Source organism: Micropterus salmoides, unplaced genomic scaffold, assembly GCF_014851395.1.
Source record: "Micropterus salmoides isolate LMB-PRFRI ecotype aquatic unplaced genomic scaffold, ASM1485139v1 Ms_hic_scaffold_15, whole genome shotgun sequence".
Lineage (NCBI taxonomy): Eukaryota > Metazoa > Chordata > Actinopteri > Centrarchiformes > Centrarchidae > Micropterus > Micropterus salmoides.
The window spans coordinates 2,127,118-2,198,999 of NW_024040596.1; the positions used below are offsets into that span (position 1 = coordinate 2,127,118).

Here is a 71,882-nt window from a genome sequence, read left to right on the forward strand (position 1 = left end):
AGTAACGGATACTTTGATTCTCACTTCTATTTTACTTCAAATTTGATTACACTGTTTATTTAACTCAATAAGGATATGTTTCTTATTCAATGCAGTTTTGCCTCTACTCTTCCACTTTCCTTTACTTTATCTTTAACCACTCTCTCCTGGTTGTTTGTATCCATCTCTGTTTTTGCTTCTCTGTTGTGCAGACATGATGAGCAATAACAGCTTTACTCCTGAGTATTTTCAGCTGACTCTGTTTACAGACTCTGGGCCCCTCAGATATCTGTTCTTCTGTCTGTGTCTGTTGATCTACATGACTATAATCTCTGCTAACGTTGTCATTATTCTGACAGTCTGCCTGGAGACGTCTCTGCATCAACAATGTAGAAGTGTAAAGAATGAGTGTGTGTGAGACAGGGTTTTGTTTTTTTTTGTTCCTTTTGCCCCACGGTTCCTGATGGACATTCCTGTCTGACACTCATTTGATCTTACTGCAGTCAGGCCGGGCATTACATCTCTGCCTGTTCTCAGAGCCCATTAAACTGGCGGATTCACTAGAAGAGGGACGCATCCCAGCGAGTCGGACTACCACTTCATTGGCTTCCCGATCCTGAAGCCAACTACACATTACCCTCACCTTTAAAGGTCAGTCCCTTGATTTATTAGCACTAATAGATTCAGGAGCTGATGAGAGTTTTTAGGACTAATTGGAGCACAATTTGTCATTCCCACTGTTTGAAATCAGCCTGTCCTCAGTCTAACCCATCCCCTCCTCCCAGCCCTGAGCCCCCTGATTTATCTGGCGTCCCCGCAGATTATTAAGTTTTCAGTAAACAGCAGGCACTTTCGCTTCCCCCTCACAGGCAATACCACTGCGCCATTGACTTGGTCATTGGCTGGTTTCTTTTTTGTGGCCAAAAAGGGCAAGACCCTGCGTCCCTGTATCGACTATAGGGAGCTTAATAATATCACGGTTAAGAACAAGTACCCCCTGCCCCCAATGTCCTCGGCCTTTGACTATCTGCAGGGGGCGCGTGTGTTCTCCAAGTTAGTTCTGCGGAAAACATATCACCTGGTGAGAATTAGAGAGGGAGATGAATGGAAGACTGCCTTTAATACACCTATGGGGCACTTTGAATATCTTGTTATGCCTTTTGGACGCCCCGGCAGTTTTCCAGTGTCTTGTCAATGACGTCCTCAGAGATATGTTGGGCAAGTTTGTCTTCGTTTACCTGCACGACATACAAATTTTTTCCTGCAGTCTCTGAGATCATGTCCAGCATGTCCGCCTGGTCCTGCAGAGGTTGTTGGAGAACAAGCTGTTTGTGAAGTCCGAGAAATATGAGTTTCATTCCAACACTGTGTCCTTCCTGGGCTACATCATTGCAGAGGGAGAGAGGCAGTTGCAACAGTTTTTGGGCTTTGCTAATTTTTTACAGGCGCTTCATTAGGAACTTCAGGAAAGTCGCAGCACCTCTAACCTGCCTGACCTCCATGGTTAAGCCGTTTGTATGGACTCCTGAGGCAGAGGCAGCGTTTCAGGAGCTCAAACAGTGTTTCACGTCTGCACCGGTTCTCACACAGTTCATTGTTGAAGAGGATGCCTCCAACGTTGGCACGCTCCTCCCTTGATGGTAAGCTACACCCTTGTGCATTTCTGTCCCGCCGTTTGTCACCTGCAGAGTGTAACTACGACGTCGGAAACCAGGAGCTGCTTGTAATTAAACTGGCATTGGAAGATTGGAGGCACTGGCTCGAGGGGTCGGAACATCCTGTCCTCATTTGGACTGATCACAAGAACTTAGAATACATCCAGTCTGCCAAGCGTCTTAACCCCAGGCAAGCCAGGTGGGCATTGTTTTTTGGTCAACTTCAACTTTGTGCTTACCTTCAGACTACGGATTCTGCTTGTGTGCAGGAGAAACTCGTCTGAATTCAGAGGAAAGGCGTTACAAACCTGCCTGCCCCACATAGTGACATATTCATTCTCTGTCTTCTGTGACCTGTCACTGGCTCGAATTGAAGTTGATAAACTGAATCCAATCATCACAGTTGTTTTATCTTTAGAGTATCTGATCATTCCCCCCCATCAATAACCCTCTAGTATATGGCCTGAATCTGCCTCAAATCAAAGGAGTGATTTTTAGATTTGTGAAGATATGCAAAATGGGTCCTGCTGCCAGAATGTAAAACTCATCATGCACAAGCTGTATAGCAAACAAGGAAGCTTTGATGATGCAATAATCCAGGCGTGATGAGATGAAGGCGTGTAAAATGATCTCGGTGTCCTTAAAAGTTAACATAGATTGAATTTTTGCTATATTTCTAAGTTGATAAAAACATGATTGAATAAGTTTTGTGGTTGAGTTCAGTTGGAGGAAATTATTTGACATACATTTTTTTACTTTACAAAGGCAGTTGTTAAGTGAACTCAGCATTTCAGGGTCTGTGGATCTGACGGGCAAGTATATTTGTGTGTCATCAGCATAAATATGAAAAGAAATTCCATGTTTATGGATAATATGTCCAAGGGGAAGCAGATACAAGGAAAACAAAATGGGTCCTAAGGCCGACCCCTGAGGCACACCATATTTAACTGGACAGAATGAAGAGACATAGTTGTTTACAGACATGCAAAACTTCCTATTTGACAGGTAGGATGAAAACCATTCTAGGGCAGTACCAGAGATCCCCACCCAGTGCCTCAGTCTGTCTAACATGATGTTGTGATCAATGGTGTCAAAAGCAGCGCTAAGGTCCAGGAGTACAAGGACTGAGCACATGCCTTCATCAGCAGAGATTAAAAGGTCATTGGTGACTTTAAGCAGGGCAGTCTCAGTGCTGTGGTACTTCCTGAAACCAGAAACTTTTCAAATATGTTGTTATTTTCCAGTACAGTGAGCAGCTGTTTGGACACAATTCTTTCTAGAATCTTTGCAATAAAAGGCAGTTTTGAAATTGGTCTAAAATTATGTGGGAGGGAGGGATCTAAACCAGGTTTCTTTAAAAGTGGGTTCACGCAAGCCGTTTTAAAATAATCAGGGACACAACCAGTAGATAGGGAGCTGTTGAAAACAGAGATCAAATGGGGCCCAACAGAATCTATTACTTTCAGTAAAAACTTTGTAGGTATTACATCAAGTAGTGCTGGAGGACACTCTCATTTGTGATACTGTTTTTAAAAGCTCAGACAAGTCAATGGGATAAAACTGGTTAAAACTCTCTTGTTGCTGGTGAGGAACCTCTGAGTAAGAGGGCGCGGGGGTAATAGAGGCTCTGATTGACACCACCTTATTGGTAAAATAAGATCAAAACAATTCACAGTCATCATTACTTCCAGCTGAGGCACAAGGAGGGGTTGGGTTTACCAGCTGATCCACAGTCTTAAACAGAAACCTGGGATTGTGTTTATGTGTAGTAATGAGTTCAGAAAAATAGTGTGTTCTCGCATCCTTAACCATGTTATTATAGTTAATTAATAAATCCTTCAGACTGAGGTAATGGACTTGGAGACTGGATTTTTTCCATCTGCGCTCTGCTTTCCTGCATTCCCTTTTGAGGCTGCGAATGCTGTTTATCCAGGGTTGCTTACTAGCTTTAGACGTAGGCCTAACCTTTAGAGGAGCAGTAATATTTAGTGACGACAAGCAGATATGATTGAAGTGATCGACCAGATTGTTGGTGTTGGAATCAGTGTTGGCTTTGGCTCTGAAAGAATGCGCAAAACTTTGAAACACTTTGTTCATTAAAGAAGCGAGAACACACAGGGCTTGGTGAGGCAACATGAGTAACAGGCGAATCGCAGCTAAAAACAATACATCTGTGGTCAGATATGGTCATGTCCACTAATTCCACAGAGGAAATGCTGACACCCAGGGTAAAAACCAAGTCCAGTGTATGACCACGGTTATGGGTTTGCCCTTTGACATGTTGTTTGAAGTTAAAAGAAGTGGCCATATTTAAAAAGTCAGTTGCATTAACATTGGTGGGGTCATCAACATGAATAATGGCCACAAAGAACAATTCTGTCATAATTTAAAACCAGAGTAGATAAAAATTCAGGAAGTTCTGATAAAAATCCTCCAGGCAGTTTTGGGGGGCGATAAATTATAACAAATATGATAGGTTGCAGCCCTCCAACTTTAAGAGTGAGAACTTCAAAGGAGTTAAATTCATCATAGCGTACTTGATGATATTTTAAATATTTCCTATACACGCTCACTAGCCCACCACCACGACCACTGACCCTCGGTTGACTAAAACAATCATATTGAGACAGCTAGCTGGCTATAGTCATTCATTTGCAACCAGGATTCAGTTAAAAACATCTATCAATCTAGATTTGCAGACAAGATAAAATCATTTAAGATAAAAGTCTTACTTGACAGAGATCTCACATTGAAGAGAGCCATTTTAAATGTGTTTGTTCTGGGTGCTGGAGTTGGTGCAGTTGTCCTAATCCTTAAGAGATTACTAATATTTCTGTGTGGGATGTGCACATTTCGGTTTACTGGTCTATGCGTGATGATGACAGGAATAGAAGTCTTTGGAACAACGCTGGGAGCAGACGGCTTTACATGCCAGCAGGTGGAGACAGTTGTTTGTGGCAGTGAGGCAGAGATCTGTTCAGTGAGCGGTGGTGTGTCCAGCTGTGCTGCATGAATGATTAGTCATTCACGTAAGTCCTGAGGGGAGGACCACACCACACCACATTTCTGAGCCCCATTTGTTTGGGTGAAGTCCGTCTGTCTTAAAAAGAGGCATTCTTTGCCAGAAAATATTAAAATTATCCACATAACACACATGATGAGCCCTGCAGGTGGACTGGAGCCAGTCGTGGAGGACAAGGAGTCTTCTGAAGCGGCCAGCACCGCGACCAACTGTGGGAATGGGACCAGAGATAAAAACGGACTTTCCACACTGCTTTAAAAAGTTAAAAAGACGGTTAAAATCTGATTTTGTCAGTTCAGATTGCTGAAGAGCTGTGTCATTTGTTCCGACATGGACTATCACTCTTGTGATGGAGGACGGGAGCGACGGCATCAGGTCCTGGAGTTTTTTTAAAATGTCAGCCGTGGTGGCACCGGGGAAGCAGTGAGTGGCAGCGTTAAAGAAACGGATGTTTCTGGTTATGGAGTCACCAATTATTAGTGTGGTTGGGGAGAAAAGAGGACGAGGAGATGCCGGTTGTGGGGTTCCAGAGCAGGACTGAGCAGAATCTGCCTCAACACTGCGTGCAGACTGAGGATGGAGTGTGTGAGCTGCCTAGTGTTGTGTTGGAGTAGCAGTAACAGACCTGAGAGATGGGCTACATTGCGGTTGGAGAGGCTGATGTCCGGAGGAAAGGCAGCCCCATCCGAGCCTCTCTTGCAGCTACGGACCACCATTTCAGCCCAGGTTGACTGATGCTTTGGAGTCGAGCAGGAGGAAAGCCTGGGAAGGGAGAGGGGTCCCATAACACGGTGTCCTGGATGTTAGCGGTTGCGCTAAGAGAGACAATCTGTTTGGCTTGTACTGAAGCCACATCCATAAAGCCAGTCAGCAGGGAATCTTTCTCTTTGAGTTCCTCTGAAAGTCGTCCGATGTCTTCCATAAGGTCAGTAATCTTCTTGTTCCCTTTCTTAAGGAGTGTGCAGTCCTCATGGGGCAGAGTGATCTCTAGCATAGCCGCCGGAGCTTTGTTGTGGTCAGTAGCGTTGATCGTGTTTTTACGGTCATCTAGCTTAAAATCCATGTCAGATGACTGACATGGATTTTTTTGCTAATATGAGTTCTGAAACACAGTTTACAATCAATGATTATGCCTAAATATTTATAACTGTTAACTAACTCAATTTCATTTCCTTCAAAAGTTGAGATGCTTGTAGTGAATACCATTACTTTGGACATTTCTGCATTTAAGACCAACTTAAGCTGTTTTAAATAGCTCTGAACAATATTGAAAGCAAACTGCAAAAGATCAAGGACTTGTGCAGTAGATGATGCAGTACAGTAAATAACAGTGTCATCAGCATAAAAATAATACATAGCATTCGATAGATTATCACTGAGATTGTTTATATAAATTGAAAACAATATGGGCCCAAGTACTGAGCCTTGAGCAACCCCCTTGGAAAAGGGAGAGCAAGAGCCAACAATCTGAACACTTTGGGCTCTACCTGACAGATAATTTGCAAACCAATCTACTGAATGCTAACACAGGCCAATGCTCAGTAGTCTATTTACTAGAATGCAGTGATCAACTGTTTCAAAAGCTTTTGAAAGATCTATGAATAGTGCAGCGCACATTTTCTTGCTTTCCAGTGCTGTGTTGTTTCCTAAAACCAGATTGAAAGGGGGATAAGACATCATTTGAATTTAAAAATTCCTTTAGCTGCTCACCCACCAAGCGTTCAAGGAGCTTGCCTAATTCCTGAAGAGCTCTATGGACTTTGGAAACTGATTGAGGAGAAAGCATGGGTCAGAGGGGTGCTCCTGCGCACTGAGACCAGAAGAAGTAAGGCATGAGGATTCAAATAAGGATCCTGAAGAAATAAAGTGCTCATTAAAGCAAGCTAACATTGTTGGTTTATCAGTCACCTTGCCGGAATCAATCATAACATGAGGGGGTAGTTCACTGCAACTAATGTTTCCAAAGGAGGATTTTGAATTTGTTTGTTTTTCGTAGTTTCACTAAGGAAATACTCTGATTTTGACTTTTTAATGACAGATGTAAGCCTATTTCTTAGTTGCCGAAAGTAGACCCAATCAGCATCAGTCTTTGATTTCCTGGCCCTTGACCAGGCAGCATCCCTATCCTTGAGAAGGCAGGAAATCTGGGGATTGTTTCGGCCTTTAACTCTAGATTTGCATACAGGGGCATGCTTATCTATGATCCTGAGAAAAACATCATAAAAGTAGTTCCAGGCCAATTCTACTTCATCTATAAGAAAGATTTTGTTCCAATCAAAATGAAAGAGGTCATGTGAAAAGGCTTGTTTACAGAAATGCTTCATATCCCTTTTGAAAATAATATGAGGCCCCTGTTTTGGGATTTTAGCATTCCTAACTGCTGCAATTGTACAATGATCACTCAGGTCAATGGCAAACACACCTATACCCAGAATTTGTGTGGAGCATTAGTTAAAAACAAATTGGGGTTTGGGCGAGTTGGACTATCAATCAACTGGGTAAGATTAAAAGAGTCACAGACAGATTTTAAACCATCTGAAATGGAGGATCCCCGGCTAAAAGTACTTCTCCAAATTCAATGCTCGATAGATGATGATTTAAAGAGCAAAGAGCCTCAGTATTTGCTGAGGGTGGCCTATAGCAACCTATGACATGTCATTGTTTGCCCCAATGCAAGCTCTATCTTCAAGGCTAAAAGCTCTAGCTGCTTACTAATGGATACCGAATACACAATGTTACAAGGAAACGATTTTTTATATACTGTAAATGGCAATGCCACCGCCCTTCCTGGGGCGGTCACAACGGTAGACATTGTAGCCCTTGATTGCTATATCCTTACACAGTACGAACAAGCTGCCATCTTGGAGGTGACGAGTCAGTCAGTAGTCCGGTCAGTAGTGGTCTACATGTTCGTAGTGGTCTGCAGGTCAGCAGTGGTCTACATGTTCGTAGTGGTCTGCAGGTCAGCAGTGGTCTACATGTTCGTAGTGGTTTGCAGGTCTGTAGTGGTCTACAGGTCAGCAGTGGTCCACAGGTCAGCAGTGGTATACATGTTCGTAGTGGTCTGCAGGTCAGCAGTGGTCTACAGGTCTTTAGTTGTCTGCAGGTCTGTAGTGGTCTGCAGGTCAGCAGTAGTCTACAGGTCTTTAGTTGTCTGCAGGTCTGCAGTGATCCACAGGTCTGTAGTGGTCTGCAGGTCAGCAGTGGTCTACAGGTCTTTAGTTGTCTGCAGGTCAGCAGTGGTCCACAGGTCTGTAGTGGTCTACATGTTTAATTTACACAGTCCATATGTGCAGGTGGTGAAGTCGAGGTGAGAATACAGATCTGTTTGTGCACCACCCCGGCGTCTATGGAAGATTTTAATGGACTTGATATTTGTAACCCACAGAAAACAATCCACAAATGTGTACTATGATGTGCAAATATTTCGCTATCTACAAATATGTATTTTTACATTTGTGTTGTGTAAAATCATATCCACAAAAATACAGTGCAATTTGCAAATATGTACAATTTACTCTGTACACACATATTATAATTTCTCATAAAAAGTGTTATTTACGCATTTGTGGATCTATTTTTACACACAAAACAGTATTAGCACATTTGTGGATCATTTCTTGTCAGTTTGCAGGTCATGTAACATTTGTGGAATTTTGTCCACTCTGTACCACAGAGATCTGTAAACAGAGATCTGTATGTGTGAGAGCAGTTTATTAGCTACACCAGCAGGTGGCGGTAGAGACATTACCTCTCATGAGTTGTAAGAATATCCATTGCAGTACCCAGGGTCATCTGTAGGAAACAACAACTTCTGCTTCTGCTGGACCACTTGACTCTACTCAGTCTAAATCTTTCTGTACAAGGGTATATAGTTTACTATTGAAGAGTTTATCAACCTGACAGCACAGTCCACTGCAGCGCAAAACTGAAAACTAAATATGCACAGAGGATATTATTAAAAACTACTGACGCTCTCCTCTGCAATTCTTTAATGCTATTTTATGTTATCTCTGCATTTTATGATGGTGATCATTCTATCTGTTAGCCGAGGTAAAGTCTAAAAAGGACTCTTAGGAAGCTAAATTCACGTCTAATATCGGGGAAAGGCGAGCCTGCATTCTGCCACTATCCTGGCTTTATGCTGGCCGGTCCACAACTGACCACGAGTGTCCGTGGCATACACAAGCCCTATGCGCTCCAGGGGGGCTAATGAATTATTTAACGGACATTGATTTAAAATCTGAGTTTGCAATTGGCTTATCAATATATATTTTTACAATTGAAAGGTGCAGTGTGGAATAGTTATGGGTCACTAGCGCGAGCACAAATAACACTGCTGATTTCAGTGTTTAAATGATAAAGTGATAACCTGTGATATGAAGTAAAATTACAGTATGTTAGAGCCCTCATTATCTATTCCTCTCACATTCAATTTTATTTTGATCATAAACATTCACATACGCAAATCAAACTTTTATTGTGTATCAACGGACATAATAAGGGTTTTCATGGACTACTTCATTGACAAGTGCATCAAAACTGGAGTAGAAACGTTATTTTAAAACATTTGGTGGTACTTTGGAGTTTACTGACAGAGCCACACGGCCCGCACAATCTCTTTACGTCCCTTTGGACTGTACACGTTGCTGCTCGCATCCTAGCAGCAGAAGAAGATAAAGTCTCTACAGCTGCTTCTGTTTGGATCATTACAGGGTAGAGGTTCATCAGTCGAAGCTCTCATTTAACAAGCTGATTAACAAACACTGTTTTGAGCAAGCTCGTTATTATTACGAGTTGGTTGAATTGATTTTTTGTTGGTTAGTTGTAGTTTTGTAACTATTATAGAACACACAACAGGACAACAACAGATGTTTAGATTACCTGCTTGATTAGTAAACACACAGATGAGTAAGACTAATAACTAATCTGAAAATGTTTGATTTAATTTTATTTTTTTGTTAAAATGTGTCATCTACTTGTCTCATGGCAAGGGTAAATAAGTTGCCCCTGACTTTGTTTTAAGTGTTATTCATATGCAAACTTTAACAAGTAAGCTCCATGATATATTGGCTGATTCTGCATGGGCTACATTTAACTTTGGATGGAAGTATTTGTAAACATACATTTTTCTGTAAATATGTCAGGGAAGGAAAGGATCATTTGATTCTTGCTTGTATTTCACTTATCTAATATTTGATTTAACTGTATATTGCCTTTATTTTAACTAAGCAAGCCTTCCAATATGTTTCTTGTTCAATGCAGTTTTGCCTCTACTCTTTCCTCTCCTTTCCTTTATCCTCCATCACACTCTCCTCGTGTTTCTTTGTATCCATCTCTGTTTTTGCTTCTCTGTTGTGCAGACACAATGAGCAATAACAGCTTTACTCCTGGGTATTTTCAGCTGACTCTGTTTACAGACTCTGGGCCCCTCAGATATCTGTTCTTCTGTCTGTGTCTGTTGATCTACATGACTATAATCTCTGCTAACGTTGTCATTATTCTGGCAGTCTGCCTGGAGAAGTCTCTGCATCAACCCATGTACATGTTTCTCTCCTGTCTGTGTTTAAACTCTCTGTACGGCTCAGCCGGCTTCTTCCCCAGGTTCCTGATGGACATTCTGTCTGACACTCATTTGATCTCACGTGCATCTTGTTTCATTCAGATATATGTTATTTACACCTATGCATCATTTGAACTGACCATCCTCAGCATCATGGCCTATGATAGATTTGTTGCTATTTGCCAGCCTTTACACTATCACAGCAAAATGACCTTTAGGATGGTGAGACGTCTTCTGATTTTTGCTTTGCTCTATCCTGCATTTACTATTGGCATTTGTCTTTCTCTTTCTGTTCGATTGCCTTTGTGTGGAAATAAACTGCACAGGCTTTTCTGTTCTAACTGGCCTGTGGTTCAGCTCTCCTGTGTGGACACAACTCTGAACAGCATAGTAGGTCAGTTTTTTACGATAATAACCATCTTCATCCCCCTGCTCTTTGTCCTGTACACCTATCTACAGATTCTGCTTGTGTGCAGAAGAAGCTCGTCTGAATTCAGAGGAAAGGCGTTACAAACCTGCCTGCCCCACATAGTGACATTTGTGACCTATTCATTCTCTCTCTTCTGTGAGCTGTCACTGGCTCGATTTGAGGGTGATAAACTGAATCCAGTTATCACAGTTATATTATCTTTAGAGTATTTGATCATTCCCCCCATCAATAACCCTCTAGTTTATGGCCTGAATCTGCCTCAAATCAAAGGAGTGATTTTTAGATTTTTGAAGATACGCAAAATGGGTCCTGCTGCCAAAATGTAAAACTTCAAAATCATGCACATACTGCATAGCAGCAATATAAATAGGAGATATAGAATCTGTAAGCTGCTGTTATTAATACAAAATGCTTCTGAAACATGCTAAATGTTATAAATAAAGGTTTTCTTTGCTCTCACATTAATTTTAAGGAGATTGGAATTTTAAAATAGATCATCCTAAACCACAACAATAAGGTTAATATTGCACATGTTGTATAAGCATGGTTTAACTCACAGCTCCTCAGACTAAAACACTTCTTTGAAACTCACAACACAGAATCTAATTTGATAGAATGTTTGATGCGTCTTTGTTGTACTTTTTTCAAGATTTGTATATATATGATGATATATGTGTGTTTTAATATTACTTTGTTGTTGTGTTGGGAACTAGTTGCCCTTTGTAATTATAGTAACACTAAATTCTAATGATGTAGAATGATCAACAAGCAAGACAAAAAAGGCAATTTCATGTGAATCCGTCGTTGTTGAGATATAACTGTGAACCAAAGTGTCTTTTCAGTCTGTGGTGGCAATTCTGTCAAAATAAACAACTTCAAGGAAACACTTTCTGTCGTTTTCTTCAGATCAAAGATGGACTCACAGTGACTCACATACACCAGAGTAAGCTAAAAAATAGTGCAAATGTCTCAAGAAGTGCATTATTAATCCTTTGCCACTATTTTGCTTTTTTGCTCACTGGTGATTTTCCAAAGTTACTAGCCACACAGCATTTTCACTAGCCAAATTTTGTTTTTAGGAAATTCCGTTTTATACGATATAAAGTTGACAATGGCGTTCTAAAATGTACTAATATTATCATTAGCTCTGATAAGGTTGTGTGTAAAGTTCCTTTTTGAAAACATGTTGTCTATTAAAATGAACACACATAGTAGGTTCTTCCATCCATCCATCGTCAACCGCTTATCCTGCGTACAGGTAGTAGCTTCTTATTATATAATGAAACTGCTGCATGGGTGTAAAAGTTTAATTTACAAGATGAAAACTAAACTGACAAAAACATTCACCAAAATCATTTGCATCTGCCTTTCCTCAGAGCTCTGACTGGATTTATGTTTATAATCACCATGCTGTGGTCACTCTGTGTAACTATAAAAAACGGGTGTACAGGTCTTTTTTCCAGATTATTTGCATACAGATGCATCTTCTGCTTTCCTATGGTATGACAGCTTTTATTAAAACATAGTTCTATATTTTAATAATCAACTCTCGAAATGCAGTTGTGACAGGACGATTTCATGCAATATAAAGGCAGCCCTAGTAGTAACTCCACGTCCCTTAATCATGAAAATATCTGAAATTTTACAGCATTTAAGGGCACTTTCCTCCTGCCTTTTCTTTATCTCAGACCAATGAGCAAACACGATGTGCAGGTAGTACTCATGGGAGTTGTAGTGTTGTCGTGTCACATTGCAATTCGTTTGTTATTTCAGTCTTTTGACAAGACTACAATTTTCAACACGCCAAAGTGGCTAGTGGGAGTGTTACCCGTCACGGCGGGTCAGCGGGTGTTAACGTCAAGCCCTGGTTGCGCATATCACTGAGATCTGAGTGAGCTACTTCACTAACAATCACCAGGCCAGTAGACAGATTGATTTGGAATATTTTCTATGATATGGATGGAGCAGAGCTGAGATGATGGAGCAGAATTGAAAAGAGTCCAGATGGCGCAACGAGGGATGCAAGGATGTGGGGATGAGGAAGAACAGTGAGGGGTCGAGGGAAGTGGGGATGAGAGTCGAGGGTAGGGAGATGAAGAGATAAGGTGAGGGATGAAGGATTCAGGGGAAGAATCAGTGTTGTGAATGGATGGAAGAGAACGATGGAACGGTGTCAGCCGGAGTTGAGACTCTGAGTCGGGAAACCGTCTCTTCATGTCCTCTGCATCAGATAGAGCCCTGAGAAGAAACTTTAAATGGAGAAGTGTTTCTGATGTTATTTGGATAGTTGTGGAGGTTGGTAAGGTACGCTGGGAAAGACCCCTCCCAGAATTGAGGTTTTGGGGGAAATGTGACTTTGTATGGAGAATGTGGGTTTGTATGGCTAGTCTAGTCGAAAGAGGCTGTCAGGTCAAGGCAGCTTGGACCGTTGGTCTTGTTGAGTTTGGGTTTGTATAGTGTATGTATTGGCTCAGTGAATGTGAGTGGCAATAGCTTTGCCTGAATTTGACACCTTTCGCTAGCCAACTCAAGATCCAGGCTGACTGGCAGTGACTACTTCTAAACTAAATCTTGTTTATTGACTCAAGAAGAGTTAGACTGTAGAAGAATGTCACATATCAAAGGTTAAAACATGTTCAGTATCCTGGGGACAAGAGAGCGGATGAATGGCAAAATAAAATTTCAAAGAAATTGATGAAAACTATTTTGAAAAAATCATGATCAGAGGGGTAAGGCGTCAATAGACCATGGTTAGGAATGTTAGGAAGTAAAGGAAGCTGCAAGAAGTGTTGGATTAGCCATCGCCTCCATGCGGTTGGGAAACTCAAAATCTAAAATTGATTACCTCTGGTACTTCAGGACTGATGCTTGTAATTGCATTGTCCCAGATGAAGGTAGAAATAAGAACAAAATAAAACAAAATAAATACAGAAATGAACTAGCATAACTAAAATTTCACGACCTATTAGGGAGATGAGCTCATCGTCTTTAAATGATTAAATTTAAAGGATTAAAATTACATGATATTAACATGTTTATTTATCTCAATGCAATTTGAATCCACTTTGCTTCTCAGGGCACCAAATTACATTCTGGAGCACATGCTCTTGCATTCAAGGCTTTTGATATGAAATCTTGAAATTTTCACTTTATAACCTTACATACAGACATAAACTATGAATCCATTTTTATTTCCAGAAGTTCATCAAAACAAACTGTGAAATTCAGTGACAATAGAATAAAACAAGGCCAAAATCAGAAAAGTGTAAGTCTCACAATAAAGTTCTTAATTTTTGTGTTGCTGAAGTTCAACATTTTTGAAAAACTGCAGCAAATAGCTTTGTCATTAGTCGTCACATTGTTGAAAATGATAATTACATTAAATAGCCTCCAAGAAACACAGAAATGACACCTCTACATCATTGTTACAGGAGAAATGATGAACCTTAGTTATCTTTGTTGATATTAATTAACTTTGTGTTGACAGAACAACCTCTCGAGTTGTTTAGAAATCTCTTTCATTTTAATTCCATATATGATTGGATTAAAAACAGGATGATACGAAATCACTTGTAAAGTGAAGTAAAATCAGATTTGCTATACTAAAACTATTCAATACTATTCTAGCAACTGGAACTTTTCCAGACATCTGGAACAAAGGTTTAATAACCCCAATTCATAAATCCGGAGATAAATATGACCCAGATAACTACAGAGGAATATGTGTATCCAGTAACCTGGGAAAAATATTCTGCATCATTAATAAACAACTTGTCAACTTTGTTGATTACCACAATATTCTGCATAAATGCCAAATTGTTTTCAACAATAATTTAAAAAATACATTATATATCTTTTTGATAGATCTATCAATTTGCTCTGTGAAATGCAAAAAACAAACAGGTAGAACTCTGCAATCTGAAATGAAAACAACTTTTTGCCTGGTCCATGAGCTAGTTAATATAACTGTAAATTGTACATTCACGCACTCAACATGCACAGATTGCACACATTGTAATTTGCATTCCTAATACAGCTACCCTATATACTTCTGTACATTTCTTATTTTATTTATTTTTTATACAGGAGTTAGTTAGTTTTAATATGTGTATATATATATATATATATATATATATATATATATATGTGTGTTATTTACCATCCACTAAAAGTGCTGTTTTTGCCAATGATTGGTTCAGATTGTTATTGTTATTGTTGTTTAACTGTCTGACAACATCATAGAAAGGGTCCTTACAGAGAGAGACATTTTTGTTAAAGATTAAAATTATTTTTGTTTAACCAGAAACAACTCTAAAATCAGCATCACCAAACACACCAGACTCCATTTAATAAACAATACTTTTATCATGTATAGAGCCAGCATAATTGTTACATGTAAAAAGGTGAATTTAGGGTTTATTTTAACCAAATCTACTGTAACAACGGAATCTCCAAATTACATGTAAAGCCTCGTTTTTGAGCAATTATAAAACTGTAAAGACTGTAGTAACGTAGCTAACCGCTTAGCTAACTGTCTTCTTACCTTAAATTTGATCCACATGTCCCTCCTTTGAAATGCAAGGGGTTTCCAGACCAACAGAACAGGAAGGGAAGTAGGAGTCAACAAGCTCCTCCAGGCTCCTCCTATACATTTTTTATACTATATATGTTTGTTGTCATACATGGAAATAACAACTCTGTTATTTTCTCAATAACCATCACTTATAAAGTCTACTTAATGTTAAAACATCTTATTAATGTTAATGACAGGTATATAAACATCAACAAGTTTCTAATAAGTGTCTTATAAGCAATTACAAATTCATTAATTGTGCTTTAGTTAACACTTATTTGTGTTTAAAAGCATCTTATAAGGTCTTATAAGTGTTTTATTATTTTTCAATGACTTATTAAGTGTTAATTACTTCTTATTACAAGCACCTTAGAATAAAGTGTTACCGGATTCTGTACAACTTAATGAGTAATACAGAAAACCCTGAAATTGATAGGCTGAATAAGACATGATCTGTTTTTCAGATAAAATGTCCAGCAAAAGCTTTGGGTAGATAGCAGTGCTGAAAAGAACAGAGTTGAGTAACAAAGCTGTAATAAAAATATACATAGGTTCATGGAGGTTTTGATGAATCCAGATGGACACAATGGTTAAATTGCTGCAGAGTATCAGAATATATACTATGAACATGATCACAATATAAAGAAATCTGTATTTGCGCTCCTCCACATGCCCATCAAGGGTTATAAATGTTTCATTTCAGATCATCAGATTCTAAAAAAATAAATGTTAGTTTATCAAACAGACTACTTACATAACAGATTTTAATGAATAAAATCGAAACAAAAGTCTAATCTGATCATTACATACAACCTGTTTAACAGTTAATTTCACATAGTGTGTGTTCACCTGCCAAATTCACAGAATTCAGTTCTGCTATGTGGATTGTTTTTAGCAGAATTCTTCACTCTTCATGGATCTCATTAAACAGGACACCAACTTTGTGAACAACTTCTTCCGACGGTTCCTCTAGTGCCATCATGAGGATTACATTATCAATCTTTATTGAAATATCTTGAGAACTATTGAATGGGTTGCCGTGAAATTTTGTTCAGAAATTCATGTTCTCCAGAGAAAGAATTGCAAAAATTGTGGATCCTGTAATATACTGCTACCGTGACCGAAAAGAAGGAGACCTGTCTGTTTCTCACTGTAACGTTTTATTCTGCTGCCGCACACTGTGGTTCCTGAACAACAACTGTAGAGGAGGTATGGTGGCTTGCTAGAGTCACACAGAACAGGGACTGTATTTTACAACCACGCTTCTAGCACCATAACAATACATTACAGATCCCAGACGTTCATCTAGCGCTTGCCTGATGTCAGACAGAATTGTCAGCTGGTTTTTGCGGGGGAGGCCATTTGATTTACATTAAAAAGGTCACATTATGCTTTTTGACTTTCCCCCTCTCCTTTATTGAGTTATAATTTTTTGTGTGCATTTAACAGGTTTGCAAAGTGAAAAAGCCCAAAGTCCAGCCCAAAGGGAGTTCCCATCTCCCACAGGGATGAAAGCTAAATGCGCCTCATATAACGCTCGCCAAGCGGCTACTCCGACACGCCCTCAGAAACAGCGAGCTGCAGCACACAGCTCTCCTCTCCCTTCCAAACACTAGCTACCCTCCAGGCAGTCAGTGGACATAAAGTTGTTCCTGTGATGTAGAGACAGAGCTCAGTTAAAACTTTATGGATACAGATTAATAACTCACCGCTCTGAAACTCTCGCTCCAGTCCATGTTGCCAAGCCGGTCGGCAACATGTGCAGCTGAACCCGAGCTGTTTACCGGCTTCTCGCTGACCCGCCCTTCTCTGCTTCTGATTGGCTTGTAGTCCTTAACTAGGAACTGAGCATGTGCAACTCCCAACAAAGATCATTTAGAGACAACATGTATCACTCCATAGCTAAAACGAAGCCTTCAACACAGGCTGGAAAGAGGAGCTGCAGCAATGTGCAGGATGACAAAAATATAACCATGTAAACCTGCTCTGGTACTGAAAATGACCATAATGTTTAACTACCCACAATCACAATGGAGAAGAAAACTCTTCAGCTCTTCAACCACTTTGCGCCTTCGGCTGAATTTACTTCCCACCCAGCTTCCCCATTTTCTCATGCTCTCAAGGCCAAATGAATTACTGGATCAACCAAAATGCGTCACTCTCCTATTGACAGTTATCAGCCTCTGCATTTTTGTGTAGTATTAGTCCTAGACAGTGTTAACAATACACATTTTCCCAGTAACTAGTAGTGTAACAGATTACTATTTACAAAACTAATATTATTGCAGTTACTAATCCAAGTAACGCTGCGTTACTGGATGCACCATCCTTGATGTGAAAACACGACTGCTCATCAGGTCAGCGACACCGATCATACGTTGTTCAAGTCAGCTGTCAAAAAGCTGAACGAAGAACGAAGAATGAGGGAGAAAGGAGTTCTTTCCACAACTGTAAGTAGCTACTGCCATTATTGTGTCACAGTTGCAGATGTAAAGAACATTGTCGTCCGCTGTACACTGTGTGACCGGCAAAAAGCTTTCAACTGTGAACAATTTGGGGGGTTTCTAAAATACTGACAGCAGGGGCGAATCTAGGATCAGACCTTTAGGGGTGCCCAGCCCCTAATGAGAATGTAGCATGCATACAATGCCTTACTAAAGTGTTCACTAACTGGTGGAGAGAATAAGTAGGCCCACTAGAGAGGAGCTGGTGCAGAGTGTAGCAGGTCAGTCAAGGACATCATTTGTGTTGCAAAGTGGTGGGGACATAAGGGCTCAGATTAAGGGTGTGATGATGCATCAGAACAAGACAAGAACATTTTTAGTTCAATTTAGGTTAAATATTTGATGCTGAAATATATGTGGCGAGATTTTGAACATTAGACTGGTAATTTCCTGCATTCTGGAGACATTTTCTGCTCCACTTTACGGTGGAAATGTCTTTTTTATATGAGGAAAAACTAGATTGCATTGCATGTTTTCTTATTGTTCAAATCAGCCTTTCTCAAAGCATTTTCCTTTGTTCAGTTAAATCTTGTTACATGCTTGCTTTCTCTTTTAAGGAAGTTGTTTTCTGTTGCTGATTGAGTTTAATTTATCAGATAGATTTAATTATTGTAGGCTATAAATTATTTCTAATATTTTAACATTAAATTAAAACTAATTTCATAGCTATGCTACTGTTAGCGGTGTTAGGCAGGAACTGTACTAATATTACTTTTCTTAATTTATATTTTCTTATTTTCCCAACTAGTAGTGTAATGGATACTATTTCCAAAACCGGTGATTCAGTATGCTTATTTGCCATTAATTTTATCATTTATTCATAAGTTACTTTTGGTGTGTTATCTACAATGTCTCCTAAATTGACCTGAGGGATAAAGTGGACATCTACGACAGCTACTGGCGACAATGTTTCATTAGATATTGAAACTCACCCAGTGTGTGCCCTAGCTGAATCCTGTCACCAGCGTCCATCCAGCCTCCTCCAGCTTAGTCCTTTTGTTTTCTTTTTCCCCTCAGTCTGTTTTGGATCCATTCTCTGTGCAGATATCCACTTCTGCCCACTGTACTGTCCTTTTCCTTGTACAGTAATAACTTGATACAGTTATTATTCTGCCTCTTTTGATGGCTATTTTCTTTCTTTGTCTTGTGGCTTCATGTTGATCTTCTTGTTCAGCGTTCTCTTTCATGCTGTCTGTCTTCCATGATGTGACCGCTCTTCCTTACTCCAGCAGCAATTTCAGGACTCATCTGGCTCAGAACTTTGTAGGGTGTAATTGCGTCTTGTTTAGACCACTGTAGTCATAAGGTGATTGTCCTGCGGACAAGAAGAGTCCTACATGATTTGCTCTGTTCCTGCTGTTCTTGTATGACAACATAGTTTGTTGTGACTGGCCTGCATCTCCCAGTGATCGTCCACTTTTTGTGGGGGGGGGCCAGCCGCAGCGCGCAGACCCACCCCAGACAAGAGATACCAAAGCCCTGAGCCACAGGCCCTGAGGCAGCTCAGCGCAGCCCCGACCTGAAGCCAGTCCAGGCCCGCACCTGATGCCCCGAACCCCCGAGAAGTACACAAGCCAATTACAACATACAAGTGAGCCAGTCAACATCAACTCACTACCAATCTAACCAATGCCGTACAACAGCCAAAAAACACACTGCACAGGGGAGATGCCAGACAGAAACAGAACCCCACCGCAAGCATCCCCCCAGTCAGTTTGTATTTTTAAAGCAGACATTCTCTCCATGCCTATGTGCTCTGTAAGGTGATTCCGATATTGGGTGATACTTCTAGACTAGACTACTTCTTTTTGGCCTTCCAGTTCATGAGGATAGTTTTCTTGGCGATGCATAATGCAGTGAGAAGCATGTATGACGTGTCTACCTCTTTATTAATGTCACTTAGGTCCCCCAGCATGCAGAGTGATGGGGAAACTGGGACGGGGTAACTTAGCCATATCAATAGGTCTTCACATATCTTCTGCCAGAACTTTGGAACAGGTGCCGCTGACAGCAGTAGCTTCACCCTCAGCACAGTCTTCTTACTGGGCTGGATCTCAGACTTGAACATACCAGAGTAGGAGCAAATGGCCTAAAATGGCTATATATGTCAGAGGTTACTTGCCTCTGGAGCAACTATGGGTTAAGCGTCTTACTTAGGGACACAATGGTGGTTGTGTCGCAGTGGGAATCAAAATCTGGATCCATCATGTCTTATCCACTGCACCACTGCTACCCCAGCTTAGTCTCAAAGAGTGTATAAAGTGTTTATTTTATTTCTATCTTTGCTCCATCCTTCTCGGTCTTCACTTCTTTTAACTTTTGTTAATTTATTCTTTGTTTCATTCAATCCTTATTTTCTTTCACTGTCTACACTCATTTAATTTTTTACTTTTACTGTACTTCTAGTTTTTCATGCTACTTATCAGCGGTCAGCAAGTTTTTCATCACTCAAATGCGTTTTCTAGTTTCATGTGCATTTCAGGTAGAATTGTGCAAATCATATTTGGATGTATGTTAAGAGAGCCTGAATAGACTTTCTGCTGGATTAAAGAACTACAGCTACTACAACTAGTGCTGCTTTTTATTGTTGGTAACAGGGATTACGTGGTCTATGTATGTGTGTGTGTGTCCGTCACACTGAGAGCAGCTGCATCTTTCTTGGGAGCCAACAAGAGTTGATACAGCTTATGCATAATAAAAAATAATAATTTGACAGAAGCTGACAAGAGTTGTTTTAGATGTTTATTATTAATACAATAAAATTAAATAACTGAGTTGTCTCTCAGGGACTTAGACTACCAAATCAGAAACCTAAACATGCTCTGGCTTTTCAAGGCTATTACTTTTAAATGTTAACATGTTCATTATATGTCCATTATAAACTTTACAATAGATTCAGACAATAATCATGATCATGGATAACAGGGTGCAAATGTGATTACTTGTTAGACATAAAATGGACCCTTGGGTCGTTGAAAACTGCAGCAAATTACTCTGCATTGTTGAAGTGGAAAATGCTTTGGATATTACTGTTTCAGAAACAAGCCTTTACATTCAGTGCCTCAGAAAAAAAAAATCACATTTCTGCGTTATGACACAATGGAGTAAGTGTTGATACGTCAGCCCGTTTTGCAGAACAACTTCTTCAGGTGTTTATAAATTTCTTTCACTTTTAGTCCATATATGATTGGATTGAAGAGAGGATGATATATTACCATTTGTAACGTCATTATTAAACGTACAGTTTGGGGAAAATCTGTTTCCAGTCGCAGTAGAAGTACATCATATGCACTCAAACAGGAAAAGTTGATTAAAACAATCAGGTGGGGTAAACAGGTCTGTGCAGCTTTTCTCCTGACTTCTCTGCAGCTGTGATATGTTATTATAAATATCCTGGTGTATGTAAAAAGTATGAAGAGCACAGGGAGAAGGACACCATTTACCAAAACAATCAAGCCATATATATTCAGCACTCCTGAACTCTCACAGTGAAGTTTGTAAACTGTGCTGTTACAAATGATTCCTTTGAAAACAAAGTTACAGAGTTTTTTATTAGCATTTAGTACAACTGGCACCACAACCTGACAAGCCGGCACAAGCCAAGCTAAAACCAAGAAAATAGTGACAGTTGATTTCCTCATGATAGTTTGATATTGCAGAGGTTTACATATAGACACATACCTGTCATAGGCCATGGCTGCCAAGAGATAAAATTCTGAAGTGGCTAGAGCATAATATATACACCACTGAAAGAGACAGGCTGGATATGATATGATCTGTTTTTCAGATAAAAAGTCAATCAAAAGCTTTGGGTAGATAGCAGTGCTGAAAAGAAGAGAGTTCAGTAACAGAGCTGCAATGAAAATGTACATCGGCTCATGGAGGGATTCATGAATCACAATGATGCACACAATAGAAGAATTACTGCAAATTATTAGAACATATGCTGTAAACATGATCACAAAATAAAGATATCTATATTTCTGCACTTCCACATACCCATCAAGAGTTATGTATGTTGCATTTAATGTATTATCCATTAATATTTTCTATAACAAAAGTTGATGAAGTCATCTGATTGTTTTTTTCAGTCATACGTACCTGACCATGTGTTTTCCAAACACAGATATTGGAAAGTGATCAGCTCACGTTTGAGGGATGTTTTTATAAAGCTGTTTCGCCCTCCATGGATCTCATTAAGTTCTCCAAAGAAAGAGAGACTTACATTCAACCTAATTAAACTGTAGAGCTGTAAAATGATGTTGCAAGAGTTTGTTTGTGTGCCTCTGGCATAATTTTTGGTTTCTCTGGGTTACGTCAGCCACTGGTGGGTAGAATGCAGGGTTGTTCCTGGCTCAGGATGGGCCTTTGGGGGAGCAGTTGAGATTCAACAATTCAGCTGTTTCACAAATCAAACAGTTTTCTGATATTACACCATTGTGGTTCAAGTTTGATTGGGGCTACTGTTAGTGTGTTCATTATAAGTTCAGATCATAGTGTAGGCTACTATATAGCTTACCATTAGTACAATATGAATTCCAGTTGGACAAAACGGTTTCATTTTTGTGGTTTGTCATTAAATTATTGTGCAAAATGCTCTACATGGTGGTTAGTCTCTCATTTCTTTATGCAAAGTTCTAACTTGTCAATAATAAAAAACGTGCACACAGAACAACAAGTTCAACATTTCAAAATTTGCTAGAGAGCGTCAACCTTTTTTTAATCTCACGCCCACTCCAGGCTGTGATTGGTCAGTTCACGGAATTGTAAATGTAAATGCTCCGTACTTGTATAGCGCCTTTCTAGTCTGTCCAGTGGCACAGTATGCATTTAATTTATTTGAGTTACATTAGTAGTACAACCAGCCCTTGCATTTAAAAAAGATATTTGCCTCATTGTCCTGATCAAAGATTACTCCAATATTCCTCGCAGTGGTGCTTGAGTCCAGGGTAATACCATCCAGACGGTGGTAATAGAGCAGTGGATAAGACACATGCCTTTAGTGTGAGACACCCAGGTTCAAATCCACTGTGAAACACCAATGTCTCCCTGACAATGTCCCCTGAGCAAGACACTTAACCCCTAGTTGCTCCAAAGGTGTGTGACCTCTGACATTTAATTCAATTTTATTTATATAGCGCCAAATCACAACAACAGTTATCTCACAGCGCTTTTCATAAAAGAGCAGGTCTAGACCGTACTCTGTGATGATATTTACAGAAGCCCAACAGTTCCCACCAAGAGCAGCACTGGGCGACAGAGGCAAGGAAAAACTTCCTTTTAAGAGGCAGAAACCTCCAGCAGAACCATGACTCAGGGTGGGCGGCCATCTGCCTCCACTGGTTGGGGGTGGGGGGGCAGCCTAACCAATATCCACACACAGAGGTACAGACAGTAAAGGTGATGTTGCTATAGACTAAATGAAAAATGGTATAGATATTTATTGTAGTGTTAATGATGATAATCGTAATGTTAATGATTATAATAACAATAGGACTGTCAGGACCGGGGACAGAAACTCAGATGCAGACCAGAGTAGGTTCAATGGGAGAATTTATTTAACACAAGTGAGAACAGAGGGCTTGGAGGGTGGTCGTTCCGAGGGTCATGAGGTCCAGGCATTCCATGTCTCAGGAGAGAATCCGAGCCTGTGATTCAGGAAGGTATTCTGTGGTCGAGACAGGGACAAAACAAGTTAGCATTCAGCATAAGGACTCAGACTAGATGTTACTGGTTCAGGACAGAAAACTGGCTGGTCTTTTTAAGGTGAGTTGATTGCAGGATGAGACGCCGGTGTGCTTAATTAACAGGATGCGTCTCAGGTGAGTTGACTGGAGCTCAGGTGACCACGCCCAGAGCATGAGGGAGGAAGCAGAACACAGAGACAGACGAAAAACCAAAACACACCAAGCACACCGCAAACATACCAAAGATAAAAATAACTCAAAAAACTACAATCACACACATACCAACAGGAAGGCCAGGGTCACGACAATAGTAACAATAATTGTAGCAGAGGGTGTCGAGCAGTAACACGGGGGCCGCAGGTAACTCGCAACCACAGATCCAGACTCCACAGGCCCAGAGCCAGAAAAACCTGCAGGAAGTGATAGGAGGAGAGAGGAGAGGGACGAGAAAGCATAAGACTACCAGAAAGGGGAGAAGTTGTGTTAGTAACATGCAATAATGGGATGAGGTTGCATACAGAGGGAGAGAAAGTAGAGGAGAGAGGAGCTCAGTGCATCATGGGAAATCCCCCGGCAGTCTAGGCCTATAGCAGCATAACTAAGGGATGGTTCAGGACTCACCTGAGCCAGCCCTAACTATAAGCTTTATCAAAGAGGAAAGTCTTAAGCCTACTCTTAAATGTGGAGATGGTGTCTGCCTCCTGAACCCAAACTGGAACCTGGTTCCACAGGAGAGGAGCTTGATAGCTGAACGCTCTGGCTCCTAGTCTACTTTTGGAGACTCTAGGAACCACAAGTAACCCTGCATTCTGGGAGCGCAGTGCTCTGGTGGGGTAGTAAGGTACTATGAGCTCTTTAAGATAAGATGGTGCCTGACCATTAAGAGCTTTGTAGGTAAGAAGAATGATTTTAAATTCTTTTCTGGATTTTACTGGAAGCCAATGCAAAGAAGCTGAAACAGGAGAAATGTGATCTCTTTTCCTGGTTCCTGTCAGAACACATACTGCAGCATTCTGGATCAGCTGAAGAGTCTTAATGGACTTTTTTGAGCAGCCTGATAATAAATAATTGCAGTAATCCAGCTTAGAAGTAACAAATGCATGGACTAGTTTTTCTGCATCATTTTCAGACGACATGTCCTGATCAAAGATAACTCCAAGATTCCTCACAGTGGTGCTGGAGGCCAGGGCGATGCCATCCAGAGTAACTATATCTTTAGATAATGCGTCACGGAGGTGCTTGGGCCCCAGAACAATAACTTCAATTTTATCCATGTTTAACATTAGAAAATTACACGTCATCCAGGTTTTAACATCCTGAAGGCACATTTGAAGTTTAGCTAACTGATCAGTTTCATCTGGCTTGATTGATAGATATAACTGAGTATCATCTGCATAACAATGAAAGTTTATGGAATATTTCCTGATAATATTGCCTAAAGGAATATATAAAGATAAATATAATATATACATTATATATTATATTATTATTATATTATTAATTGGCTGACTTAGATGGTGATTAACAATAAACATTAGACATTTCCACCATAAATTGGTGCAGAAAATGTCTCCAGAATGCGGGAAATTAAATGTTTAATGCTCATAATCATAACCAGACCCCCCAATCGTGTGCATCAATGAATATTTCTTTAAATACTATTAAAATATCTTTTAGTCTTGATCTCGTGACACCAATATTCTGGATTGTCACATCTCATATGCAAAGTGTTTTGTCGCAACTCTAATCTGAGCCCTAAAATGTCCCCACCATGTTTGAATACAAAATGACACCCTTTCCCACCTGTAACTGTCATTTGCTGTTAAAGTCTTTGCGTTGTTGATAACACACAGCCTAAACAGTCCTTCAGAGTGCTCTCTATTACATGTACACGCATGTGACTACACTACTGGTGTGTGAGGTGTAAAAACACCCAGGAGACAGGGAAAGGGAGATCTATGTGGTACCATGAGACCCTCAGAAAGAGGAGACACCGCTGGTAGTAGCCTACATGCTGGTCCAGGGGCTTCGTCTGATGGTCGGTTTAAGGGTTAAGGTCGGACTGCCAGAAAGGTTAAGGTTTTTTTAGCGAAATAGACCTTTTGTACATAGAGAAAGTCTTAGATCTTTGATTTCAGCTCATGATGAATGGGGGCAAAAACAAAAGGGTTTATAATTTTGTTCAGTGTAGTTTTGAAATTAGTCTGACTATACACTCACCTAAAGGATTATTAGGAACACCTGTTCAATTTCTCATTAATGCAATTATCTAATCAACCAATCACATGGCAGTTGCTTCAGTGCATTTAGGGGTGTGGTCCTGGTCAAGACAATCTCCTGAACTCCAAACTGAATGTCAGAATGGGAAAGAAAGGTGATTTAAGCAATTTTGAGCGTGGCATGGTTGTTGGTGCCAGACGGGCCGGTCTGAGTATTTCACAATCTGCTCAGTTACTGGGATTTTCACGCACAACCATTTCTAGGGTTTACAAAGAATGGTGTGAAAAGGGAAAAACATCCAGTATGCGGCAGTCCTGTGGGCGAAAATGCCTCGTTGATGCTAGAGGTCAGAGGAGAATGGGCCGACCTATTCAAGCTGATAGAAGAGCAACTTTGACTGAAATAACCACTCGTTACAACCGAGGTATGCGGCAAAGCATTTGTGAAGCCACAACACGCACAACCTTGAGGCGGATGGGCTACAACAGCAGACGACCCCACCGGGTACCACTCATCTCCACTACAAATAGGAAAAAGAGGCTACAATTTGCAAGAGCTCACCAAAATTGGACAGTTGAAGACTGAAAAAATGTTGCCTGGTCTGATGAGTCTCGATTTCTGTTGAGACATTCAGATGGTAGAGTCAGAATTTGGCGTAAACAGAATGAGAACATGGATCCATCATGCCTTGTTACCACTGTGCAGGCTGCTGGTGGTGGTGTAATGGTGTGGGGGATGTTTTCTTGGCACACTTTAGGCCCCTTAGTGCCAACTGGGCATCGTTTAAATGCCACGGCCTACCTGAGCATTGTTTCTGACCATGTCCATCCCTTTATGGCCACCATGTACCCCATAATGCACCATGTCACAAAGCTCCAATCATTTCAAACATGACAATGAGTTCACTGTACTAAAATGGCTCCCACAGTCACCAGATCTCAACCCAATAGAGCATCTTTGGGATGTGGTGGAACGGGAGCTTCGTGCCCTGGATGTGCATCCCACAAATCTCCATCAACTGCAAGATGCTATCCATCAATATGGGCCAACATTTCTAAAGAATGCTTTCAGCACCTTGTTGAATCAATGCCATGTAGAATTAAGGCAGTTCTGAAGGCGAAAGGGGGTCAAACACAGTATTAGTATGGTGTTCCTAATAATCCTTTAGGTGAGTGTACATTCACATAGCTGCATTCCCCATTTCTTGGCCTTCAAATCCCTAAAGTTAAGAACCAAAAGCGATTCAGAGCAGAAAAACAGATACATACATTATAGAACTTGAATGTCAGGTGACATCAGGTGAGAGAGGCTTTACGTCCCTTTGGACTGTACATGTTGCTGCTCGCATCCTAGCAGCAGAAGAAGATAAAGTTTCCACAGCTGCTTCTGTGTGGATCATTACAGGGTAGAGGCTTCATCAGTTGTAGCTCTCATTTAACAAGCTGATTAACAAACACTGTTTTGAGCAAGTTTCTATTTTTATCATGAGTTGGTTTAATTGTTATTTTGTTGGTTGATGTTTGTAGTAGTAGTAGTAGTTGTGTACCTATTATAGAAAACACAACAGGTCAAATTCTCTGGATGTGGATCTCTACATTAGATATCTAGATTGCCTGCTTGATTGTTAATGTACACAGATGATTATTAATTAATCTTAACTTGAGCAAAAATGTGTTAAATGTTATTACTGCACCCTGTGCAGCTTCTGGAAGCATTAAGTGTTTGATTTAATTTTACAATTTTATTGTTAAAATGTATCCTCTGCTTTCCTCATGCCAAGGGTAAATAGTTGCCCCCGACTTTGTTTGATCTGTTATTCATATGCAAACTTTGACAAATAAGCTCTGTGATAAACATACCGTATATGTTTATTGGTTGGTTTCACAGTGGCTACATTTATCTTTGAATGGAAGGGATTGTAAACACTCTGTTGTAAATACGGCAGGCAAGGAAATGGTACCCTGATATAGAACGTGATCATAATGTATATTGCCCACAAATAAGTTTGAGCCTTTATTTAACTCAGTAAGGATGTTTAGTGTTCAATGCAGTTTTGCCTCTACTCCTCCACTTTCCTTTACTTTATCTTTAACCACTCTCCTGGTTGTTCTTTGTATCCATCTCTGTTTTTGCTTCTCTGTTGTGCAGACATGATGAGCAATAACAGCTTTACCCCTGGGTATTTTCAGCTGACTCTGTTTACAGACTCTGGGCCCCTCAGATATCTGTTCTTCTGTCTGTGTCTGTTGGTCTACATGACTATAATCTCTGCTAACCTTGTCATTATTCTGACAGTCTGCCTGGAGAAGTCTCTGCATCAACCCATGTACATGTTTCTCTCCTGTCTGTGTTTAAACTCTCTGTACGGCTCAGCCGGCTTCTTCCCCAGGTTCCTGATGGACATTCTGTCTGACACTCATTTGATCTCACATGCATCTTGTTTCATTCAGATGTATGTTATTTACACCTACGTATCATGTGAACTGACCATCCTCAGCATCATGGCCTATGATAGATTTGTTGCTATTTGCCAGCCTTTACACTATCACAGCAAAATGACCTTTAGGATGGTGAGACATCTTCTGATTTTTGCTCTGCTCTACCCTGCATCTGCTATTGGCTTCATTGCTTATCTTACTGTTCGATTGCCTTTGTGTGGAAATAAACTGCACAGGCTTTTCTGTTCTAACTGGCCTGTGGTTCAGCTCTCCTGTGTGGACACAACTCTGAACAGCATAGCAGGTCAGTTTGTTACAATAATAACCATCTTCATCCCCTTGCTCTTTGTCCTGTACACCTATCTACGGATTCTGCTTGTGTGCAGGAGAAGCTCGTCTGAATTCAGAGGAAAGGCGTTACAAACCTGCCTGCCCCACATAGTGACATTTGTGACCTATTCATTCTCTCTCTTCTGTGAGCTGTCACTGGCTCGATTTGAGGGTGAGAGACTGAATCCAATCATTGCAGTTGTTTTCTCTTTAGAGTATTTGATCATTCCTCCCATCAATAATCCTCTAGTTTATGGCCTGAATCTGCCTCAAATCAAAGGAGTGATTTTTGGATTTTTGAAGATACACAAAATGGGTCCTGCTGCCAAAATGTAAAACTTGTCATGCACATCCTGTGTAGCAAACAAGGAAGCTTTATGCCTCTGTTTTTAACAAAATATACTTCTAGAATATATTACATAGTCCATAGATTTTCTTTGCTAGATTATTACATCTATGAATAGGCAAGTTGCAATATTAAAGATTAACCTGAACCACAACAATGATATTGATATTGCACAAGTTCTATATACATGGTTCAACTCACAGCTCTTCAGACTAAAACGCATCTTTGAATCTCACAACCTTCACCATAATTTGATAGGATTTTAAATGTGTTCGATAGGAATTTGGATGTTAGATGTGTCATTTTTGTATTTTCCATTTATAGCTTTTTATGTTAGTCTGCGTTTATTCTTAATTAATAATACTTTGTTTGTGTGTCATCAACCAGTTTCTCTTTGTAATTAAAATAACACTAAACTGTAATGAGGTCAGATAATCAAAAAAACTAATAAATGCGGACAGACTTGCTAGCTGTCCTTTGATGCTATCCTTTGGCACAGTGGTGCTTTGTAACCATGTCATGCACCATCAACATACTAACATGCTCACAATGACAATGATAACATGATGATGTTTACCGGGTAGAATGATTGCCATGTTCAGTATCGTATTGTAGTGGACACATCATTTTTAACGTGATGGTTGCACTAGATGAAAAGTCAGAGGATAACCACAGTTATCACAATTTATCCTGACAGGGACGTAAATGTGTGTGCTAATTTCTAGGCAATCCCTCCAATAGTTGTTAAGACATCTTACTAAAAGCCAAAAATGTCAACCTGCTGCTGGCAGGGAAAAATCAGATAATTCAAGTCAGTACTATACTTTCTCTGGGACCATTAATGTCTGCACACTGTGTCATGGCAATCCATCCAAGTGGTGTTGAGATACTTGAGTCTGGACCAAAGTGGACAGTTAGTTTGAATTTCATCACATATTTTTCTTGTAATGTCACTGTTGTGTTATCATTTGTATATTGATCTATTATAGCGGAATGATCGATTACCAATTATCAGTGGTTCAGAGGATGTGAAATAAAGATTTATGTAACAGGTTGCTTATAAACACCTGTATAAATAAAAAAATGGCAAATCCATAATGATACCAAGCCTACATAATAAGAAAATGCTCTTAGACTTTCGCCAAGGAGACTGTTCACTTATGCGTGATGGTTAAAATCTGTAATTGTTAATTTAACTGCAGGTTGCAGTTCTGATTGGCAGGAAATATTTATCAACCATTTTTTATACAGTCTGCTATTACGTATTTGCAACATTAATGTGCATGTGACACATGTAATTACCAGTGGTAACAAAAATTGCTGGTTAATAGGCCTACTACAGGTCACATACGTCAGGGGCAGCAAAATCAACTATTATCTGCCCTCTAGTTCCTAAGCCCTTTTTGGTCAGTTTTCTCTAGTTATACATTTGGGCTTACAAAGCATATGTAATGGAGATGGAACAGCATGTGTTTGGTATCTATGGATTCAGAAGACCCTAAGCTAACATAATCATGTTTGTAATGTGCTTATAAAGGAAGTATGAGTGAAAAATGCACATTAAACCAGAGAATTTCATACACGAAAATTAAATTTTTGTGATTTATTAATGAAAAATCACACCTTATACATCATTACTAAACAGCTTTGGAACTCAAAACATGTTTATTCAACCCTTTGTGTAACATCCATATGCAGGTTTTCAATAAAATGTGCCTAGAACAATGAAATAATGCAGCCTTTTGTGAAAATGTCCAAGGCATTTTTCTTATGTATCCCCCTAACCAAAGCAAGGCATCTCTAAGAAGATGCAGAGGGGCTCCTGGCATGCCCCAGACTGCCAGGGGGTCTTGTTATAGGCTCTGCTTGCCTAACAGAGTGCTCACAGTATTTGATAACATCCGCAGTCCTGCGTGCATGGTTTGTGGGTCCACAGCGGAAAATCTTCTGGTCTGCAGCCACTGTAGTCTAAATGGGTGTTTCCAAAAGCATCACAGTTGCGTTGCGTTAGCTTTCCGTCGCGTTCCAAATTTCTGCTCGATGCTTCACATAGACTGTATATAAATGCTTCTGCTGTGTAAAGTCTCCCTCTTTGCCATCATAAAAGCACTAAAACAATCATAAGAATCACATTTGTATAGTTGCCTTGACGTAAGTCAACCACTCCTCTGCATTTGTCACGGTCAGTTCAGATAAATATTTCGGTCTCGGCCTCCTAACTCAGGGTTCAGAAAACTACAGAATCATTTTCATTGGCTAGAAATCATCACGTTACCTTCCTCTGATTGGGTAAAATTTACCAAACCCCCATTTTCCATTGGTCTGTTGCGCGTGGAGTCTGCCTGACTACGGCGATTTTATTGGCCTCTTACGCACTGGATTTGCAAAACAAGGAAGTGATGTATATAAACAACCCAGATATCTCCGTTTTCAGGGAAGTCTCAGGAATACGACAAAAAAGACAGTGTCTATCAATCGTTTTTAAGCTATAATAACTTTTGTCCAATATTCTTACGATGGGGTGGTACCACCCAATCCTACCTCTGATTAATTGGTCTTTTTCCATAATTATGTGAGCAGTCATAATATGACTTTATTCTGCACAAGACATGAGTTTGCGAACAGCGAAAGTGACGTTACCTGGCTAACAAGGTGGAGGTGTGCAGCCTGTCGCCTGCATCTCTTCAACTATCAGCTCACTGTGCCTGCTAATGACTGTAGCATTACTCACTGCAGTATTTCTTGTCTGCTGTCATAAAATGTTGAAAATGATAGTAGTCCTGTTTTGTAGACGCATTTTTGATACGATAGCGGTCTGCACTAATCTCACTCACAAAAACATTGCATTTGCTGTGACTATTTCTAAATTAAAAGTTAACTATTGTTTCACCAATTAAATGCTTTTAATGGGAACTATGTATTTATACAATCCATCCTTACATCCGGATTTCTTATCCACTTATCCGGGGTCGGGTCATGGGTGCAGCAGCTCCAGCAGGGGACCCCAAACCTCTCTTTCCTGAGCCACATTATCCAGCTCTGAGTGGGGGATCCCGAGGAGTTCCCAGGCCAGTGTGGAGATATAATCTCTACACCTAGTCCTGGGTCTTCCCCAAGGCCTCCTCATAACTGGACGGGCCTGGAACAACTCCCTATGGAGGCGCCCAGGGATCATCTTTACCATATACCCGAACCACCTCAACTTTCTTGACGCAAAAGAGCACCAGCTCTGCACCTTGCAGATTCCTCACGGATGACCTGGCTTGTCATCCTATCCAGAGAAAACCTGTTTCGGCCGCTTGCGCCTGCGATCTAGTTCTTTCGGACAGACTTCATGACCCAGATTTCATGACCATATGTGAGGGTAGGAACAAAAATTGACCAGTAGATCGAAATCATTGCCTTCCGGCACAGCTCACTTTTTGTCGCACTGTGGGGTAGAGAAAATGCAATACCAGCCGCTCTGATTCTCCACCTAATCTCCCTTACTTGGGGTAAGGACTCATTGCCTACCAGAAGTGAGCACTACATCGGTTTCCTGCTGAGAACCATGGCCTCAGATTAAGAGGTGCTTGTCCTCATCCCAGCCGCTTCACACTCTGCTGTGAATCGATCCAGTGAGTGCTGAAGGTCATAGATCAATGATGCCAACAGGACCACATCATCTGCAAAAAGCAGCGATGTATTTGAATAATGACAATAATAATTTATAGGTACATTGGGTGGTGATGGAGCAGTGGATAGGACACATGCCTTTCGTGTTTCCCACCTTTACCCATCCACCACTGGTTCCCTGAGCTACACGCTTAACCCATCATTTCTCGAGTGGTGTGCGACCTCTGACCTGTATAGCAATTGTACGTCGCTTTGGATATAAGTGTCAGCTAAATGGAAATATAATTGGATGTTTGAGTCATAGGGTTATTGTAATGGTTTGTTTTTTGGCAGAAATAGCCGCAGACATAGAATACAATGGAAGGTTTAGGATAATAGTCTTAAACTATAATGGGCATTTCCTAAAGAAAATGCGTGTGAAAGACACACAGACAACCCCGGTCAACCAAAACGCACCATTTTTACAATGTGTAATCATCATTGGGATAAGACTGCACAGCAAAAATTTGAAGTCGATCAGACTAATTGTCTAGGAGTGTGTAAATTGGCAAAAATTATGATTAAATCCAAAGTGGCCGACTTCCTGTTGGGTGTCAGTCCGCCTACCATGTGTGCAAAGGTTTTTTAGTTTTCAAGGACGTTTAGGCCGTCAAAAATGCAATTTATCTGCAGATTAATTTACTTGGTTCTGTGCTTGGGAACATGTCCTGATCAATATTTGATCCTTCAATCTTTAAATCTGAAGGGCAAGACCTTAACCACTGGACTGGAGATACACTGTAGAGTAATGTGTTACGGGGTGTGGTGTGTGGACAGAGAGGACCCAAATGCAGCGTTCAGAGGGAAGGAGGTTTATTGGGGGAAAAAAGGGTGAGAGGGACTGGAGTGGAGGGAGAGGAGGACGTCGGGGAAGTACTGGCACGGGGAACCAAGGAGACCGGGGGCCAGGGAGCCGGGGAACACAGGGGCCAAGGAAGCGAGGAGAGGCAGGGGAACAGGGAGGACGCCGAGAGGGAGGTCCGAAGGGGAGTGGGCCAGTGGATGAGCCCAGCCGAACGGAGGACGAGGGTGAGTGTACCTGGGAGGGAAACAGACAGAGAGACAAGGTTAGGGGGAGACAATGACAAGGCACAGGGTAAGTTTGAAAAAACAAGAAACGAGGAAGCCTGAACACAGGAGTGGCACCAGGTATGGAGCAACGACGATCAAGCAAGGATGGTGTGGAGAACCAGGGTTGAAATACAGGCTGGGATGAGGTGATTACTGGCAGGTGTGGCAGGCTGACGAGGTGGATGATGGGTTGCAGGTGCAGGAAGTTGGCTGGGCTCAGGAGCGGAGGGAGAGAGCACACGGGGGAGAAAACACAGAGAGGCGGGCAGAGAACAGGAAACCAAGGAAAAAAGCAGAAGAACTGATAAAAAGTAGAAAAAACCAGGACACTCACCGTCAGCCGGGCTGCCACCACAACATAATGCTTTTAAATCCGTGTATCGTTCGTTCTTTCATTATTCAGTTTCAAAATGAAATTGGAACAAAACCAGAACAGAAAACTGAAAAAACAGAAAACAAAAAAAGACGGAACGGAAAAAAGGAACTGTGGTCTGTTGGGCTTCTGTAAATAGCATCATAGAGTACGGTCTAGACCTGCTCTTTTATGAAAAGCGCTGTGAGATAACTGCTGTTGTGATTTGGCGCTATACAAATAAAATTGAATTGGTTTATTTTTTCTATGACTGTTGTTGTGTCCCTACTGGTTTTCAAATCTGTTTGTCGTAGCGTGCATGTGTTCCGTGCAACAGCTGATTTGCCTCCATCCCCAGATTGGTCACACATGTTACAGGCTATTCCTTTTCAAGTTGCATCTCATAACTACTGCGACAAAGATGATTGTAGAAGTGAGCACTACATTATAGCCACCTACAAAAAAATGCCCTAACCGGGATTTGATCTGTCAATCTTTGGATCTGAAGGGCAATGCCTTAAAGGTGACCTATTATACCACATGTCTAGCCCTATATATTAGTTTTGTGACTCCTGTATGGCAGCTTTGCATGATTCTGAGTGCAAAAAAATAATTTTCTATCTTATACTGGTCCTTCATGTAGGCCTTCATGTAGGCCTCTGTCTGAAACAAGCTTTAGATGCTCCTGTTTCTTTAAGGCCCCCCCTCTCAAAGCCCACTGTCTTCTTATTGGCCAAGACCTGAAGCATGTTACCAGGCTGTTGTTTTTGGGACAGCAGTCGGGTGTTGGAATGGAGATGCCAGATGTTGGGAGAACTGGAGAGATGGAAGCGGTGACTGACGGGCTTGGAAAGCTAACTGGGCCTTCTAGCCATGGGGTGGAAGATGATGGGGATCAGCAGGGACTGAGTGCTGATCCCCGGGGAGCGGATGGCAGAGGGGCAGCAGAGCTACTGGCTGGCCCCGAAGAGGGGCAGGCTACCAGCTCGTACCTCGGGCTGACCTGGTTGATGTCTGGAAGGAGTGTAAACCAGGTCCTGGCGTTGTGTGGCCCGGCCTGTGCTCCAGCAGTCTAGGATCAACCTTTGCCTGGCCACCGGGGGGCTGGTGGGACATGTCCATGACTGTGAGTATGCTGTTAACGGTTTTAGTGATCTCAGCCACCTCACCCAGTCCCTGGGCCTTGCAAGCTCCAGGGTGGGGTGGGGTATGGTATTTTAATTCGACTTTGTTGAAGGATGTAGTTTTTAACAGGGCTTTGATGACATTGGTTGGAGGCCTTTCTGCTGAGCTCTTCTCGGTGGACGGTGTGCTGGACTGGTGGGTGGGGGTCAGGCGGCGCATTAAATCCTTGGTATGAAAGCATGGGAGGGCTAAGCGGGCTGCGGGGAGGGTGTGGGAGGAGCTTGCAGATGAGTTGAGAACAGAGTCACTGCTGACCATTGCCTGCGACCACGCCTGCAGCATCAGCCTCACCAACCAGCTAGTGGAGACGTGCAGGGGATCCGCTGTGCGGAGTAGGGCAAACACCTTACTTGAAGGGGTGTACGGCTTATTTTTTTAGGTGTTTTACAACTGAACTGTATGTTGATGATGGCACGTGTGGTGTGGCTGGGGCCCGGGAGGTAGTGTGGGTGGCCAGGGGCCACTTCGCCCACGCCTTTGCCCTGTGATCTGATGCTCTCCATTTCTGTTGTACAAGGACGAGGTCGAGACATTGTTGATAACATTCTGATGACCCGTTGTGCAATAGGCGCGATGGCGGTTGATGGTGGCGTGATGTTGTCCGCAGATCTGCAAAAGGCATTTGACAGAGTGAGCCATGCCTACCTGTTCTCCTCCCTTCTCCACCGTTTTGGCTTTGGCGAGCACTTTGTGGGCAGGGTTGAGCTGTTGTACAGGGGGCGCTATCTGTAGGGTCAAGCTCAACAGCGTTGTGTCAGAGGCCGTTCCCCTGGAGAGGTCGGTGAGGCTGGGGTGCCCCCTATCCTCCCTCCTCTTCAGTGTGGCAGTCGAACCTTTGAACCTCCTCTTGTGAGATAGTGGCGTTGCTGGAATCCCCACTCTCCTGGGGAGTGAGATCAAGGTCTCCAGGTGTGCCACCTGGTCGAGGGGGTAGACACGTCGATGGGGAGCGGGTTGCTCAGGCCATCTGCACTAATGCTGCCTCTCTGAGTTCCAGGACAGTGGCGGCTTGGTGTGCCAGAGTGCAGGGTGCCTTCCCGGGCTCCTGGATGGTGGTCCTGCGGCAGCGGTCTGGGGCGGGGCGGAGATGCAGGCCCACATCGGTTCCCTACCTGAGTTCCACCTGGCTGGGGCAAGCCCCACCACGTCCCTCCATCTCATTACTGCAAAAGAAATGGTCTGCTACAGAGTTCAAGATCCGGATCTTCACAGCGGTGATACTCCAGCATGTGAACAGTGCACTGTTCACCCAGACGTGGCAGTGTGCATAACTGAGGATGAGACTCTGGAGCATATGCTGGTCCACTGCCCTGCTCTGGCCCCATTCTGGCCCGCCGTCTGCGACCTGCTTGCCCCCCATGTAAGTAGTTGATCACTGCAACAATGATCACTACAAGCAGTTTCAACTGTAAATAGATAAAAAAGGGGAAAATCAGTGTTTTGAGAGTTAACTGACTACACTTTGCCGATTCACACAGCTGCATTCCCCATTTCTCAATATTCAAATCCCTAAAGTTAAGCACACCCACACTTTAGCACTGAAAAAAGATACATGCATTAAAACACATGAATGACGCCTGACATCAGGTGAGAGAGGCTTTACGTCCCTTTGGACTGTACACGTTGCTGCTCGCATCCTAGCAGCAGAAGAAGATAAAGTTTCCACAGCTGCTTCTGTGTGGATCATTACAGGGTAGAGGTTCATCAGTCGAAGCTCTCATTTAACAAGCTGATTAACAAACACTGTTTTGAGCAAGCTTTGATTATTATTAATGAGTTGGTTGAACTTTTTGTTATATTTTGTTGGTTGATGTTTGTAGTAGTAGTTGTGTAACTATTATAGAACACACAACAGGGCAATTCCTCTGGACAGTGGATCTTTACAATAGAGATCTAGATTGCCTTCTTGATTTGTAATGCACGCAGATGATTATCTCGCAGTAACACTATTGACTAATCTGAACTAGAGCAAAAATTTTTTTAAATGTCTTGAATGTTACTATTGCATCCTATCAAGCATCTGGAACCATTAAGTCATTAATGTTTGATTCAATTGTACAATTTTATTGTTGCCATTTGTCGTCTACGCTCCTCATGTCAAGTGTAAAAAGTTGCTCCTGATTTTGTTTGATCTGTTGTTCATAAACATACAGTATATATATTGGCTGGCTCTGCATGGGCTACATTTGGCTTTGAATGAAAGTTTTTCTACATGCATTTTTATGGAAATATGGCAAGGGAAGAATACTTCTCATTTCTATTTTAGTTCCCTTGAATATGATTATGCTGTATATTGCCCATGAAAAGTTTTAACCTTTATTTAACTCAGTAAGGCCTTGGAAATGTTTCTTGTTCATGGGAGATTTATTCTTACTCTTTCCTCTCCTTTTCTTTATCCTCCATCACTCTCTCCTGGTTGTTTGTATCCATCTCTGTTTTTGCTTCTCTGTTGTGCAGACATGATGAGCAATAACAGCTTTACTCCTGGGTATTTTCAGCTGACTCTGTTTACAGACTCTGGGCCCCTCAGATATCTGTTCTTCTGTCTGTGTCTGTTGGTCTACATGACTATAATCTCTGCTAACGTTGTCATTATTCTGGCAGTCTGCCTGGAGAAGTCTCTGCATCAACCCATGTACATGTTTCTCTCCTGTCTGTGTTTAAACTCTCTGTACGGCTCAGCCGGCTTCTTCCCGAGGTTCCTGATGGACATTCTGTCTGACACTCATTTGATCTCACGTGCATCTTGTTTCATTCAGATGTATGTTATTTACACCTATGCATCATGTGAACCAACCATCCTCAGCATCATGGCCTATGATAGATTTGTTGCTATTTGCCAGCCTTTACACTATCACAGCAAAATGACCTTTAGGATGGTGAGACGTCTTTTGATTTTTGCTGTGCTCTACCCTGCATTTGCTATTGGATTTGTTCTATATCTTACTGTTCGATTGCCTTTGTGTGGGAATAAACTGCACAGGCTTTTCTGTTCTAACTGGCCTGTGGTTCAGCTCTCCTGTGTGGACACAACTCTGAACAGCATAGCAGGTCAGTTTTTTACGATAACAACCACCTTCATCCCCCTGTTCTTTGTCCTGTATACCTATCTGAGGATTCTGCTTGTGTGCAGGAGAAGCTCGTCTGAATTCAGAGGAAAGGCGTTACAAACCTGCTTGCCCCACATAGTGACATTTGTGACCTATATGTTTTCTATCTTCTGTGAGCTGTCATTGACTCGATTTGAGGGTGACAAACTGAATCCAAACATTGCAGTTGTTTTGTCTTTAGAGTATTTGATTATCCCCCCCATCAATAACCCTCTAGTTTATGGCCTGAATCTGCCTCAAATCAAAGGAGTGATTTTTAGATTTTTTAAGATACGCAAAATGGGTCCTGCTGATAAAATGTAAAAGTCATCATGCACATGAATATTACTTTTTAATCCTCAACCACAACAGTTATATTGATGTTCCACAAGTTGTATATGCATGCTTTAATTCAGCTCAGGCTAAAATATATCTTCGAAAGTCAACTTAGAATTCCATTTGATAGGATGTTAGATTTGTCTTCGTAGTATTATTTGTTTTATAAAGTTATTGTTTTTATCTTGTTTCAATATTTTCCTTTTGTAATTATAATAATACTTAGAATAATCAACAAGACTAACAGTGTACATCCATGGTAGCTGTCCTTTGAGGCTCTACTTTGGCACAGCTGTGCTTTTTCACAATGTCATGCAACATCAGCTAACATGCTCACAATGACAGTGCTAACATGATGACATTTACCATGTTCAAAATCTTACTGGACTCATAAGTTTTATTGTTATGATGACGCTAGATGAAAATTCAGAGGATGACCAAAGTTACAATTTATCCTAACAGGCACATAAATGTGTGGATTAGAGTACAGGGCAGGTCTGGGGCTGTTGTGCTGCTTCAGGACCTGGAAGACTTGCTGTGGTAAATGGAACCATGAATTCTGCTGTCTACCAAAAAATCCTGAAAGAGAATGTCCAGCCATCCTGACCTGAATCCAATTGAGATTGAAGCCTTGATTGCAGTTGTTGCTGCTAAGGTTGGCCCAACCAGTTATTAGGTTTAGGGGGCTTTCACTTTTTCACACAGGGCCATGTAGGTTTGGATTTTTTACCCCCTTAAAAATAAAAATCTTCATATAAAAACTGTATTGTTGTGTTATCTTGGTCTGATATTTCAATTTGTTTGATGATCTGAAACATTACAGTGTGCCAAACATGCAAAGAAATCAGGAAGGGGGCAAACACTTTTTCACACTACTGTAAGTCACAGTATACTGTTAACTACCAACATGTCATGTGTACAGTCAGTCAGAAGGCTAAAATAGTTACAACATTATTTCTTCTAAATTCACATTTTTTCACCTTATTTACGGTCTCTGTTGCACTTGTCACACAAACCGGATGGAAAGTAAACTCCTTTGATTGGTGCCATTAAGCCAATCAGATTACAGCAAAAACGAGGATCAGTGCAGCCCGGTTGCAGATCATAAAGTACTACGATTCATCTTGCGTTAAAAATTTAAAGCGTTATTTTTATTTTGACAATCCTAATAATTATAATGTCAACATTAATTCATAATGGTGGTTGATCATCTGTTTTTTCACTAACATAGCAGCATATGTCAATATTGTAGGATTAAGTTGGCTTTCTCACGTGCCACTTAAAATGTCTCTGCATGCCCACGCTGGCACGTGTGCCATAGGTTGCCGACCCCTGCTTTATTTGGCGTTGAACTGAGCTTGACAGTTCAGAATTTTAAAAATTCTGAACTGTCTGTAGCCTGCTTGACACACCTCTGAAAGAGCCGTCAGTAACGAATTACATTTACTCACGTTACTGTAATTGAGAAGTACTTGAGTATGTTTTCTTTTAAGTATTGTATTTTGCTACATTTTGAATCACAGCCGTTACTTAGTATAAAAAAAAAAAAAATCATGTTTGCGGGCCGACTGTGAGGCAGCTTGCTGCGGAGAGTCCCCAGTCGCGGAAGGCCGACCTGTGGTGCTGAACCCCGTGGCCGGCGCAGCGCAAATCACTTCATATCTGAAAGGGCCATCTCCTAGGGCGCAAAATGTCAAGGGGCTACATACTGCGCTGCAAGAGGTTTCGACTCAGCGTGAACTCAACTCCACCCTGCTGATGCGACACCAACGATTTTAATCATGTGCACGTCACGCTGTGTGTCCAGACAGTAACGGAACTGTTAGGCTACAGTTTTGCAATATAAACATCTTGAAACTGAAGCGCAGCCTTGCTTGTTTTGGACTGTGAACTGCACTTTATCGGAGCTGCTGAACTTAACATGTGGATTTGTGGTGAGATGGGCCTATCTGCTGATCTGTCTTCTGATCAGTAGTGTTTTTGGTTGGTTTCGGTTTCTAACAGTCTAAAGGGGATAGGCTATATACCAGCGGATCAATAACGTAGAGGCCTGATTGATAAAAAATATTATGAACTCCCATTAAATTATGACATTAATATAGTGTAATATGGCGATGGACATGTCAGAGAACACTGGGAGATATTCTGAATGTGCAGAAAGTTTGGAACATGAGCAGAAAACCTGCTGAAACACAAGAGCTATTGAAGTACAAGAATTTATAAACTGAATTCAAATTAATTAATTTATCTACAGGAGAAAACATGTTTAAAAGCAATAGCATACAGAATGCCTGAATTCTATCACATTTTAATATTTTGAATTGTCACATACTGCCTGAATATTGTGTTTTGCTTTATATAGATGGAGATGAACCATAAATTGGTGCAATGCTCAAAATTTACACCATCATGGCCGGCCCACAGTAGCACATGGATCATGCGTAAAACAGGAGCATCGGGATTCGTCCAGGACTGTTGGTGATCGTTCCCTCTGGCTGGATGAAGCCCGACGTTACCTCATTTGTACTGTGTTGTACCTCCAAAATAACTCTTTTCAAGGACAACAGCGGTAATATCCATTTTACACTTTAACTCCAGGAGCTTCTCTATCATCTTCTCACTGAGAGACGCACATGAGCCAAAAACCGAACTGCTCTCTCACAACCTTGTGTCATGCATCTTTTTTCTCCCGCCCCCTAGCCAATCAGTAATCAAGGAACTTGACGTTGCCCTGTGGAGGACTAGTAAGAGGTAGAATCAGGCATGTGATTGGCAAAGGGCAAAAAAGCAGGAAAATATACTGAGACTCCCCCACACCCTGATAAAACTGGCGTCGGCTCTATTATAACATGGATGGTAAAGCAGGATCCATGACAATAACTTATTTGGTGGATGTATTGCAGTGGGAATCAAAGACAAGCGTCTAATCCACTGCACCTTCGCCACCTCTCTATAATAATAATTATTTTGTATAATTTTTTTTTACCAAACTTCATCAGCTAAATGTGCAACATGCAGTATGAAATAATTGATTCTATCATAATATAACTACTAACTTGTAAATTAGTTTAGTAGAAGTTAATAGATTATTTTTAATGAATAAGAGACAGCAGCAAAGGTTGTTGCCTGTTTAAGACCTGGTGGCCTAACTGTTAAAGAAACAATTAATATTTTCTGATCAAACAGCCACAACAGTTTCACGGGATCGCACAAGTTACACGGAAGCCATTGCCATGGTTACCTCGTGCATCCGCTCGTTTGCCTGTCTGTTGATGAGGAGCGGAGAGCGACCCCGCGGATCAAAGCCTTATGAACACGCCTTCACAACCATTCACAAGAAATTGATTTATAACGTGCCAAAACCTTTAACATAAGGACGACTTAAAAAGCAACCATTCATACAGCAAAGTGCTATATGATTGTTCAATCGACAACAAAGTCAAAGTAAACATTAGACATAGCCTATAACAAGCAATAATCAAAACATACCCAATTTATCCGATGCTTATTGTCAACTCAGTGTTGGGCAAATTACTCAGAAATAATATAGCTATTACGTAGTTACTTAGCATATAGGCTACTCCTTAAAAAAGTCATATTAGCTACTCTAGCCTACTGATTACTGGGTGATATAACGCAACTCTCTCACGATGAGTCCAAGCATCACTGGCACTAACGGCCGGAGCTTCTTTCTGAGTTTCACATTGCTGTTTTGCTTTATCTGATGCTTCAATTAGCCTAAGTCAATGTAGATTAGTTTGCAGTTTAAAGCTTTTTGCTGGTCACACAAAGTTTGACGAAATTTGAGTGGTGCGTTCAGTAGAGCAACCTTAAGATGATTAGTAACTAATAAGATTACTGTTTTGGAAATAGTAATCTGTCACACTATTCTTTACTGGGAAAAGTAATATTACAGTATTACTGCCCAACATGTTACGTACCGCTGATGCGCGAGAGCGACTGTGGTACACACTGCGCAGGTGTGGAATGGACAGCTGAACGCAAACGACCATCCTTGTTGATACTTGGAAAGGAAGAAAACTTTACACACGTCAGCCTGTAGATGTCCTCAAATCCATTCCATTTCACTCGGCCAGCTCCTGTAGCCCCCCCCCCCCGCTTTTTTTTTTAAATTACAGATCTGAGTGATTCACGTGGGTCCGATTTTCAGGTCGGTAAATCTGGAATTCCGGATTAATCCGGAAAAATCACCATCCATCCATCCATCTTCATCCGCTTATCCGGGGTTGGGTCGCGGGGGCAGCAGCTCCAGCAGGGGACCCCAAACTTCTCTTTCCCGAGCCACATTAACCAGCTCTGACTGGGAGACATCAGCCACCCGCCTGAGGAAACCCATTTCGGCCCGGGATCTTGTTCTTTTGGTCATGACCCAGCCTTCATCACCATAGGTGAGGGTAGGAACTAAAATTGACCGGTAGATCGAGAGCTTTGCCTTACAGCTCAGCTCTCTTTTTGTCACAACGGTGCAGTAAAGCGAGTGCAATACCGCCCCCGCTGCTCCGATACTCTGGCCAATCTCCTGCTCCAATCTCCCCTCACTTTTTCACAAGACCCCGAGGTACTTGAACTCCTTCACTTGGGGTAAGGATTCATTCCCTACCTGGAGCTGGCACTCCACCGGTTTCCTGCTGAGAACCATGGCCACAGATTTTGAGGTGCTAATCCTCATCCCAACCGCTTCGCACTCTGCTGCGAACCGATCCAGTGAGAGCTGGACCCCATACTCCCGCAGCACCTCCCACAGTATCTCCTGGGGGACCCGGCCATATGCCTTCTCCAGATCTACAAAGCACATGTAGACTGGATGGGCATACTCCCAAGCCCACTCCAGGATCCTTGTGAGAGTAAAGAGCTGGTCAGTTGTTCCACGACCGGGAAGAAAACCACATTGTTCCTCTTCGATCTGAGGTTCGACTATCAGCTGAACCCTCTGTTCCAGCACCCTGGAGTAGACTGTTATTGGCACACACTCTCTGGTCCCCCTTTTTGAAAAGGGGAACCACCACCCCAGTCTGCCAGTCCTTGGGCGCTGTACCCGTCTTCCATGCAATGTTAAAGAGACCTGTCATCCAAGACAGCCCCTCCACACCCAAAGCTTTTAGCATTTCTGGGCGGATCTCATCAATCGCTGAGGCTTTGCCACTGTGGAGTTGTTTGACTACCTCAGTGACTTCCTCCAGGGCAATTGACGAGAAATCCCCATCAGCCTCCAGCTCTGCCTCTACTAGAGAGGGCATGTCAGTCGGATTTAGGAGTTCCTCAAAGTGTTCCTTCCACTGCTCAATTACCTCCCCAGTTGAAGTCAACAGGGTCCCATCCTTACTGTACACAGCTTGGACAGTTCCCCGCTTCCCCCTCCTAAGATGGCGGACAGCTCTCCAGAAGCACTTTGGTGCCGACCAAAATTCCTTCTCCATGTCTTCTCAGAACTTCTCCCACACCCACTGCTTTGCATCTGCCACAGCAGAGACTGCTGCCCTTCGGGCCTCTCGGTACCTTGCCTCTGGAGTCTTCCGAGACAACAAATCCCGGAAAGCCTCCTTCTTCAGTCGGGCGGCTTCCCAGACCACCGGTGTCCACCACGGTGTTCGAGGGTTACCGCCCCTTGAGGCACCTAAGACCTTGAGACCACAGCTTCCCACTGCGGCTTCAGCAATAGAGGCTTTGAACATTGCCCACTCATGTTCAATGTCCCCAACCTCCACAGGGATGCCAGAAAAGCTCAGCCGGAGGTTTGAGTTGAAGATCGCATAGACAGGGGCCTCCTCCAGACGTTCCCAGTTCACCCGCACTACCCGTTTGGGCTTATCGGGTCTGTCCAGAGTCTTTCCCCACACCCCTCACTCTAGGCCTGGATCCAGATGGGGGCCCCGGGCTTCCTCTGGGCAGGGTCTCTCCTCTTCCTCGTCGTTTCATCAGGTGTCTTTATGAACCATTCTCAGCCTGGCCCCTCACCTGGAACCACTTTGCCTTTGAAGACCTTACCAGGAGCACTAGGCTCCAGACAACACAGCCTCCAGGGTCACCGGGGCATGCAAACCTCTCCACCACGATAAGGTGATGATTCCCAGAGAGGCGGAAAAATCACATCCCTGAGAACGGACAGCATTATAGGATGTGAGATTAAAATAAGATGGCTAGGTTTTAACTCAAACAAGTGTAAACACTGTGCGTTTGAAACAAACTTAAAAAATTACACTACTCATCGTGCATATAGATACTTTTTAAACACAATTTCACATTATATGATTACACACAAATAACAGTAAAATATCCTAGGGTTAGTGAACACTATAACCCAGGGGGTTACATATGTATAATAAGGCTTATAAATAAGATAGCTACTTTTTACTTTTACTTGAGTAGATTTTTATAACGGTAAACTTCAATCATCAGTGTAACTACTTTTACTTAAGTACAATATTTTAGCACTCTTTCCATCTCTGGTCTTATATTCTTACCCACAATTGCGTGTGCCAACACCAATGGTGCATAATGGAAAGGCAGAGAACCAACCCATGTGTAAAAGGGGACCAGATGGGGGGCCTGCAGCTGTGCAGGTACAGACGAGGTCACAACAGCGTCACATGACAGAACAGTAAGTACTGAGTGAGTCAGCGAGAGACATCCTGCAGGTAGAAATGGACGAATGACCACGGGGAAGACCAGGAGGCTGCCGTGCAGACAGGGGAAGCCCTTTGGACTGTTCCCTGTAGTGCACAAACAGGCGCTGTGAACGGTGCCAGGCCGAAGTTTTTTTGTTGGGTATGTTAGTGAGGTAATTTGCTCTGTAGCTTCTGTTTAAGGCCCAATACTTTTGTTCTCATTTTGAATGTTTTTCAACATTCAATTGTGTGGAAAGATTCAGTTGGGTGTTTCTCCCATTTTTTTTAAATCTAGACCTGTGAGTGGACCCCACATTTCACTCCCATAAAGGGCAATTGTTTCCAGGACCGATGTGAAAATCTTTAGCCAGATTATTTTTTTAAATTATTTATTGGTTTATCAGTTTTAATATTTATTCTTATTGCATAGAAAGCCCTCCTTGCTTTGTCCCTCAGATCTTTCACAGCCATGTTGAAGTTTCTCATCGTAACCACGTTTAATCCCAGATATGTGTAAGGTTGTGAGTTCTAGAGTTACGCATTGCATCGCCTTCTCTCCACCTGACACTGAGGCCAAAGAGAAGTACATCCAGACTTCGCTGGCAGCTGGGCTTATCCATCCCTCCTCCCCAACCAGAACTTTTTTTTGTTCTCCCACAGGTCTAACTCACTTCCAGGACATTTATGGGCATCAACCTTCCCTGTTCATTTTGGATTTGCACCTGGTTATGTTACTGACTTGAGCCTTTTTGGCTATTCTCATTCTTATAAACAATTACGAGAAGTAATTTCAGATGTTCGTTCAAAATCCATAATTATTAAATCAGCCTTCCTCAAACTGTCAGACTCTGTCTTTCTCCTTCAGTTCCATGGCTTTCCTTCAGGCTTGTGGTTTGCATGGCAAAGTATCCGTTTCTACACATTGCAAATAAACCTGACAGGTGACCATAATTATTTAAAAGCAATAAATGTGGTTTATTTAATTTTTGTTTTGTTTCAGATGGCACAGACAGTCACAGTCTGTTCAATAAGGGCACGAGGTGTTTGTAAAGAACGAGGATGAATTCCATTTTTGTAAATGAAAATACAAAAAAAACAAAACAAAGAATGATCTGTACCACAGACAGGTGTCCTTGTGTTTGAGGCTGTTAAAACTCAAAAGATTAACAGTATAGCTTTTTATAATGTTCACATTTTAAAAATTTAAACTATTTACAGTCAATTCTTTATAATTATCAACTAACCCTAATATATATATATAAATAACATATTCATTCACAATGTAGGTTTGGTTTACATTTGAATTACAATACATATCAAGGTCCAGAAATATACAATATTCTTCACTCTGCATTAATCATAGAACCAATCCTTTAAACTACATACAGAAAAATCCTCCATTAATAAATAACGAAAGAAAAGAAATGTCTGTGCATTTGTTTTCCGTGATAATACATCAGATCGTTTTGGCTGGACAGAACAGCTTCTTCAGGTGTTTAGAAATTTCTCTCATTTTTAGTCCATACATGATTGGATTAAAGAGAGGATGATACATTACTATTTGTAAAGTCATTATTAAACGTACAGTTATTGGAAAGTCAGATTCCAGTCGAACTGTGATGACATCATATGCACACAAACAGGAGAAGTTGATTAAAACTATCAGATGGGGTAAACAGGTCTGTACAGCTTTTTTCCTGACTTCTCTACTACTTCGATAGGTTATTAAAAATATCCTTGTGTACGTAAAAAGTATGAAAAGAACAGGAAGAAGTGCAACATTTAGCAAAACTACCATATCATATATTATTTGAGCTCTTGAGACCACACATTGAAGTTTATAAACTGTATTGTTGCAAAAAATAGCTTTTAAAATAAAGCTACAGAGTTTTTGATTAGCACTCAGTGCAGCTGGCACTGCAACCTGAGAGGCAGGCAGAATCCAGGCTAAAACCAAGAAAATACAGACAGTAGTTTTGTTCATGATGGTTGGATATTGCAGAGGTTTACATATAGAAACATACCTGTCATAGGACATGGCTGCCAACAGTAAGAATTCTGAACCGCCTACAGAGTAAAACATATGAAATTGAAAGAGACAGGCTGAATAAGATATGATTTGTTTATCAGATAAAACATCAATCAACAGCTTTGGGTAGATAGCAGTGCAGAAAAGAACAGAGTTCAATAACAAAGCTGCAATAAAAATGTACATGGGCTCGTGGAGGCTTTGGTGAATCCAGATAAGGTACACAATAGTACAATTACTGCAGAGTATTAGAATATATACTGTCAACATAATCACAAAATAAAGAAATCTGTATTCGTCCACTTGCACATACCCTGCAAGAGTTACATATGTTACATTGAATTCATCCTCCATTAAGCTTATCTGAAGAAATATCACTGTAATTTTAAATTACAGTTACCTTAAACACACTTAGAGTGTGTTCATCTTCAGAATCACAAAGTGAACTGTTTGATTCAATAGAAAGTATTTTTATCAGATTGGGTCACTCTATGGATCTCATTAAAACTTGTCACCAAGAACTATTAACTTGTAAACAACTTAATTAAACTCAAGAGAACTTGTATGCAGTTTGCTCAGTGGCTGGGAAAACTTAATGTTTCAGGAGACCCAGAGGCTGGGGTAAAAAAAAAAATATATATATATAAAACTTTGACTGGTCAAAAGTTTGGAGGAGAAAGTGTTTTTTGTTTAAGTATGCACAGGAATCATGCCATGTTGATACCATAGTGCCAGTGGCAAATTATTTTCTACAGCTATGATTGGTACTGATTTATGTTATCCTGCTGTGGTGTTCATGCATCCTTGGTATTAAAGTTTGAGTGCCTGCCAAGGCCTTAGGTTGTCAACAACATGTTGATTCACTCTTTCCAAAATGTGCTGCAATTAGGCTACGGTGCTAGCCTTGCTAATCCAAACCACAGGTGGAGTCAGGCACACAGCTTGCTATATCTTTCTCTAATTTTCAGTCTAACATGGCTAAATGGGAAAACAGACTGTTTAGTGGAACTGGCCAGCTACTCGCTAGTTCAGAAAGACAGCAAGAAACAGAACAGTGAGAAGGTGGGAGCTTTAAATTAAATTAAAATAGTTTAACCCAGGGCATGTTACCACAAAGGCAGAAATCTGCACGCCTGATGTTGAGCTGTTGGCAATCGTGTTGAGGTCGTACTATCTGTCTTGGGAGTTTTCAGCCGCCATTGTCGTCACTGTTTACATTGATTTAAGGTGGTGCCAAAAGGTCAATAGCCAATAGGTCATGCCTGACAAGAGACAGAATTCTGAACTGCCTCTGAATGAGTAATATACAAACCACTGAAAGAGACAGGTTTAATGTCTTGTCTTTCCACTGTTCAGCCTTGTTTGTTCTCATTTTCATTTGGTATGTTCAGCCTAGTTTACTTTTAGTAAGTGTTGGTTTGTGTTCTCTGTCTGGTGATTGTTTGAAAGTGTTTAGTCTTGCATACTTGGATGTTGGCGCTGTAATGGTGACAGGTGAAGAGCGTCTTGTCGCCGTTAAGTTTGTCTAGTTATTTAAGTGTGTTCCCGAGTGCAAGTGTTTACCTGATTAATATCAGGGTTTCTATGAATGTTTGCCCTTTCTGGACGTCATTATTATAGTGAGATCAAAGCTTGTAAAGTAGACTTTTCATGTTGAGGAAGTGCGAGCTGCTGTGGGCAGTTTAACTGCTAATGGCATTATCTGGGAGTCATGGGGGCAAAATTCTGCGGTACAACCGGGACGACCTGCTGCTTCTGCAAAATATGAATTATCCAGTACCAAACTTGGACAACTGCGGAGAGTTGATACAGAGACAACGCGGGCTGGGCCGTGATTACCGGCGGAAATCTCCAATGAGGAAGCGGGGAAGGAGAGGTGGAGTGAAGCAGAGGCTGAAAAGGCTTATCGGCACACAGAAGAGACCACCGTGCCCCTCCATTATACTTGCCAGTGTTCGCTCCCTACATAATGAACTACAGGCAAACATATCATGCCAGTGGGTATACAAAGAGGCCAGTCCGGTCTGCCTCACAGAAACCTAGCTGGATAACACGATCGTGGACTCCGAGCTCTCTCTGGACGGATTTGGCTCTCCGCTCAGACTGGACCGGGACACTGAGCAGCCTGAAAAGACACGGGGGTGGGTTGTGCGTGTATTTTAATAAAGACTGGAGTAGACCTGCTAATGTCTCCTGCTGTATAACTGATCTAGAGCTGCTTGCTGTGTCATTCAGACCCAAATATTTTCCCCGAGTTTGGTCAGCTGGCTCTAGTATTTGTTTACGTCCCCACCTCTGGCAACATCACATGCGCGGCACAGGTCATAGCTGCGTGTCCATCAGATTGAATGTGCATTTACGGATTTTAATGGCTACAGGCTAAACAAGACACTTCCAACCTAGCAACAATGTGTGACATGTGCCACCAGAGGTGACAAAATAATCGACTTCTGTTATGGGAATGTAAAGAATGTATACAAAAAAAAAACCCACCTTAGCACTGCAGACCATAATGTGGTCCATCTGATCCCTACTTACCGTACAAAACTGCAGAGAGAAGGGGTGACCAAGAAGCTGGTGAGAAGGTGGGATGATAATGTGGCTGAGTCTCTACAGGGCTGGTTTGACTGTACAGACTGGGAAGTGTTATCTCAGGGGAACAGCCTTGAGTCTGTGGAAATGCTCAGGTGGTATGAGAGCCCAGGTTGCTCTGATAGTGGCCTTCAGCTCTTCTGTATTGCTGGGTCTGGCGTATCGCATCTCCCTTTTCACAATACCCCATAGATTTTCTATAGGGTTAAGGTCAGGCGAGTTTGCTGGCCAATTAACAGGGATACCATGGTCCTTAAACCAGGTACTGGTAGCTTTGGCACTGTGTGCAGGTGCCAAGTCCTGTTGGAAAATGAAATCTGCATCTCCATAAAGTTGGTCAGCAACAGGAAGCATGAAGTGCTCTAAAACTTCCTGGTAGACGGCTGCGTTGACCTTGGACCTCAGAAAACACAGTGGACCAACACCAGCAGATGACATGGCACCCCAAACCGTCACTGACTGTGGAAACTTTACACTGGACTTCAAGCAACGTGGATTCTGTGCCTCTCCTCTCTTCCTCCAGACTCTGGGACCTTGATTTCCAAAGGAAATGCAAAATTTACTTTCATCAGAGAACATAACTTTGGACCACTCAGCAGCAGTCCAGTCCTTTTTGTCTTTAGTCCAGGCGAGACGCTTCTGACGCTGTGTCTTGTTCAAGAGGGGCTTGACACAAGGAATGCGACAGCTGAAACCCATGTCTTGCATACGTCTGTGTGTGGTGGTTCTGAAGACTCCAGCTGCAGTCCACTCTTTGTGAATCTCCCCCACATTTTTGAATGGGTTTTGTTTCACAATCCTCTCCAGGGTGCGGTTATCCCTATTGCTTGTACACTTTTTTCTACCACATCTTTTCCTTCCCTTCGCCTCTCTATTAATGTGCTTGGACACAGAGCTCTGTGAACAGCCAGCCTCTTTAGCAATGACCTTTTGTGTCTTGCCCTCCTTGTGCAAGGTGTCAATGGTCGTCTTTTGGACAGCTGTCAAGTCAGCAATCTTACCATTATTGTGTAGCCTACAGAACTAGACTGATAGACCATTTAAAGGCCTTTGCAGGTGTTTTGAGTTAATTAGCTGATTAGAGTGTGGCACCAGGTGTCTTCAATATTGAACCTTTTCACAATATTCTAATTTTCTGAGATACTGATTTGGGGGTTTTCATTAGTTGTCAGTTATAATCATCAAAATTAAAAGGAATGAACACTTGAAATATATCAGTCTGTGTGGAATGAATGTATACATTATACAAGTTTCACTTTTTGAATGGAATTACTGAAATAATCTGAAAGTCTGTTTTTATCTCTGGTCCCATTCCTACAATTGGTCGCGGTGCTGGCCGCTTCAGTAGAGTCCTTGGCCTACACAACTGGCTCCAGTCCGCCTGCAGGGCTCATCGTGTGTGTTATGTGGATAATTGTAATATTTTCTGGCAAAGAATGCCTCTTCTTAAGACAGACGGACTTCACCCAAACAAACGGGGCTCAGAAATGTTAGCTGCTCACATACAGCATGTGGTGTGGTGAATGACTTTTCATTCATGCAGCACACCTGGACACACCACCGCTCACTGAACAGATCTCTGCCTCACTGCCACAAACAACTGTCTCCACCTGCTGGCATGTAAAACTGTCTCTTCCCAGCGTTGTTCCAAAGACTTCTATTCCTGTCATCATCAGGCATAGACCAGTAAACCGAAATGTGCACATCCCACACAGAAATATTAGTAATCTCTTAAGGATTAGGACAACTGCACCAACTCCAGCACCCAGAACAAACACATTTAAAATGTGAGATCACTTTCAAGTAAGACTTATCTTAAATGATTTTATCTTGTCTGCAAATCTAGATTTTATGTTTTTAACTGAATCCTGGTTGCAGATGAATGACTATAGCCAGCTAGCTGAACTGTGTCCGCCTCAATATGATTGTTTTAGTCAACCGAGGGTCAGTGGTTGTGGTGGTGGGCTAGTGAGCGTGTATAGGGAAAATTTAAAATGTTATCAAGTATGCTGTGATGAATTTAACTCCTTTGAAGTTCTCACTCTTAAACTTGGAGGGCTGCAACCTATCATATTTGTTATAATTTATCGCCCCCCAAAACTGCCTGGAGAATTTTTATCAGAACTTCCTATAATTTTTATCTACTCTGGTTTTAAATTATGACAGAATTGTTCTTTGTGGCGATTTTAATATTCATGTTGATGACCCCAACAATGTTAATGCAACTGACTTTTTAAATATGGCCACTTCTTTTAACTTCAAACAACATGTCAAAGGGCAAACTTGGTTTTTACCCTGGGTGTCAGCATTTCCTCTGTGGAATTAGTGGACATGACCATATCTGACCACAGATGTATTGTTTTTAGCTGTGATTCGCCTGTTACTCATGCCATTCTTCTTTAATGAACAAGGTGTTTCAAAGTTTTGTGCATTCTTTCAGAGCCAAAGCCAACACCTGTCTGATTCCAACACCAACAATATGGTTGATCACTTCAATCATATCTGCTTGTCGTCACTAAATATTACTGCTCCTCTAAAGGTTAGGCCTACGTCTAAAGCTAGTAAGCAACCCTGGATAAATGACAGCCTTCGCAGCCTCAAAAGGGAATGCAGGAAAGCAGAGCGCAGATGGAAAAAATCCAGTCTCCAAGTCCATTACCTCAGTCTGAAGGATTTATTAATTAACTACAATAACATGGTTAAGGATGCGAGAACACACTATTTTTCTGAACTCATTACTACACATAAACACAATCCCAGGTTTCTGTTTAAGACTGTGGATTAGCTGGTAAACCCAACCCCTCCTTGGGCCTCAGCTGGAAGTAATGATGACTGTGAATTGTTTTTATCTTATTTTACCAATAAGGTGGTGTCAATCAGAGCCTCTATTACCCCCGCGGCCTCTTACTCAGAGGTTCCTCACCAGCAACAAGAGAGTTTTAACCAGTTTCATCCCATCGACTTGTCTGAGCTTTTAAAAACAGTATCACAAATGAGAGTGTCCTCCAGCCCACTTAATGTAATACCTACAAAGTTTTTCCTGAAAGTAATGGATTCTGTTGGGCCCCATTTGATCTCTGTTTTCAACTGCTCCCTATCTACTGGTTGTGTCCCTGATTATTTTAAAACGGCTTGCGTGAACCCACTTTTAAAGAAACCTGGTTTAGATCCCTCCCTCCCACATAATTTTAGACCAATTTCAAAACTGCCTTTTATTGCAAAGATTCCAGAAAGAATTGTGTCCAAACAGCTGCTCACTGTACTGGAAAATAACAAATTATCTGAAAAGTTTCAGTCTGGTTTTAGGAAGTACCACAGCACTGAGACTGCCCTGCTTAAAGTCACCAATGACCTTTTAATCTCTGCTGATGAAGGCATGTGCTCAGTCCTTGTACTCCTGGACCTTAGCGCTGCTTTTGACACCATTGATCACAACATCATGTTAGACAGACTGAGGCACTGGGTGGGGATCTCTGGTACTGCCCTAGAATGGTTTTCATCCTACCTGTCAAATAGGAAGTTTTGCATGTCTGTAAACAACTATGTCTCTTTGTTCTGTCCAGTTAAATATGGTGTGCCTCAGGGGTCGGTCTTAGGACCCATTTTGTTTTCCTTGTATCTGCTTCCCTTTGGACATATTATCCATAAACATGGCATTTCTTTTCATATTTATGCTGATGACACACAAATATACTTGCCCATCAGATCCACAGGCCCTGGAATGCTGAGTTCACTTAACATCTGCCTTTGTGAAGTTAAAAAATGGATGTCAAATAATTTCCTCCAACTGAACTCAGACAAAACAGAAATCCTGGTCATCGGGTCCCAGCAGATGGCAAATCAAATACTGCCATCTGCTGGTTCCCCAGTAAATCACATTAAGCCTGTGGCAAAGAACCTTGGTGTTTGGTTTGATAGTAATTTAAATTTCGAGCAGCACACCACAAAGCTTGTTCAATCATGTTAGCTTAGAAATATAGCAAAAATTCGATCTATGTTAACTTTTAAGGACACAGAGACCATTTTACACGCCTTCATCTCATCACGCCTGGATTATTGCAACAGCCTTTTCACCTGTTTAACCCAAAAATCTATTGATCGACTCCAGAATGTCCAGAACTCAGCTGCCAGGCTTTTAACCAGAACAAAGAAATATGACCACATTACTCCTATTTTAGCTTCATTACACTGGCTCCCATGTATGTTTTAGAATTGACATTAAAATTCTATTGATCACTTTTAAAGCTCTTCATGGCCTCTCGCCTTGTTATATTTCTGAACGTTTAGTCCCATACGCAGCAGCACGTACCTTGAGATCCTCGAGCAGAGGTCTGTTGTCTGTTCCAGAGTCTCGACTGAAAACTAAAGGGGACAGAGCATTTGCTGTCAGGGCCCCGAGGCTCTGGAACAGCCTGCCCGAGGAAATCAGGTCGGCTGAGTCAGTGAACTCTTTTAAGTCCCTCTTAAAACATACTTTTATAGGAGAGCCTTTCCCGATCTTATTTGACTGTATTTTATCCCTTTTATTTTATTCTATTTTACTAATTTTATATTTATCTTAAACGTGTATTTTAGTCTTTTCAATGTTTTCATGCTTTTATCTTGTATTGTTTTTGTATTATTGTCTCTTGGGTATTATTGTCTTTACACTTGTTAAAGCACTTTGTAACTTGTTTTTGAAAAGTGCTCTACAAATAAAGATTATAATTATTATTAAATAAATCAACTTTGATGATATTCTAATTATATGACCAGCACCTGTAGAAAGGGTTGAATCATATAGATACCTTGGGACAATAATTGATCACAAACTTACCTTCCAACCAATCAGTGGAAACATTTTCTCCAAGTTTCTCCTAACGTATAAATAAAGTTCTTTGAATTGAATTGTTTATGTTTAATTTTTCTTTTGATGTTCAGTTGTGTTTCTGCATTTTGGTCTGGTTCTGTCTGCTCCCCCTCGATTGGTTTCACCTACTTGCCTGCGTTTGTGTTCTGTCTAATTACCTCATGTCCTCCACCGGTACTTGTGTTTAAATGTTTGCTTGTTCTGTTCAGTCTTTGTTACGTGCTCGTCTTATGTTGAGTGTTCCTGCCTATTCCTTGCTTATGGATTATTCTGACTCGCTTTGGATTATGTTTTGTTCTGATGTACCTTCGCTTGAACTGTTCAATTAACTTTTTGTTTAAATAAATATTATGTTGAACTGCATCCTATATCGCCTATATCTGCATTTGGGTCCACACTAGAGGGTTGCATTGGGATCCATCAGGTCCTGCGGGACCCATCACAAATCGCATGGGAGCAGGCGGTTTTAACTCCACTGTGGGTGGGAGTGGGCGCTTAAAAAATTAAATAATACTGCGGGTCCCAGGATTTAGCTTGCGTTGATAAGATGGAGTCAACAAATGAAGTTGAAAAGATGATAAGCGGCTTCTAAAATACAATACCAAAGAAAGGCAAGTCTGAAATTTGGAAAATGTCTGTTATTACTGACAAAAATGACTGCATTGATTTATGTCGGTATTCTGAACATTTAGCATAGCCCAAACATCTGTCTATTTTTCACTCTGCATGTCACAACGTTTGCGTGTGCGGGCGGTAGTGGAACACTTATGTTGCGGGAGCAAGGAAACAGTCCTGCACAGGGCTTCAGTCCACACCTCCTTTTCTTACATCTGCACTCAGCCTCTCATGACAGAAGAACGTAACTAGTCATGGACCCAGCATAAACGTATTCCACAAGATTTATGGACATGTTTAGATGTGTAGAGGAGCAAGTAACCAGGGTTACAAGGAGGCCATCAGCTCCATGTCTCGGGGAATGGTGCTGGTCAAGCCTCGGCTCAAGGACTATTTATCTAGCCGGGATGCTGGTTTCCTCTACTCAACTCCCCCACACTAATTCAGTGCCATGTGCCAGCTAACAGGTTGCCTGATCCCCGGCCTACTAGCTGCCTTCTGGAGCCTCAGCCAGCTAACCCCCTGCCAGTTTCCTAGCCTGCTAGCGCCCTAGCGCCTAGCCACCCATCTGCCCTCCCGTCTGCCTGCCTTACCCACCATTCAATGACTCTGGGACTATGACTGTCCTGGCCTACTTTAGCTTTCTAGCTTAAAGGCTAGTCTTTCCCTCGGTTCCAAGTCTGATCCACCTCTAGTAACGCCAGCTGGAGGACAATGTGGATCCCGCTGCCGAGCGGTACAGACGTTAGCCCACACACCCGCTGTCCCGTCTTGGCTGACTCCTACCCCAGAGGACCAGCTTGAATTCTGTCCAGCAAACACCCCCGACAACCAGCCCTCCTTTGCGGGTAGTCTCCTCGCCATCTTCCATGGTGGACATAGGAGGCGACCTGGTCTTCATGGCGCCAGACGCCAAGACCAGTTCCAAGGCCCTCCGTCAGTTGCCGTCAGGAGGACCTGTGAGTGGACTCCATATTTCACGCTCAAAGAAGTCTACTCTATGAGAAGTGCAAGAATTTCCTCTGCCTGAAGAGGCTATGCACCCATAGGTTGATTGATGTGGATCAATCTCCGGGGACGCACACACTGCTACACATGCTTTATTGTGCGCATGTGAAACATCCATCCATCCATCCATCCACCCATCCATCGTTAACCGCTTATCCTGCGTACAGGGTCGCAGGGGCTGGATCCAATCCCAGCTTACATCGGGCGAAAGGCGGGGTACACCCTATACAGGTCCATGTGAAACATTCTCTTCATAATTAATTTGTTGATGAGGGAAAAACATACATTCATGTAAGGGGGGACCAAACCCACAACCCTTTGATTATTAAGACCTGTGCACTAATGACTGAGCTAACTGGTAACTTAAACTAATCTGCCAACCCCTGACCTCCAGTCTACAGCTTTAATGACACTGAAACAATACAACAATGGGTTTTTATTTATCGTTTTTCTTTTAAAACCTGATGGTTTTACGACTGTTTACTTTGTAACATGGATTTTGACATGGAGTGCTCTATAAAAAATAAAAATTACATTAACTAGTAATCTGAGTTCTTTCAAAATCCAGAATTATTAAATCAACATTCCTCAGACTGTCAGACTATCTTTGTCCTTCAGTTCCATGGCTTTCTTTCCTTCAGGCTTGTGGTTTGCATGGCAAAGTATCCGTTTCTGTCCACTGCAAATAAACAGGTAACCATAATTATTTAAAAGCAATATATGTTGTTTATTTAATTTGTTTTGTTTCAGATGGCAACGACAGTAACTCAAAAGATTAGCAGTATAGTTTTTTATAATGTTCACATTTTAAAAATTTTAACTATTTATAGGCAATTAAGTCACATAACATTCATTCATAATGTAGGTTTACATTTGAATTACAATACATATCAAGGTCTAGAAATTTACAATATTCTTCATTAATGAATGACAGAAGAAATGTCTGTGTTAATACATCAGATCATTTTGGCTGGACAGAACAGCTTCTTCAGGTGTTTAGAGATTTCTCTCATTTTTAGTCCATACATGATTGGATTAAAGAGAGGATGATACATTACTATTTGTAAAGTCATTATTAAACGTACAGTTATTGGAAAGTCAGATTCCAGCTGAACTGTGATGACATCATATGCACACAAACAGGAGAAGTTGATTAAAACTATCAGATGGGGTAAACAGGTCTGTACAGTTTTTTTCCTGACTTCTCTACTACTTTGATAGGTTATTAAAAATATCCTTGTGTACGTAAAAAGTATGAAAAGAACAGGAAGAAGTGCAACATTTAGCAAAATTACCATATCATGTATAATTTGAGCTCTTGAGACCACACATTGAAGTTTATAAACTGTATTGTTGCAAAAAATAGCTTTTAAAATAAAGCTACAGAGTTTTTGATTAGCACTCAGTGCAGCTGGCACTGCAACCTGAGAGGCAGGCAGAATCCAGGCTAAAACCAAGAAAATACAGACAGTAGTTTTGTTCATGATGGTTGGATATTGCAGAGGTTTACATATAGAAACATACCTGTCATAGGACATGGCTGCCAACAGTAAGAATTCTGAACCGCCTACAGAGTAAAACATATGGAATTGAAAGAGACAGGCTGAATAAGATATGATTTGTTTATGCTTTGGGTAGATAGCAGTGCTCAAAAGAACGGAGTTGATTAACAAAGCTGCAATAAAGATGTACATGGGCTCGTGGAGGCTTTGGTTGATCCAGATAAGGTACACAATAGTACAATTACTGCAGAGTATTAGAATATATACTGTCAACATAATCACAAAATAAAGAAATCTGTATTCGTCCACTTGCACATACCCTGCAAGAGTTACATATGTTACATTGAATTCATCCTCCATTAAGCTTATCTGAAGAAATATCACTGTAATTTTAAATTACAGTTACCTTACCTTAAACACATTTAGAGTGTGTTCATCTTCAGAATCACAAAGTGAACAGTTCGATTCAATAAAAAGTATTTTTATCAGATTGGGTCACTCTATGGATCTCATTAAAACTCGTCACCAAGAACTATTAACTTGTAAACAACTTAATTAAACTCAAGAGAACTTGTATGCAGTTTGCTCAGTGGCTGGGAAAACTTAATGTTTCAGGCGACCCAGAGGCCGGGGTAAAAAAATAAAAATATATATATATAAAACTTTGACTGGTCAAAAGTTTGGAGGAGAAAATGTTTTTTTGTTTAAGTATGCACAGGAATCACGCCGTGTTGATACCATAGTGCCAGTGGCAAATTATTTTCTACAGCTATGATTGGTACTGATTTATGTTATCCTGCTGTGGTGTTCATGCATCCTTGGTACTTCTTTAAGTTTGAGTGTCTGCTAAGGCTCTAGGTTTTTGACATGTTTATTCAGTCTTTCCAAAAATGTGCTGCAATTAGGCTAGCTAGACAGTTCACTCTTTATACAAGTTCCAGAAACCATAAAATGAACACTGGATGTGTTCAAGTAAGTAGTGGCATATTACAGCAGTAGCCTCATCGCCAGACTGCTGCTGTGTTGGGAATCTAGGCTGGAGGCTGACAGGTAACAAGTCTATTATTGAAGAACAGTTAAGTGAGGGGGGTGCTGACTGGTTGGGGTAAAGGGGTTAGTCCAGGGTTTGTCTTGATAGAGTGAACTGGCAGGAGTGGAAATATGGTTGCGAAAGATCTGAAGACTGAGAATACCAGAGTGAAAAAGGAGGTAGGCTGACAAAACAAGAAGAATAACGGGCATCAAGCAAGTTCACTGGCTGGTACACAACACAATATACAACAATCCAGTGGAGACTGGATATCAGCTCTGGGTCCTAAAAGGAGTTGATTGCGTTGATGCTAAAGAGGTGTGTAGATTGCTTAATGGCCACAAGCTCATTGACATTAAAGGCCGTTTGCAGCAGAATGTCATATTTTACAAATGAAGGTTAACTGCACTCACCTAAAGGATTATTAGGAACACCATGCTAATACTGTGTTTGACCCCCTTTCGCCTTCAGAACTGCCTTAATTCTAGGTGGCATTGATTCAACAAGGTGCTGAAAGCATTCTTTAGAAATGTTGGCCCATATTGATGGATAGCATCTTGCAGTTGATGGAGATTTGTGGGACGCACATCCAGGGCACGAAGCTCCCGTTCCACCACATCCCAAAGATGCTCTATTGGGTTGAGATCTGGTGACTGTGGGGGCCATTTTAGTACAGTGAACTCATTGTCATGTTTGAAATGATTGGAGCTTTGTGACATGGTGCATTATCCTGCTGGAAGTAGCCATCAGAGGATGGGTACATGGTGGCCATAAAGGGATGGACATGGTCAGAAACAATGCTCAGGTAGGCCGTGGCATTTAAACGATGCCCAGTTGGCACTAAGGGGCCTAAAGTGTGCCAAGAAAACATCCCCCACACCATTACACCACCACCAAAGTTGCTCTTCTATCAGCTTGAATAGGTCGGCCCATTCTCCTCTGACCTCTAGCATCAACAAGGCATTTTCGCCCACAGGACTGCCGCATACTGGATGTTTTTCCCTTTTCACACCATTCTTTGTAAACCCTAGAAATGGTTGTGCATGAAAATCCAGTAACTGAGCAGATTGTGAAATACTCAGACCGGCCCGTCTGGCACCAACAACCATGCCACGCTCAAAATTGCTTAAATCACCTTTCTTTCCCATTCTGACATTCAGTTTGGAGTTCAGGAGATTGTCTTGACCAGGACCACACCCCTAAATGCACTGAAGCAACTGCCATGTGATTGGTTGATTAGATTAATGAGAAATTGAAGAGGTGTTCCTAATAATCCTTTAGGTGAGTGTATAATATTAGACAAATACCAAGAAGTAAAACACACGATCCAGGCTGAAAGCAACACAGCTGCAGCTGACAAACTGAAATTGCAGATTGTGCAAATGAATAAGTTAACAGGTGAATAATATGGCGTGTATGATCATTTTAGCCTTATTCTTTCATCTGCAGCGGCTGCGTATCTGCATTTCCACATTAAATGCCTCGGGCACTAATTAAGTGGTCATTGGAATTCCTCGTCACTTCAAAAATCAGATTTATTTATTAACATTTATCACTTAGCAGAGCATTCAACATGTTCCAAACATTCTAAATTAACTTCATAAAGCTACAAAACAAAAATCCCTTAACAGGTGGTGAAAGCCTGTAATCTCAACCAAGGCTTCAGTTCTCAACAGTTAAAACTCCCCCACATCACCTGCACCTAAATAGCAAAATGTGGGGCAGTAAATGACTAGTCACTGTAATAAGAAACAAATGCAACATAAATTTATAATAATACATATAAACCTAAATATTTTGGTGATGTAATGGTGTTGCCATTTTCCAAGAGAGCTGATTGGTCAGTATGTGGTACTTTTATAAAGTTGATCTCTTATCTGGAACATAACGTGCTCTGGAGCAGGTTAGCCATTCAGCATAAGTCTCCATGGCGATGTACCTCGATAAGATGTGAACCACCGTTGTGGTGCTGAGAACCAGTTAACCTTGAAGTTACCTCGCTAATGTCGTGTTAATGTTCACAGGATGGACGATGGCTTCACTCGCAGGGGTCAGAGGCCAATTTATTCCTGAGCGTTGGCTTTGATATGAGTTAGCCTAATATATAATTTCCAATTTTCAAACGACACCATGAATTGATCTGATAAAAAATATTGCTAGGGACAATTCAGTAGTTGCTGGATGTAACTTTTAAAGGTTCAGTGTGTAAAATTGAGTGGCATCTAGTGGTGAGGGTTGTGAATTGCAACCATCTGTCCAGTCTACCACTGCCCTTTAACTTTCAAAGAGTGCAGGACAGCTACGATGGCTGACACAGCACAAAAGGTGTCTCTTCTGAGACAGCAAAGAGTGGACAGTCAAGAAATGAGGTTTCTTTAGCTAGATTTATTAAGAAATTATATTTACTTAATTATTTAGTTTTTTCAGTCTGTGATTATGGACCCTCGCCAAAACTGCCCGCCAACAATAATATCTGGCCCGCTGCCAGATTATGGTGCTTTGGTGGTGATTGTGGTGTTCAGCAGTGCTGAAATACAGTCCCCTCCAACAGTATTGTAACAGTAAGGCAAGTTCCTTTGTTTTTGTTGTTCACTGAAGACATTTGGGTTTAAGATCAAAAGATGAGTCTGAGACAAGAGTTCAGAAGTCAGCTTGTATTTCCTGCTATTCACATCTAGATGTGTTAAACTCAGGACATACCACCGTTTGTATTAGACCACAGCATTCTGAGGTGAGCAAAAGTAAAGGAACAAATACTCTTAAAGTAAATAACATTTAATATTTGCTTACAATAACTGCCTCCAGCCTGCGACCCATCGACATCACCAAACTGCTGCATTCTTCATTTGTGATGCTATTCCAGCCTTTTACTGCAGCTTCTTCACTTCTTGTTTGTTTCGGGGTGTTTCTCCCTAAAGTCTCCTCTTAAGGAGGTGAAATGCAGCTCTGTTGGGTTCAGGTCAGCTGATTGACTTGGCCAGTCTAAAACCTTTTCCCCCTGATGAAGTCCTTTGTTTTGTTGGCAGTGTGCTTTGGCTCATTGTCCTGCTGCATGATAAACTTCCTCCCCATTAGTTTCAATGCGTAAACTGGCAAAATGTTTCTGTCCACTTCTGAATTCATTCTGCTGCTAACATCATCAATAAATATTAATGAGCCTGATCCAGAAGCAGCCCTGACATGACCTCCAGCATGCTTCACAGATGAGCTTCGGATCATAAGGAGTTCCTTTCTTTCTCCATCACTTTGCTAGAGATTAATCTTGGTCTCATCAGTCCATCAGATTGTGTTCCAGAAGTTTTGCGGCTCATCTCTGTACTTCTTTGCTAATGTCAATCTTCCCTTTCCAATTCTTCCTGCTGATGAGTGGTTTGCATCTTGTGGTGTGGCCTCTATGTTTCTGCTCTCTGAGTCTTCTTCCAACAGTGGATTGTGATACCTTCACCCTGCACTGTGGAGGTCGTTGCTGATGTCACTTCCTGATGTTTTGGGGGTTTTCTTCACAGGATTCCTAGAGGAAAGGCTGCGGAACATCAGGAAGCGGCTGAGATCAACCAGCAGGTCGCGGAGCACGCACAGACGACATCACCACAACGCCAGATGATGCTGCTCTTGCAAGTCCTCTCATACCAGGTAATTATTAAAATATATAAAATATATATTTGATGAAGCAAAACATCCATATTTCAGTGACTGACAACTTTGTTGTTCTTTACAGAATGTACCATATCAGACGAACGTGCGTCACAGTTTAAAGAATGGTTGAGAAACAATTCTCAGCCCCTCAGCCAGGTAGAGACCTATATGGAAAACACGGCAGTATACAGGGCAAAGTGGATCAGAGAAAACAGTTGGACTATTGATCAAATCCTTGAAGAGTTCCCTCGCCTAATGACCAAAAGCATGGTAGGTATAGGGGAAAATGATCTTGCATTTGACGATACATTGTTTATAATGTTTTATAAGTGGCCACATTGAATTGGAATTAAAAAATGTGTTTTCCATTTTATAGATTGCACAGGACTTTCTTGTCCTACATGGGGAAGCTGCATCCAAGCTTTTTGAAACTTGGCTGCCCATTTATGCAGAGAAGGTCCTGTACCTGGCAAGACAGGAGGGGAATCTAACATTGCCCCTGGATGGTTTAACACCAGGTAATATATTGTCAGCAGATCTCGCAGGGAATGCTATGGAAAATGCTGGATATTTATGCGATGAAATTGCTGGTATTGTGAAATCAAAGGTATGCTATTTCACATCGTATTGACACCTATGTCTTCCTACAGATGGCGTTGGGGAACTTGCCCTGAGGCAGCTGCCAGGATTACTCCCCCCTAACAACATACAAAGTTGGCCGTGGCCGCGGTGCGAAAGTGGTACGCCACACCAATTTTGAATGCAGCTTGGCCTTCATGATCATAAGGCTGTGGGTCCTCAAAGCACAAGTTTCTGAAGAGGAAACTTTATTCATTTTATCAATATCTCTCAGGTCAAGACTGCACGCACACATGCATATTCAGGTTTTATTATACTTTTGGGTACAGGCATCAAATATAGCCAGACAGTATTTGGAAAATAGCGGTTCCCCTTCGAGGGAACTCGAACTGCGTCGGTTACGACACTATGGGAACGCCTCTAGGCGAAGCAGGTCTGAACGTGAATGAAATCACTCCAATCCTATTGGCCTGTTGCTAGAACGGTAAGGTGTGACGGAATAACCGGAGGAGTATAAAGCACACCTGTACACACTCATCATTAGCTTTTTTCTATTCAGCAGGCGCTCTGTATGTTGTTTGAAGAAAGCTCCAGTCCTACAAGCAGTGTGTCTTACCTGAAGAAGAAGTCTACCAGCATGTCCGGCAACCAGATGTACAGAAGGTGTGTTTTTTTCTTGCCCTCCGTACATCACGGATGGAGATTCTCATGAGATGTGTGTCTCATGTTTGGGGATGGAGCACGCCCGGGCAGCTCTCGAGGGGGCTGCCTGCGCCCGTTGCGAAGCCCTTTCCGTGCGGGTACTGAGGTACAGCATGGCTCTCTTTCCGAGGATGGTCGGATGTGTTTTCCCCATGGCGCGGGCCCTGCGGCCGCTGAGGCGGCCCGGCGGCTTCACTCATGGGTTCACAGCGTGATCTGTCGGAGGATTTCGGGACGGCTGAGGCTTTTTCCCGACCTTCATCCGCTGGCTCCGACGCTTCCTTTCCTCGTTCGGGAGCCCGTTCTCGGCTTCTCCCGCTCGCGGTTTGGATCCGGAGACGCGGCAGCAATCCGACTCCGAGGAGGCGGACGTGCTCAGCGCAGTGGACGATGACTTCCGGGTGTCGGGGCGGCGACATCTGGCCGCGCCCGACTATGACGTGCTGCTGGAGGTGGTGACTAGAGCCGTGGCTAAGCTCAACACCAAGAGACAGGAGGAGCAGACACCACAGGCTAGTGGTAAGCTTGATGAAAGGTTTCTTAAGCACCACGCACCACCTCCACGCCGATCTCTTCCTGATTTACATGATGAACTGAGTAAATCATGGGGCAGACCCTTCTCTACACGGCTTTCCACACCCCAATCACTGAACTACAGTAATGTGATGGGGGTTAGGAACCGTGGTTATGGGAGGATGCCTCGGGTGGAGGATGCGCTTGCGAGCTATCTCTCCCCTCGACTTGCGTCCTCCCTGGAGAAGCCGGCGTTACCATCCAAACCATGTCGCACCACATCCACGCTCGTGGGGAAGGCGTACATGGCAGCGGGCCAGGCAGGTGCGAGCTTGCACACCATGGCGGTGCTTCAAGCCTACCAAGCCGACCTGCTACAGGAGATGGTTCAGAGGGGGGGTCCCTCTAGGGAAGATCTGGCGGAGCCTCGCAGAACCACGGAGCGTTAGACGCAGGGCGATGCGTTCCGCCGGTACCTCCCTCGCCGGTCTGCACCCCAGGCAGCTGAGGCTGCCGGGCGTAGGTCCCTTCCCTCTACGAGCTCCTACCGAGAGGAGAGCAAGCAGAGTGTCGCTTCTCGGGGGCTAGAGCAGCGAGGCGGCGCTCTCAACTTCAGCCTTCTGTGAGACGCGATCTGAGGACCGTCATCCAGTCCCGACGGAGCTCAGGGAAGAGGTCCTGAAGACCGGGGTAGGGGAGTTTTTTCTCCCCTCCCGCACCCCCCCCGGAGGCCGACCGAGGTCCCCTCCGCCGTGGCAACAGGTGATGTTATCCCGCCGTTTACACGTTCAGGACGCACCTGCCACCATCGAGTCCGCGCCGTACTGCCTGCCCCGAGGGTCTGCAGGCGGACGGCATCCCGACTCACTCACCGTGGATCTTCGGCGGCTCCCCCCTGCCGTTCTGGGGCTTCAGGGGTCCACCAGAAGATCACACCAGCCCCGAGGGGCTGGTTCCGTTGGCAGACTTCGCAGATGCTTGGCGGAGCCTGACGAACATTTCTCCGCGGGTCCTGCGCACTGCCATAGATGGGTATCGACTACAGTTCAAAACCCGCCCTCCAAATTCAACAGAAGAGAGGGGGTGGTTTGGACTGTGGTCCGCCCGGAGCAAGGTCCGGTGTTGGGACAGGAAGTTGTACTCTGCTGAGGAAAGGGGCCGTGGAACGTGTCTCCCCCCCAGACAGAGACGCCGGTTCTACAGCCGGTACTTCATAGTCCCCAAGAAGGACGGAGGGCTGCGTGCCCTATTTTGGATCTGCGGGTTCTAACCAGTCTCTGAGGAGATTCAGGTTAAAGATGCTCATCATCCCCGCCACCGTGACGCACATCCAATCTGAGGATTGGTTCGTCACGATAGATCTAAAGGACGCCTATTTCCAGGTCTCCATCCGTCCTTCTCACAGGAAGTTCCTGAGGTTTGCCTTCGGGGGTGTGGCTTACCAGTATCGGGTTCTTCCATTCGGCCTGGCACTTCCCCTAGCACATTCACCAAGTGTATGGATGCAGCACTGGCCCCGCTGAGGCTCCGGGGCATCCGGGTTTCAACTTCATCGACGACTGGCTCATCCTAGCCCAGTCTCGAGAGTTGGCAGTTCGGCATCGAGATGTCGTTCTGGCTCGTCTGCGGCGTTTAGGGCTGAGGCTCAACGCAAAGAAGAGCGTGCTGGCGCCCACCCAACGGGCTACGTTCCTAGGGGTTGTATGGGATTCGACAACGATGCGGGCACAATTGTCTCCGGCACGTGTCGACACCATATTGGCTGCCGTGAAAGGGGTGAAGTTAGGCCACGCCATCACTATGAAACACTTTCAACGAGTGTTGGGTCTCCTGGCGGCTGCGTCCAGCGTAATACCATCTGGACTGCTGCACATGAGACCCCTGCAGTGGTGGCTAAGGAACAAGGGTTTTTCCCCGAGGGGAATCCTCTCCGTCTGGTTTGGGTTACGCACAAGTGTCTTCGTTCCCTATCAGTTTGGAAGGAAACTTGGTTCCTGTCCCAGGGGCCCGTGCTGGGAGGGTCTTGTCGCCGGCTGGTTCTTTCAACAGACGCCTCCCTCACGGGCTGGGGCGCGGTCATGGAGCGATGTATCTCCTGGGGACGCAGAATCAGGGAGCAGACCTGCTGTTGAGGCAGGGGCTGAGGCCCGGGGAATGGAGACTTCACCCCGAAGTGGTTCGAGCCCCATAGACGTGGATCTGTTTGCGTCTCAAGAGACTACGCACTGCCCGCTATGGTTTCTCTCGTTCCTCCAGCCCCGTTGGGTCTGGACGCCATGGTACATTCGTGGCCGAGGCTACGTCTGTACGCTTTTCCCCCAGTCGCTCTGCTCCCGGGGTTCTGGAGCGGGTCCGCCAGGACTATGTCGGCCTACTGCTCGTAGCCCCGTTCTGGCCAACCTGGGTGTGGTTCTCGGACATCATGTCGCTCCTGGACGGCCCGCCGTGGCGGGTCCCTCTGAGGAGAGACCTGCTGTCCCAGGCGCAGGGCCGGGTTCTTCACCCTTGCCCCGCCATATGGCGACTGTGGGTCTGGCCCCTGAGGGGGCACAGTACCTAGAGGGGGTCTAACAGCCGGAGCAGTCGAGACCCTCCTGAGCTCCAGGGCCCCGTCCACACGGAGGACGTACGGCCTGAAGTGGAGTGTTTTCTCCACTTGGTGTAGGGAGCGGTCGGTGGACCCTGTTACCTGCCCGGTGGTTCAGGTACTTGAGTTCCTCCAGGACCGGTTCTCTGCTGGTCTTTCCCCTTCCACCCTCAAGGTGTACGTGGCAGCTATTTCATCTTTCCACACCCCTCTGAGGGAGGGGTTCTTGGGGAAACTTCCCTTGGTTGTACTTTTCCTCCGTGGTGCCCGGAGGATGAGACCTGCGACTCGGTCCAAGGTTCCCACTTGGGATCTGGCAGTGGTTCTTGGGGCGTTGGCTGAGGCCCCCTTCAAACCCCTGGAGTCAGCTGAGGCTAAGCACTTGACCCTCAAGATGGCCTTTCTCCTTGCTATCACCTCTCTGAGGAGGGTGGGGGAGCTCCAAGCGCTTTCGGTTTCCCCGCAAAGCCTGGAGTTTGCCCCGGGGAATATTAGGGCTATCCTGCACCCTCGTTCAGGATACATCCCTAAAGTGCCTTCTTGTGCGGCAGGGTCCACAGTGCTGCAGGCATTTCATCCTCCACCTCATGTGACGGCGGAGGACGGGAGACTTCATCTGCTCTGCCCTGTCAGAGCACTGAGTATTTACACTCTGAGGTCCTCCCGTTGGAGGAAGGCTGACCAGCTGCTAGTGTGTTTTGGGTCTCCCAGGGCCGGGCTCCCTGCATCCAAACATACTATTAGCAACTGGATTGTTCAGACTATTTCCCTGGCCTATCAGGTGCGCGGTTTGCCTTCACCTGTGGCTGTGAGGGCTCATTCTACCAGAGGCAAGGCGGCCTCTCGAGCCCTCCTTTCCGGGGCCTCTTGCAGGATGTTGTTTAGCGGCTGGCTGGGCCACTCCGCACACATTCATTCGGTTTTACAGTCTTGACCTTCCTTCGGCACCTGGCACTCGTGCGCTCTCCTCTTAGTAGTGCCACTTTATTGCACACAGGGGCAGGGGGGTTTTCGGCACGGTTTAGTGGGTATCTCGTTCCCATAGTGTCGTAACCGACGCAGTTCGAGTTCCCTCGAAGGGGAACGTCTCGGGTTACGTATGTAACCCTGGTTCCCCGAGAAGGGGAACGAGAGACTGCGTCGGCCCGCCGCACCTCTCTCCCCGCCTGAAGCGCCTGCTTCATAGTTTAAGCTAATGATGAGTGTGTACAGGTGTGCTTTATACTCCTCCGGTTATTCCGTCACACCTTACCGTTCTAGCAACAGGCCAATAGGATTGGGGTGATTTCATTCACGTTCAGACCTGCTTCGCCTAGAGGCGTTCCCATAGTGTCGTAACCGACGCAGTCTCTCGTTCCCCTTCTCGGGGAACCAGGGTTACATACGTAACCCGAGACGTTCTACAAGCGGTTCAACCAGTTTAATCAAAATTCTGGGTTTCAACCTGAGAGAACTGCACCAGTTCCAGTATATTGTTAGGAACTGCACCAGTTCCAGTATATATATAGTCGATATTAATGTAATAAATTTTCAAAGATTCCATTGTTGTTTTTGTTTTTGTATTGTTTAAGTGTTTATTGCATAATAATATTATATGCCTAAATCTCACATGTATTCTGTTCTAGGTTTGTAGTTTAAGAGGTTTAAATGGGTAGTCAATTGCAATTTATTTTCTAAATTGTACTGAATGTGTTAGACTTAATCTGGCATATGGGTTAATTTTACACAGCATAATATGTAGTTGAATCAACCTAGAATTGTAATTAATTTGACCCAGCATTTGGGTAGAATATTTAACTCAATCTGTTGGGTTAAATATGACTGACCCATCTTGCTGGGTCAAATTAACTACTGCTGGTCTGGCGCAATATTGATCCAGCGGTTGGGTTATAAAACAACCCAAGTTGGGTTATTTTTAACCCATCATTTTTAAGAGTGTACATTCTGCAGGATTCAAAGAACTAGTGCTTTTATTGTTTTATTGTTGGTAATAGAGGTTATGTGGTCTGTGTGTGTCCGTCATACTATTGCTGAGCTGCATATTTTAGGGGAGCCAAGAAGAGCTGAAAGAGTTTATGTAAAATAATCATTTCACAGCAACAAGAGTTATTTTAGTTATTTATTTTTACAATAAAATAATAATAAATAGACAAAACTACAACTTCACTTGCACTACCAAATTTGAAACGTGGGCATGATATTGCTTTCCAGGATGTTCATTTTAAATAGTAACATGTTAACAACATTTTATGGCCATATAAACTAACAATACACTCAACATCTGATATCGAGACAATGATCATGTCGTCATGGGTAACAGGATTCTGTTAAGCTGCAATTAACTAACAACATATTGGAAATTCATAATTCAACTTGTGATTTTAATGAAACCGTTGTAAATTTTACATTCATTGTCTTTCAATGTCCAGAGAAATCACAGCTCTCCTTTTTTATGACACAAAACAGTCAGTGTACCACAGTTATTAGTTTTATAAACATCAGGCCATTTTGCAGAACAACCTCTTCAGGTGTTTATAAATTTCTTTCATTTTTAGTCCATAAATGATTGGATTGAAGAGAGGATGATACATTAGTATTTGAAATGTCATTATTAAACGTAAAGTTTTGGGAAAATCTGTTTCCAGTCGCAGTAGAAGTATATCATATGCACTCAAACAGGAAAAGCTGATTAAAACAATCAGGTGGGGTAAACAGGTCTGTGCAGCTTTTCTCCTGACTTCTCTGCAGCTGTGATATGTTATTATAAATATCCTGGTGTATGTAAAAAGTATGAAGAGCACAGGGAGAAAGAGACCATTTACAAAAACAATCAAGCCATATATATTCAGCACTCCTGAACTCTCACAGTGAAGTTTGTAAACTGTGCTGTTACAAATGATTCCTTTGAAAACAAAGTTACAGAGTTTTTTATTAGCATTTAGTACAATTGGCACCACAACCTGACAAGCCGGCACAAGCCAAGCTAAAACCAAGAAAATAGTGACAGTTGATTTCCTCATGATAGTTTGATATTGCAGAGGTTTACATATAGACACATACCTGTCATAGGCCATGGCTGCCAAGAGATAAAATTCTGAAGTGGCTAGAGCATAATATATACACCACTGAAAGAGACAGGCTGGATATGATATGATCTGTTTTTCAGATAAAAAGTCAATCAAAAGCTTTGGGTAGATAGCAGTGCTGAAAAGAAGAGAGTTCAGTAACAGAGCTGCAATGAAAATGTACATCGGCTCATGGAGGGATTCATGAATCACAATGATGCACACAATAGAAGAATTACTGCAAATTATTAGAACATATGCTGTAAACATGATCACAAAATAAAGATATCTATATTTCTGCACTTCCACATACCCATCAAGAGTTATGTATGTTGCATTTAATGTATTATCCATTAATATTTTCTATAACAAAAGTTGATGAAGTCATCTGATTGTTTTTTTCAGTCATACGTACCTGACCATGTGTTTTCCAAACACAGATATTGGAAAGTGATCAGCTCACGTTTGAGGGATGTTTTTATAAAGCTGTTTCGCCCTCCATGGATCTCATTAAGTTCTCCAAAGAAAGAGAGACTTACATTCAACCTAATTAAACTGTAGAGCTGTAAAATGATGTTGCAAGAGTTTGTTTGTGTGCCTCTGGCATAATTTTTGGTTTCTCTGGGTTACGTCAGCCACTGGTGGGTAGAATGCAGGGTTGTTCCTGGCTCAGGATGGGCCTTTGGGGGAGCAGTTGAGATTCAACAATTCAGCTGTTTCACAAATCAAACAGTTTTCTGATATTACACCATTGTGGTTCAAGTTTGATTGGGGCTACTGTTAGTGTGTTCATTATAAGTTCAGATCATAGTGTAGGCTACTATATAGCTTACCATTAGTACAATATGAATTCCAGTTGGACAAAACGGTTTCATTTTTGTGATTTGTCATTAAATTATTGTGCAAAATGCTCTACATGGTGGTTAGTCTCTCATTTCTTTATGCAAAGTTCTAACTTGTCAATAATAAAAAACGTGCACACAGAACAACAAGTTCAACATTTCAAAATTTGCTAGAGAGCGTCAACCTTTTTTTAATCTCACGCCCACTCCAGGCTGTGATTGGTCAGTTCACGGAATTGTAAATGTAAATGCTCCGTACTTGTATAGCACCTTTCTAGTCTTTTCGACCACTCAAAGCGCTTTTACCCTACATCTGCATTCACCAGTCACATTCATACACTGAGCCTAAGTGCTCAAACGGAAACTAACATTCACACTCATTCATACACTGGCGGAATAGCCAGGGGCAATTCGGGGTTCAGTATCTTGCCCAAGGACACTTCGACACGCAACTAGGGGGAGCCAGGGATAGAACCGCCGGCCTTCCGATTAAGGGCCAACCCGCTCTACCTCCTGAGCCACAGCCGCCCCAACATTGTGACATTGATGAGCAACTTAATGCATAGGTCTGCATGAAAGGCACAGAGTCCCTAGAGAACCTGATATGGAAGGGGTAACAAAGAGTAACGTCAGCTAAGAATCAGAATGGGGTTTATTGCCAGGTACATTTTCACATATGAGGAACTTTGCCTCCGTATATTGGTGCTTTAGTTCATAAATATAGAAATATAAATATAGATAAAGTAAAGAGATAGTAGTAGATAAAAGTATACAAAATAATAATAATAATAATACTATAATTCTAATGGGGGAAAAAAAAGAATGGAAAAAAAATACAGCATATTACAGGATATTAACAAGCAATGTACAATATTCACAGTAAGCATAAAAGGACACAGATCAAGTTGAGCAGGGAGAAGAGCTGAGGGAAAAGAACGCAGCCTTGAGGGGAACCGGTGCTGATGGTTCTTGAGTCAGAGAGATGTTTTCCCAGCTTCACGTGCTGATGCGTCGGGTCTGTAGTCGTTAAGTCCTGTGGTCCTTAGTTTTTTGGGAACTGGGATGATGGTGGAGGATTTGAAGCAGGCTGGCACATGTCTCCAGTGAGGTGTTAAAAATGTCTGACAGCTGATAAGCACAGTGCTTCAGGGTGGATGGGGAGACAGAGTCTGGCCCTGCTGCTTTTCGGGGTTTCTGTCTCCTGTCTGTTGACATCCCTCTCCAAGATGGTGAGGGAGGGGGGTTAAGTGGAGCAACCCCCCTATGTGGAGGC

General features: G+C 42.5%; 7 protein-coding genes across 7 annotated transcripts; 3 read left to right on the forward strand and 4 right to left on the reverse strand.

Moving 5' to 3' along the window:
- Nucleotides 1-10,024: 10,024 nt before the first annotated feature.
- On the forward strand, nt 10,025-10,975 carry LOC119903636 (olfactory receptor 51L1-like). The gene has a single exon (XM_038719874.1). It carries the CDS (start codon nt 10,025-10,027, stop codon nt 10,973-10,975), a length of 951 nt encoding a protein of 316 aa, XP_038575802.1.
- A 9,870-nt stretch (nt 10,976-20,845) lies between these two features.
- On the reverse strand, nt 20,846-21,766 carry LOC119903637 (olfactory receptor 11A1-like). The gene has a single exon (XM_038719875.1). It carries the CDS (start codon nt 21,764-21,766, stop codon nt 20,846-20,848), a length of 921 nt encoding a protein of 306 aa, XP_038575803.1.
- Nucleotides 21,767-27,783: 6,017 nt separating this feature from the next.
- Nucleotides 27,784-28,737, forward strand: LOC119903638 (olfactory receptor 51L1-like). The gene has a single exon (XM_038719876.1). The coding sequence runs from the start codon at nt 27,784-27,786 to the stop codon at nt 28,735-28,737; it is 954 nt and encodes a 317-aa protein (XP_038575804.1).
- An 8,731-nt stretch (nt 28,738-37,468) lies between these two features.
- LOC119903639 (olfactory receptor 51I2-like) lies at nt 37,469-38,422 on the forward strand. Its single transcript, XM_038719878.1, has one exon. It carries the CDS (start codon nt 37,469-37,471, stop codon nt 38,420-38,422), a length of 954 nt encoding a protein of 317 aa, XP_038575806.1.
- An 8,094-nt stretch (nt 38,423-46,516) lies between these two features.
- Nucleotides 46,517-47,468, reverse strand: LOC119903769 (olfactory receptor 6N2-like). Its single transcript, XM_038720013.1, has one exon. It carries the CDS (start codon nt 47,441-47,443, stop codon nt 46,517-46,519), a length of 927 nt encoding a protein of 308 aa, XP_038575941.1. The 5' UTR covers nt 47,444-47,468.
- Nucleotides 47,469-57,109: 9,641 nt separating this feature from the next.
- On the reverse strand, nt 57,110-58,035 carry LOC119903770 (olfactory receptor 6N2-like). The gene has a single exon (XM_038720014.1). It carries the CDS (start codon nt 58,013-58,015, stop codon nt 57,110-57,112), a length of 906 nt encoding a protein of 301 aa, XP_038575942.1. The 5' UTR covers nt 58,016-58,035.
- An 11,099-nt stretch (nt 58,036-69,134) lies between these two features.
- Nucleotides 69,135-70,121, reverse strand: LOC119903771 (olfactory receptor 11A1-like). The gene has a single exon (XM_038720015.1). It carries the CDS (start codon nt 70,119-70,121, stop codon nt 69,201-69,203), a length of 921 nt encoding a protein of 306 aa, XP_038575943.1. The 3' UTR covers nt 69,135-69,200.
- Between the last annotated feature and the right edge of the window lie 1,761 nt (nt 70,122-71,882).

Excerpts from the sequence above, each read along its gene's own strand:
- LOC119903636 (XM_038719874.1), top strand. The coding sequence starts at position 10,025 with ATGAGCAATAACAGCTTTACTCCTGGGTATTTTCAGCTGACTCTGTTT.
- LOC119903637 (XM_038719875.1), bottom strand. The coding sequence starts at position 21,766 with ATGGATAATACATTAAATGCAACATACATAACTCTTGATGGGTATGTG.
- LOC119903638 (XM_038719876.1), top strand. The coding sequence starts at position 27,784 with ATGATGAGCAATAACAGCTTTACCCCTGGGTATTTTCAGCTGACTCTG.
- LOC119903639 (XM_038719878.1), top strand. The coding sequence starts at position 37,469 with ATGATGAGCAATAACAGCTTTACTCCTGGGTATTTTCAGCTGACTCTG.
- LOC119903769 (XM_038720013.1), bottom strand. The coding sequence starts at position 47,443 with ATGGAGGATGAATTCAATGTAACATATGTAACTCTTGCAGGGTATGTG.
- LOC119903770 (XM_038720014.1), bottom strand. The coding sequence starts at position 58,015 with ATGGAGGATGAATTCAATGTAACATATGTAACTCTTGCAGGGTATGTG.
- LOC119903771 (XM_038720015.1), bottom strand. The coding sequence starts at position 70,121 with ATGGATAATACATTAAATGCAACATACATAACTCTTGATGGGTATGTG.